Source organism: Thrips palmi, unplaced genomic scaffold, assembly GCF_012932325.1.
Source record: "Thrips palmi isolate BJ-2018 unplaced genomic scaffold, TpBJ-2018v1 HiC_scaffold_12, whole genome shotgun sequence".
Taxonomy (NCBI): Eukaryota; Metazoa; Arthropoda; class Insecta; order Thysanoptera; family Thripidae; genus Thrips; species Thrips palmi.
Genome location: NW_023144623.1, coordinates 8,219,024 through 8,270,473, shown reverse-complemented (window position 1 = coordinate 8,270,473; position 51,450 = coordinate 8,219,024). Strand labels below are relative to the sequence as shown.

Below are 51,450 nucleotides of genomic sequence, written 5' to 3'. Positions count from 1 at the left end.
GTACTGTAAGCGGGAACAAATCATCATCAATTAAAAGCTGAAAGCAAATGGAAGACCTAATAAGAGCTGCGAGACTAAAGAACTTGAAAACTATCATTGATACGACACGCTCTTCTTCATTTGTGACTCCATCAATGCACTAACTGGCACTGACTATGCACGATGAGGCCTTAAAGAAAAGCGCGCCAAATCGACGATGAATGTTTCATACTCGGCTTCACAGAACTACCAACCTGATAACCGAGTATCGTGAAAAGGGCAAGGCAACATAATTCGAACGATTAGGCTACCAAAAGCACCATTTTATTTCACCATAACAGATTTTTTAGTCAAGTGTTTCACGAGTCATCACAGATGACCGATCAAATGTACTTTAAGAAATGATTTTGAATGGGGCTCTTCAATGGCGGGAACACGGCTCTCCCGCCATAAGTGAAACAACTGCGCCATAGATCACAGTGTCCCAATAAATGCCAAGGAAAATTTGCTAATTATATTCCCAAAAAAATGTAATATCGGCGCAGCTTCAATAAAATCCCAAAGCACTTGAATTCCACCACGACGCCGCCCAAAATACGAAACTGCGTTGCGTACGCTACTCCGCGCCGAAACCAGTTCACATTTTGCCAACCAGACAAATCCTACATCTCCGCTCCAAACTATTTTCCAGCCACATTATAAGAACCATTTTCTTCCTTTCTGTAATTTAGACTAAAATCCTGCGTTGTGGAAGGGTGGAAGTTAGCAACAGCTGATTGGAAAAGCGTGACGTAATTCAAATTTTCTATATTTAGCAATGAGCATGCGCAGTGCGCAGAACCGATTCCGATTATCCGCCATTCATAACGTAGTGTACGTAGCGACTCGACTCGCGTTGGTCCTGATATCAATGAAATAATGGACTTTTATTCTCTATAAATGTTAGCCCGTTGTTTACCAGGGCTTTAATTTTTTCTAACATTTTCAAGGTAATTTTACGGCTAGAATTTGGCTATAGTATTGTGTACTGACGCGCCGAGGGACCCCTGCGTTGGAGATATGGCCTGCTCATCTCGGTGTAGCATGGAAAACACTGTAGCTGTTCTGAAGCCTTGAGCACCAGCTCCTCTTTACCTGTTGGCACTGTTTTCATCTGTTACCTGTTTTCCACAAGTTGAAGCTTGTCAGCGGTCCTGTATCGCCCAAGTTGACTCATCGTCTGGAAGTAACACGTGAAAGCAACTAAGTGTGCTGTAGATCCACTGTTTGGAGGTTGTGTCGCATTCGGTATCCCAAACCCTCGGTTTGTTCCACTTAGATTGTGATGATTATGTGCATATTCAACGCCAAACGCGAGACAATATTGTGAAGCTTTTGCAGTTTGGGAGGTCTTCGTATCTCCTGCCTCCTACATTTGTTCGCCTTCTTTTTGTTTTTGTAATGACTAAGTCCTGCCAGGGTATTGCTTTGATTTTCCTTTCTTTTGGATAGTTTTGGTGGAAAATGTTTTGTTTAAGTAGACCAGTTTATTTAAATAAAAAAATTCAATAGATTTATGAATTTTCTAGCTCCCTCAACAAATTCAGCTTATCAATTTATTTTTTAAACATATGTGCCATTAAGTTTCTGGTTTTCCTTAGTTAACCTTTCAGTGGCATGGTCTTATTTTCCTTATGCTCATTAGCTGATAAAACAATCAAACACAATTTAACAAGAAAGGTTTTCTTAGTTTTTCAACCTCTATTCTTTACATTGTTGCGCACTACATCTTGTGATTGTCAATAAATGCTTTGTATATATTTACTTTTAGAGGTTATACCCTTATTGCTCCCTTGTTTATGTGCAGATAGCATCTGTTGGGCTGCACTAAAACTACCTTATATTTCTCCTTTTTATTAAGTTGCCTGCATTAAATTTGTACCTCTGAATATTGTAATAGTTATGATTGCTAAATGTTGCACAATGTTTCTCTTTGTTTCCAGACAGAAAGATGCTAACCCGGTGAACGTGAATAATTAAGTGCAAACACAATGGGAGCCTTTTTAGATAAGCCGAAGACTGAAAAGACGAATGAGCATGGTGCTGGAAATGGGCTATGCTATGGCGTTTCCAGCATGCAAGGGTGGCGGGTGGAAATGGAAGACGCACATCGAGCTATTACTGGACTTGGACCTGACCTAAAGGACTGGTCATTCTTTGCAGTGAGTCAAAGTAGAAATGCTAATACTCATCATGGTACTGAATCCATCACACATGATTTAAAATATCTCTCCTTCATTCAGGTATTTGATGGTCATGCAGGAGCAAGAGTTTCTGCTCACTGTGCCGAACATTTATTAGAATCCATTGTGAAAACAGAAGAGTTTCAAAAGTCAGATGTTACCAAGGGCATTCGTTCTGGGTTCTTGAATTTGGATGACAGAATGCGAATGTTGCCAGAGCTTGCTAGTGGAGAGGATAAGTCAGGGTCTACAGCCGTATGTGCACTAATTTCTCCCCGTCAAGTTTTTGTTGCTAACTGTGGGGATTCTCGAGCTGTTCTTTGTCGAGCTGGACAACTAGTCTTCTCTACTCAGGATCATAAGCCAGTCTTGCCAAAAGAAAAAGAGCGAATCCAGCGGGCTGGAGGAAGTGTCATGATTCAGCGAGTTAATGGGTCCCTGGCAGTATCAAGGTAAACTGATTTGGCTAATCAATTTTTATCTGATTACTGTATCTCAATTTTCTTACCTGTATTCTATCTTATTCCTCAACAGAGCCTTAGGAGATTATGAGTACAAGAATGTTGAAGGCCGCGGTCCTTGTGAGCAGCTTGTGTCACCTGAGCCAGAAGTCTTTGTTCATGAGCGGAACGATGAGAAAGATGAATTCCTTGTTCTTGCTTGTGATGGTGTCTGGGATGTGATGAGCAATGTGGACCTATGTGACTATGTTCGATCAAGGCTATTGCTTACAGATGACTTGGAAAGCATTTGCAACCAAGTTGTTGACACATGCTTGTTCAAGGTATATATATATCCTCCGAGAACAATTGAATTCTGTTACGATACCGCTTGTAAGCACATTGTCTCACAAATTTTATGTTCATTTTTTTCAGGGTAGCAGAGATAATATGAGTATTGTGCTGGTGACGTTCCCAGGAGCCCCTAAACCCTGTGATGAAGCCAAATCGAAGGAGTCCGATATGGAATCAGTCTTAGAGAGGAGGATAACTGGTATGTTGTTGTGGCTATTCCGTCGCATCTCTCCCACAATTATGTTTAGCATTTATTTGTTATTATCTATTGCAGAACTTGTTCGTGAAAATTTGGATCATGTGGAATTCCCGTATCTGATTCAACTTTTGCAAGATGAGGAAATTTCTAATCTCCCACCTGGTGGTGGAATCAGTGCAAAGTAAGTTCATTGCAGTCATTTCTTTTCTTCATATTTTTTTTGTAAAATCCCCTCTTGAAGTAACTAATTATGTTTTACTTTTAATCATACAGGCGGGACTTCATTGTTAACGTTTATGAGAGGCTGTGTCCAAATCAACTAGAAAGTGTTCTAAACTTTGATGGCCTCTAAAAATCCTGTACACTGTAAGTTTCTACCCATTTTTTTTAACCTGTTTCATGATAAAAAGGAAAAAAAACTTTACTGCAATAAAATTATCTTTCCTCTTTTAATTTCTCCTTTATCTCTGTGGGTCCTTTTTTTTATCTGCATTTGTATCAAATTTTATATAATTTAACAGTCACATAACTTGTCTTATGTATATTTATATATCATTTGTTGTGTACAATGTATGTTAATTTGTAAATTCTTCCTTAAAAAAAAATCAATGTTAGTTAGAATTTGGTGTGAATCCATTGATATTGGGTACAACTTCCTCACTCGCAACAACCTTCTTACCATCTAATTTGGCCAAATTTTGCTTCATCATCAACTAGTCGTGAAACTGATCAAATGCAACTAGGTCTAACATGATGGCTAATTATTTTCACTGCTGACCCAGGTATCATGAATGTGATAGCAAACCTCCAAAGTGCTCTGGAAATAAATATTTAAACAAAACTAAAACAAAAAAAATAAATAAAAATTAAACAATCTTAAATAGATTGGAATATGCAGTATACCCCTCAGTGTCATGTGCTCTAATTTGTTTGAAGGAGTGAGGCAGATCACCTACATTATGATTAAAGATCAGCAATGCGTATTTTTAGCTTTGCCAATTTTTGTGGTGTCTGTCTTAGATTAGTGTTGCCTTACTAACACTGTAATTCTTGTGATAATATGGATGGACTATTGTCCGTGAAGCATTTTTGCTACAGGCTCTAAATTTCTATTGGAAACAAGGGAGATTTGACGTACAGTGACTTGAGCTTGGGTTAAGACAGCCTCAGCTGCTGACAACCGTGATACCTCATGCCATCTTGCTTTTGAGTTGAATGAATTGCTTTTTCATTTCTCGTTCCTTTGTTTTATTATGATTTAAGGTCAAATGCAAATCCACCTATTTGAAATCACTGAAAGTCAACTCGATGGTCTCTATTATTTACTGTTTTGCATTTTAGTGACTAAGAAGAGTTTTCTTTTGTATGATTATGGAATCCAGTATGCTTACTACTCCTTTCTAAGAATTTGCATCAAAATGTGATGAATTAATTAGCATGTGTATGGAAGGTTTGTTGAGTACATTTTCGTAGATAAACGTTGTTATACAAGTGAACTGAATAAAGCAGTGAATGGTACTTGTCTTATCTTGATTTTTTAGAATCCTCAGGGTCAGTCAGACACTCATACAACTTATGGCTTTTATTACTATGAATAATGACAATGCAATAATTAGTACGTCACAGTTTGCTGTCAGAGACAGGAAGAGGAAATAGGATCATAAACTAGAAGCAGTTAGTCTTCTACATTCAGATAATCAGTTCAGTTCAATGAATCAAATATTCCCAAATATTCAGCAGAGAAACTAATTATACTCAACACTGGTACTAGTGGAGCACAGTGGAATCAATGTTAACTGCCCAGTCCAGCCATAGGAGCAGTTGATCATGCCAAATCCCTACTATGTAGTGCATTTCTATATTTCTTCTAAATACTTGGTTGAACTGCTCTTGGGTTGCATCATTGCCTGAGCTTGTTGGGTTATTCACATTTGAAATAAGTAACGGAGCTTGAAGCTTATTTTAAAGACACTGCTGTGAAATGACAAAAGCTTATTCAAGGGTCTTATATTACAATTACCAATGCAAATTTAAATTGACATGTAGCTTTTTAATTCTTTGGAATGTAATGTGCAAAAGAAGTAAATAGCCCAAGTCAACTTGTGCTGCCTTCATTACAGTTACTTGTTAATACTCTCGCAAGTTAAGACTACATCACTTCAGAAGTTCATTATTTAGGACATAATTTGAAAGAAGGAAACTAGTATCTAACCCTTATCCTCTCCAACCAATGTTCATTATTTCTTTTCCTATACTTTTCAGTACTACGGACATTATTTGGGTGAGAATGTTCAGTGAATTATTCGACGATCCCCATAAAATTAATCAATGTGTAGCTCTGAAAAATATTTAAGAAATGTAGGAAAACACAAGATTGTTTCATCTCATTTTGATGTTCAACAAGAACATTTCCCTCTACAGTAGCTCCATTCTGCACTGTTTGATAGTGCTAAAGCTGCTATTTTAAGCAATTAGTACTATCCTGCCTAATGTAAGAAATTGATCTCATATGCAATTTGCAAGAAAGGAATTTGCTATTAGATGCTTAGTAAAAGAGAGATGAAGTTCTAATTTATATTAAATGATCTGATATTAGTTTTTATTGAGACTACCTGGATGTTCTATAGCCTGTAATCACCACACCTTTTTCTAGTGCAAATAATGGAATTGATCCAAAATTTTATTTATATATTACTCGTAAATCCTCTCACAAGCAGAGTATTCTAGACCTCAAAGACTCCAGACCTTTTATTTAAACAAGAAAAAAATTCAGTGTGCATGCAAAATAAATTAGACTCTGACAAACTCACATAGTAGTTTATCGTTTTAGGCTTAATGAAATTAATTGACTAATCTACTTTCTACAAGCCTGACTAGAAAAAAGTACAACCAAGGAGCAGCAATTGTCACTGTCAAACAGAGATGTTTTCTAGAAGTCTGTTGCTGAAATTAACTTGCTGATATTTTACAATAAGTACATTATTGGAATCTGATTCAACATGGTGTAGTGTCTCATCGCCACTGCCACATGCTCCTCCTACAGAAATACAAAAATAAGGCAAGAGGGTAGATGCCATCAGGAGAAACAAAGGCCAGCCTAAATATTCTATCTTACAAAATGGGACATGGGTCTCGAGGAAGAAACAGCAAAACAAGCACCATCCTGCAACAGAAAAAACACTTTATAAAGACAAAGTTTTTAGCAAGAAAATAGAATTTTAAAAAAGAATTAGTGCAGTTTTTTTACCTTCTTAGGATACAAGGTTGCTACTTGTGGCAGCTCGGGCATTTCTGGACCTGTCGATATGAAAGATTCAGTGTATTAATACTCAGGATTTCAGCAGAACAGCTTAGCTACTGAAAATGGGAAATACTCTAAGGGGGTCACCATTGAAAATACAAGTGAGAAGGTCTATTACTTACCAGCCGCTAGCCTGTTGCCTCCCATTCCACTCCTCCTGCTCGTCTCTAAGGTGGTTTGTCTCTCCTTGTTCCTGAGGCCGCACCTCTGCAGACGACAGCTGTTGTTGTTGCTGCTGCTGCTGCCGCTGGTCAGGTTGTTCGGTCAAGTCACTAAAATAATAATTAAAAAAAAAAAAATAACAATTAGATTTAGTTTATGCTAACAAATAAAAAAAACCTGTGGCCACTGCGAGGTTTGGTAGGGTGGATTCGACTGTCCACGGATGTTCACACTGGCACTTCCCTGCACTTCTCTCACCTTGTCAGGTCGCATTTCCCGTACTCGATGGCCTTGTACAGGATCGCCAGTCGGGTCAGCTTGTCCTGGGTCTTGAGGGGGTCGCCCAGCTGCGACAGGCAGCGTTCCAGTTGCTGCTCGATAGTCAGTGGGAGTGGTGGCAAGACGGGGCTCCAAGATCGCTTTCCGATGCCTTCCAGCATCTCCCTGGAACAACCAACAACATTTTCAACGTTCGTTTTTGCCGTCAAAAATCCGCCTCAAAGCTTAACCAAAACGAGCGTTTAAATAGCCGCGTCGTTTCACTTTTTAGCGCGTTTTTGGCGAAGTTTTGAGGCGGATTTTTGGAGGGCCCCAAAAGTGGTGGCCTCGACTCGGCGTGCTCCGCGTGCTCTACCTGTTGGCCTGCGGGACGGAAGCCTTCCTGCGACGGGCGATCTCGAGCAGCAGACGCTGGCGGAGCACGTCCAGCGGGTTGACGATGGAGAGCCGCTGGCCGCCGGAGCTGCCTCCGGGTGGGTTGCGCACGTGCCGGCGGAGGCCGTGGGCCTTGCCAGATCCAAGACGGGTAGCCTGGGCATCCCTGTTCCTCTTCACACGGGCCTGCCAAAACCGGTTCAATGAGTACGCAAGAAAACTGAGGCAGGGTATTCGTACTCGAAGCCACGCCGCACCTGGCCTTGTCCGCCGCGGTCGTACTCCGTCAGCAAGTACAGCTGGGGGTCGGGGTCGGCCGGCTGCCACGGAGCGACGGCCACCTTGCCCCTGGACTCGGCGGCCTCGGCCACGCCCGCCGCGTCCTCGGCCTGCTGCACGGCCTGCTGCAGGTCCTCGTACGCCAGCAGGCTGTCCAGGCTGCCGAGCGCGGCCAGGTCCTCGTCCTGGTTCCAGGGGGCGGCCTGCGCGCAGTGGAACGTGACGGGGCAGAGCGCGCAGCACAGGCCCAGCAGGCTCGTGCCCACCACCAGCTCCCACCACCGCTGTGACAGCAGGCGGCCCCTGCCTCGCGCGCCCCTCCGCGCACCGCCGCGCCGAGCCACCATCACGGCCTGCGAAGCCTGCGAACAACAACACGAGCACGGGGTCAATGCACACGCCACGCGCCACACGCCGCCAAAAGCAAACTACGCGTGGATTCGAACCCGCGCCACCCGCCGCCGCGCTGTCCGGTTGTGTCACGCGGATTCGACTCGCCCTCGCCCACTTCACACTGTCAATGGTGTATGCGGATACAGCGCGGCCGAGCCAAAGTCGATCCGCGTCCGCGATCGGGACGACTTGACGTCTTCGTACTCGTTTGCCGCCAGCCACCGCCGCTACCCCGCGCCTTGCGTTCCCGGCCTTTCGACGCGGGGTAGCGCCGCGCGACCAACAGGTCGCACCTGCACCGCGCTTAGCTGCCGGGCCGACTGGGCCGACTGCCTCGGAGTAGCGCCACGCCACCGCCAGCGCGCGTGGGCGGCGGGCGCCGCCACTGCCCTCTCTCTCCCTCCTGCACAGTTCATCCCGCTCCTCATCGCCTTTCTCGTTCTGGCCGTGGTGGCTGGTCACGCACTGGGTCACCACCTTCACCTTGGTGGTCGCAAGGCGCGCAAGGCTCGCCTCACGGCAATCCCGTTCCAAGGCCCAGGGCGCCCAAGGCTTGCCGTCCAGGTGAGGATGGCGTCGTTTGCGAGGATGGCGCGGCAGCGCGGGCAACGCGTTAGACGCCAGGCCGGCCAGCCCCGTAAAGCGCACTCCGTCATACTTAGTCGAGGCCGAAGGGCGAGCGGCGAAGGCGGCGAAGGCGGCGCGCGAAGGCGCCGTTTGAGTTGATAGCGACTCGGGCCGCGTTTATATCCATCCGCCGCCACCCCGGCCGGCCACGACGCGGCCACGACGGCACGGCCCGACGGCGACACCGGTATTATTCATGGTTTGCAACCGCATCGGGTGCTCCACGGTGCCGCATCCGTCTCCCTCGCCCACGCCACTGCTAATCCCCCGCCACGCCGCCACTTACTCTTGTCCTTTCCCCTCCCACAATTACTTTCTGGCGGTGTAGGGCGTCACGGCCCGGCCCGGCCGAGGGGACAATAACTAACCGCCGGCGCGCGCAACGCGTTGCTCTTGCCCCGTCCCCCGCAGTCCCCCACCGTCCCCGCGATGGTCCCCGATAGCGAAAGTGGCGCCTCGCCGCCCGCGGCCGAGTTCGGAAACTCCTTGACAGGTATACGACTGGGAGGCGAGAGGCGGGCACTCTTTGTGACGCCCGGCCACGCGCACGCCGCGGGATGAACAGAACAACGCCTTTTCCCTTCGTTTCTTTTGTCTGCCACTTCGCGAGGCTGTTGTCCAAGTCGCCGATACGGCCGGTCCGACGGCAACGGCAGCGGAGCACTGCCAGCACACTGCCAGCGGGCCCATTGTCTGTCTCTGTCTTTCTCTCGCTCGCGGTGTGACGGCACCACAGCGCCGCAGCGCGCCACAGCCCGCGGCATCAATGAATATCGCTCCCCAGCGGTCTGGTTCCGAGCACTGCCTCGTCGCTCTGTCGGACTCGGACCGCCCAGCGAGAGCGAGAGAGGCGGAGCGACGAGGCAAGAAAGGCGGTTTCAAGTTAATTACGAAGGTTTGGAATCGCCGCCGCCTCCGCCTGCCGCCACCAGAAGCCCCTGCAGTCGGGAGGCTAGGCCAGCCGCTCAACAGGCGTGCCTGGCGGGCCGGCCTACCTTGCGCGGCGCTCCTCCGGCGGCCGCCGCAACCCCGCCCCCGTCGTGGAGTCCGCGGTCGCGGTGGGTGCCTTCGAAAGAGTCAACAAATTCCCTGGTCGTTTGATGCCAACTCGATCTGCGCCCACGCACAACGCTTTTGCTTTATGAGTGTATACTCAGTCAGCATCCGCAGCTTGGAGCGGCAACTTTGCCGACGCCGGGCGAGACGGTGACTTGGAGACGGTGCGGCGGCGACGCCCCGAAGGGCCGAAGCTGCCCCTGCACGGCGCCACGCCGGCGACTCGGATTTCAATGACAGGGCCAGCCTGCGGCCTCACTCTGTCTCTCTCGCACTCACGGGGCGTCCCGCTGGGGCGCGAGCGAGACAGAGCTACGAGAGCACCGTTCGGAGGCAGCCCCCGGCAGTGTGTCGCCGCTAATAATTTGGCCCACTCGCCGCGTCGCCGCTTCATCAGCTCCTGTCCGATAATTGGTTCCCGGACGCGCGGCGCCATGGCCGCGCGCTGCGCGTATCGGACTGCAGCGGCGCCATGGCCGCTGTCACCCCTGGCAACCCGACCGGCTCCACCGAAGCGAAACCAATTTAATTCGCGATGAAAAGTCATACTAATGTAAATAAACGGGGCCAGGTCGTCCGGGTGGGCCAGGCAAGTGGGCGTAGCAGAGTGTGTGAGAAGACCGGTGGAGGTGGACGAAACTCCAGACGCGTTTTGACCTCCAGAGTCGCTAAATGGGACTCGAACCGAACGTGTGACCCCACCAATGGAATGCTCAGCGAACGAGGAATCCATTGGTGAGGTCACACGTTCGGTTCGAGTCCCATTTAGCGCCTCTGGGGCTCAAAACGCGTCTGGAGTTTTGACCGCCTCCACCGGTTTTCTGGCCCACTGGGCGAAGCCGAGCGTAGCGTCCCCCAGCCACCCTCAAACCAACCACCGACTGATTTGGCGTCGGGTCATGACGGAGGGCCGGCCCCCTCGTCACCGAGACTGAGGCGCGACGCGGCGCCGGGCCAGGACCTGTCGCAACTCTTGTTAGTTATTCGTAAACAAACCTAACTGAACCCGGGCCGCGCCACCCCGCCCCACTCCGCCCTGGCGGTACGCAATTTACTGCCTCTCTCGCCGTGGGGGCTAGTGGACGCCCCCCCCTTCCATCCTGGCCACAGCAACCAGGACGGTTCTCAGTGTCTCCTCCGCCCCCTCTGTATCAATAATCAAACCTGGCTGTCTTACCTGCCAGGACAGCCCGGCCGCCTCCGATCCGCATTATCATTTCTTTTCTCCCCCTCCCCCTGGAGCTTGTCGAGCGGTTTCGGCCTGGAGACGACCGTGGATACTTATTTGCTTATCACGAATCGACCGCGAGCTGTCATTGCCAGTGGACGAGCCCGGCCTCCAGTTTCGTATTGCGGGGGATTCCCCACGCCACTGTGAACGCACCGATGGGTGGTAGTCGTGAGGTAAACCTCGCAACCAAGAGGTTTAGGGAACAATACACTGTTTGTTGTTCGTTTTTTCTCGCTAAAGAAGCATCCTTGCGTCCCCTCTCCCCGTTTCCTGGTCCCGAAGCACTTCCTAATCCCCCCCCCCTTTCGGCAGGTCCGGGCGTCACCGCCGTAAACGTGTCGTTACGAGGCTCTATGTTCCGTTAGTGTGGCTGATAATGTCGCCTTGGTGGCCTTTGTGCCTGCCGGCGGTTTGCCGCGCTGACAATGCCGCCACATGGCGCGGCCAGACGGGCCAGCCCTTCTCGATCAAGTCCCTCTGTCTCTCTCGCACTCGCGGGGCCTTTCGCAGGGGTGCGAGAGAGACAGCGCGACGGGGCGCTGTTCGGAAATCGGTCTGCAGTGCGTGGTCGGGGTAAATAAGCACCTCACATTCAATGGCGGGTTATTCTAGGATAATATATGGAGCCGGCGTGCCAGCGCCACGAGCTGGCCGCGCCACGGCCGCGGGGGGGGGGGGGGGGGGGCATCTAAAACAGAGGTCCGCCGCGATGCCCTCCTCTGTGTTGCTGGAGGCACGCCGGAGGCACACTGGAGGGGCTGTGGCTCGCTCCAGAAAGCAGGGCTGCCCGGCCCGGCCCGCCAGACTCGGCGCGATAGTGTCACGAACACCGCTCCGGGCGCCGGAGGAGTCGTCTGGGTCGCTCTGTCTCCGTCGCACTCGTGGGGCGTCCCGTAGGGGTGCGAGAGAGAGAGAGAGGGAGAGACGGAGTGCGGCTCGGCCCGGCGGTCTGGCCTAATCAGTGGCGAGCAAAGGAGGGCAATCCGCAGTGCGATCCGCGGCTACAAAACGGCGGCACCCGGCACTCTAAAAAAATTAAAAAAAAATTAAAAGGAAAACTGAGAGAGCGCCACTGGAGCTGCCGCTATGCCCTGCTGCCCCGCCACAGCGCCGTTGCATCGCCACATGCGGGCGGCCTGTCGCCCCACCCCGCCCCACCCCGCCCCGCCCCGCCTGTCGCAGCCTGTTTTATGACGGCTTAGTGCACTGGCTCGGTACACGGACAGGACAGCCCGCCGATAGAGCGGCCATAGCGGCCAGGCCACCGAGCAAGAGAACCACGCACGACGTGCGTAAAGCAGACCGGCCCGTCATTTTCACCACAAAAAACATCCCAAGAGAAGTAGGGAGAAATTGACCTTTTTAATTGCTTGCTTGCAGAAGATTGTCTGACGTTCCGCGTGTGTTTGAGTTTGAGTGAGTGAGTGTGTGTGCGTGCAGCAGTTGGACGTTCTGGGAAGCTCCCAGTGAGTTGGTGTGTGAGTGAGTGAGGTGTCAGCGTCAATCTGGACTGCTCCGAATCTGGCTCCGCGGTATGAATGCGCTCCGTCTCCAAGCAGACCGTGACGCTGAGGCTTGGCAGCCCCGGCCTGCCCGTCTTGCAGGCTGATTCCGAGCGCGGAGTTCCCGCCGGTCTGTCTCTCTCGCACCCAAACGGTGCGCCCCGTGAGTGCGAGAGAGACTCCCCACTCGGCGGCCTATTCATCCGCTTCATTAGCGTCGCAGTGTCACGAGTGGCGAGATAACCGGCGTCGTCCCGATGGCACCTCGCTCCAGGCGGAGTAGGCCGCGGAGTGGAGTGGGCCAGCCTGCCAGCCTGCTGCAGACGCGTTGGAGTGGAGGCGTGGGCGGCCCGGCTCGCCTGGAGCACCTGGGGCGGGCGGGGCGGGGCGGGGCGCTGCTTGCTTCCGATCCCATTCAGCGTGCACCACTTTGCATAGTGTGCAGTCTTGGCGGGGTTGCGCCGCGCGCTGCAGCGCAGCACTCCCAAGCCGCCCGAACCGAAATGGGACTCGGCAGGAGCCATTCAGGCTGCTCGCGGCGCACTCCTTCGAGTGTCGCTAGTTTGACGACGGCGACGCCGCGCTGCCCGCCTGCGAGCTAAGGGCGGATGCAGGGGCGGGGAGGGGGAGGGGTAACGAAAGTTGCCTTCTTACAGGAGGGTGCGCATTGTTGCCTACCTTTCACGGGGCCCCTCCTTCCCCCTGGACCCGTGCCTGGTGCTGCGCGGTGCGTGTCACTATAGAGGCACGCCTCCGGCCATCCCACCCAGGCAAACAGAGGCCTTCCTCCTTCGCGGGGCCGCGACTGAGGCGGAGCGAAAAATGGGAGTGAATGATCACAGTGTCTACAGTGTCGACGGCGACCTCATCCTCGTCCTCATCAGGGACGGCGAGGCAGCGATGCGTTTGTCCGGTTTGCCCGCGATGCGCATGTGAGTGATGATGACGCACGCACGCACTTCGAACGCTGCTCTCTTCGCTGTCTCTCTCGCACGCACGGGGCGTTCCGCGTGGCGGCTGCGGGAGGGACAGGGACAGAGGCAGGGATCAGCCTGGCGGCCCGGCGGCCCGCCCCGCGCGACCCATCCAGAACGAGTCGATGCGAAAGCACGGCGAAAGCCATGCAGCAGGCCCATTCCGAGCGGGGGTCTCTCTCTCCCCCTCTCTGTCTCTCCCCCCCCCTCTCTCTCTCGCACCCAAGCGGTACCCTCACGAGTGCGAGAGAGATGGAGCGACCGCCCACTCGGAGTCAGTCCAGGGTTCGCCCCATTTGCTGGAACTGTCGGTCTGTTGTCCGCGCGTCGGCCGGTTGGCATAAGGGTGGGCGGCTGGGCTGCACAGCGGGCCAGGCCGGACCAGGCCGGCAGGCCAGAAGAGCAGTTTAGGCGGCCCAACCGAAACGTTACGAGCCATATCAGCCTAAACGGGGCGCGAACCTAAGCAAGCCCGGCGGCGAGCTTGATTCCGACCCCGGTTGAGGAATCCAAACCCTGCTGCCGCCGGCAGTGGTATATGAGCCAGCAGCCCTAGCGGGGTATGCGGCAAACCGAGTAGGTGGCAACACTGCGGCCCTATGACGCGCTCGCCGGGCTGCACAGTTGGCACACGTGCACACACACAAACACACACACACACGTGCAGTGCGCGGCCGCCTCATCCAGTTCGCGTCGATGCCCACCGCCATGCAGCAGGCTGGTGCCGGACAGCGCCCCGTCTCTCTCGCACCCCTACGGGACGCCCCTCGGGTGCGAGAGAGACAGAGCGACGCTGTTCGGAACCCCCCGCAGGACGGGGGCGTGGCGCGACGCGTCCGGTAACTCCGCCAACCTTCCCGGCGAGCGCCGCGACGATCCACGCATCGAAGGACGGCCCGCCATAACAATTACGTTATCATCCCCTTTTATCGGGGCGGTCTTGCCTCCCCTTTGGCCTTTCCGGGCCTTTCCCGGCGCGGCGCGGTGCACTCGGAGGGCGAGCACGAGGTGCACGAGGGCGGGCAGCAGCAGCGGAGCAGCGCAGCAGCGCGCGCCCCCGCGGCGACTTTACAGCGCACATAACACGAGACGAGGCAGCTAACTTTGGCCGGCCGGCCGCGGCACCGCGCGGCACCGAGACCTGGACCTGGACCACCGAGGCGCACGCCGTGCTGGCCTTTCGCCGTGCGTGACCCGGCGCGGCCTGTCTCTCTCGCACCTCGACGGGGCGCCCCGCGAGAGCGACAGAGACAGACGAATCAGCGGCGGAGGCCGTGTGGGGCCCACACTGCGGCCCACACTGTGGGCGGTACTCGCTGAGGTGTGGTAGTGACCGCTGCGACGTGCCCGATGGCCTCGTCCCGGACGTCGCGGCCCCGCCCCGGCCGCCTCGGCCTCGCCAGCACACAATGTCGGCCTGGCTAAGACTCTTCCTTCACGGGATTTGATGCCCCCTCACTCCTCTCCCCGCCGCCGGGGCCCTCCACCGTGTTACGGCGCGGCTTATTGCAGTATGAAAAATTCCTGCGGCCGCGGTGGGTTTTTGCGGGGTCTTTTCTTGTTCCAATGCGCGCGCTCCTCCGCGGCGAGTCCGAATGCCGCTGCTCCGCGCCGCGCTGCAAAGAGGCCGGCCTGGAGGCGAAGGCGAGGCATCCGCCAAAGACCAACTTTAGCCGGCCGGCCAAAGCCACGCCGAGGATTGGGATTAAACAAATCCAGAACTTGTTAAGAGCGGGGGCTGCAGGCCGTGCCGCCGTGCCGCCCTGCCGCTGCAGGTACACTACACGCCGGCCGAAGGCATTCTGGTGGGGGCAGCCCTGGGGCAGCCCTGGGGCAGCCACGCCGCCATGCCGGGCATCGTCGGCATCCCGGTGGACTGGAGGAGGGCCCGGAGGAAGGCGGGGCGCTCGTTCGGCCGCTTGCCCGAGGCGGTCCGGCCCTCGGCCTGGCCCTTGGCTTGGCCGGCCCGGCCGATGTGTCGAACAGTGCGGGGCCTCAATCAACCTAATGTATGCCATAAACTCCATACTGCCGGCCGGGCGGCGGGGCGGCGCGGCGGCGCGGGGGCGACCGCGACCACCGCGTGTTATTCCACAAGTTGGCCGGCCGTCTGTACGCGTTTCGGGCTTCGGGCTTTTGTGCTCGTTGCGCGTGGAATCCCCCAGTTTGGCGATACTTTGCCCTTTCCGAGTTTGCCGATGGTTTCATTTCATCCGCTTTGACCGCCCGCGGTTAAACGGCGGCCTCGACGGGCAGGGGCGATGATGGCCGACAAACATGGTGATGACCACCACGGTGATGACCATCATGGCGATGACCACGGAGAGAGCGTGCACCATGATGAGGCCGGCAGCATCGGCAGCATTACGGGCCGACGATGATGAGGCTGCACCTGCAGCGGGCGTCGCTCTGTCTCTCTCGCACTCACGGGTCGGCGGGGGGCGTGAGAGAGACGGGGCGACGAAGCCCCGTTCGGCGTCGGCCTGCAGAGCATGCAGGTAATGGGAATTATCCGCTGCTGATTGCCGGGGGACCCGAGGCGGAAAATGGGGCCGGAAAAGACTTCAAACGGCCGTCCGGGAGGCGGGCGGCGGGGCCGGCAGCAAGCACATCGCAATTTCTTTTTCGACTTTCTTTTTACATTTTTCCTTTTTTTTGTGATGCAAGTTTTCGTCAACATTGACCCGCGCACCGTGGTGCACAATCTCGACGGTATCGCCAGGGCACCGCTATGGCGTCGCAAATGAGGCACGCCCTCTGCCGGAGGCAGGCTCTGTCCACGGACTGGCTGCCTGCCTGCCTGCCGGCCCCAACAGGATGTAAACAGCAACGCCGGTGCAGTGGGGGCGGCCGGGGGCGGCCGGGGGCGGCCGGGGGCGACGGCGGCTCTGTTTGCACCCCTGCTCCATCCGATCGGCGTTCTTCGCCGTGCCACCGCTACACTGTGTGTCCTCGAATCAGCGGCCGAAAAGCAGACACGGGGCAATCGAAGACTGGCGCAGCGGGAAGCGAGGCAGCCCTTTCTTTTTACCGCCCCGCCGCGCCGCGAGGACGATAGTGCTTATCAATAAGGGAGGGGTGATTATCTGGATTGGGATTGGAGCAGCGAGCACCGCACTAGCCTCCCCCCCCCCTCTCTCTCTCTCTCTCTCTCTCTCTCTCTCTCTCTCTCTCTCTCTCTCCCCACATACACACTCGGGGGATTTGTACCGACTCCAGTTCAGTGTAAGCCGGCCGGCGGTTGCGTAATGAAGGCCAGGGCCGCCACTGTAACCGCGGACGCAAAATTGGCGGCCACGCCGCGCCAAGCCGCGCCAAGCCGTGCCAAGCGGGTGCCGGAAAGGTGATACCTTTTCCGCTAGGCTGGCGGCAAGGGCAAGGCCAAGGGTAAGCGGCCCTCACGTACCGAGTCACGTGGTCCAGCAATCACAGCGTGGGCACAGCGGTGGACTGATTCCGAGATTCGTTAACGTCGTTCCGCCTCTCTCGGGCCGATCCGGGACGCCCCGCGAGTGCGAGAGAGACAGGGCGACGAAAACAGAGGCAGTCAGCGGCAGTCAGCCGTGAGGGTAGGCAACGCGCGCGCGCGTGCGAGAGGGTTGCCTATGGCCTTCCCGTCGGGCGGCCCGCAGTGGGTCAGAAGACCGGTGGAGGCGGACAAAACTCTAGACGCGTTTTGAGCTCCAAACAGGCCTCGAACTCATCCGACGCGAAGGTCTCGCCACACCACCGCGATGGTCGCGACGCGTGCGTCCTTGTCCTTGGTGACGAAAGTCCGCCCGTGTTTGGGCGTCCTTCCGTCAACATGGACCGCCCCGTCCCGTCCCTCTGTCCGGGACTGTGTCCGGGACTGTGTCCGGGACTGTGTCCGGGACTGTGTCCGGGACTGTGTCCGGGACTGTGTCCGGGACTGTGTCCGGGACTGTGTCCGGGACTGTGTCCGGGACTGTGTCCGGGACTGTCTCCGGGACTGTGTCCGGGACTGTCTCCGGGACTGTGTCCGGGACTGTGTCCGGGACTGTGTCCGGCCCTGCTCTCCTTCCGCGCTCCCTCACTGCTTGCAGTCCTCATTACCGTTCGTCTGTTTTTTGTGTGTGGTTTTTTTTTCGCCCTCCCTCCCGGCTGCAGCGCGCGCTTTGACTGCTTTGACGTGTGTGTTCTGGCGGTGCTGGCGGGGGCGCCTGGGCTTGCAGGTGCACAGGGCGGCCCTGGCTGCGGCCCCACAGTGTGGGCCCCACAGTGTGGTGGGCGTGCGGGATGGCGGTGTGGTATGGCACGGTGGTATTCGCGGCGGCAGGCCGCGGCAGGCGCCACACAAGAGGCATTCTACGGCTTGGGCGCCAACTTGCGCGACAACTTGGTGCTGCCGCGCCGCGTGTGGCCGCTCTGTCTCTCTCGCACTCACGGGGCGACCCGCATGGCCCGCATGGGTGCGAGAGAGACAGAGCGACGACGCCACCCTTCGGAATCCACAGGCGCTGCGCAACTTGCGACAGCCGGACCATGCGGTGTTGCTTGCCGCCGCGGGGCCTACACTGCATGACGGGGGCCGCCGTCGCCGCCGTCGTGGAGTTGGAGTCGCGCGCCAAAGCCAGAGCCAACTCAGTTCGTTTCGGTGGTTGTTGAGTAGAGAGTGAATGTCGACCCGCCGGCAAGTCGCAAGCTCACCGCCGAGCGCGGGTTCAACTACCGGAGGCGGCACAGGAATAATTTTTTTCTCGGGCGGCGACGACGAGTGCACTGTTGATAAAGTAAAGGAGAATGGATGGGAAGCGTCCAATTAAATTACGTCGCATCGTGCTTTCAAAAGTTGAAATAATTTTTTAAAAAATGAATGGAACGGCATTCTGAAATTCGCGCCGCCTCGGCTACGTCACCGCCAGGTGGATCGCTTCTTTGCCCCCACTCACTGCAATCTCAGCGCTAATGGCGCGAGCCAACTCAAACAGACTCCGGTTAAGGAGTCGCTTGCCTTGCCGCGCCACCGCGGCGCCACGTGACAGTCAAGCCTGCCAACAGCCGAGCCAGAAGAGCCAGAAGCCCGGCCCACCAGCGCGTAAATATTTACCGCGGGTTAAGGATCGCTTTTGGCGACGGCGCCGCACAGCGCCGCAGCCAGCCATTCTGCTGGGAAGTGTTTTCACCTGGATTAGAGAGACTCAGCGCGCGCGAACCGCGCCACCGCAGACCGCCATGCGTTTCCACACACAAGTTTCCTCAAAAACAAAAACAAAGATGAGGAGTGAGCGGTGAAACAACAACAACAACAACAACAACAACAACAACAACGAGTGAATGAAACGGGCATCCAAGCCGCGTTTTTGATGACGCTGTTTATCTTGGCTGACCTTGGGGCTCTTCCACAATCCCCGAGGGGCGGGGGGAGGGGGGCTTTGTAATCGGCGCAGTAATGGCCCCTCCATCATTTAACGGACACGATGACGGACCGCATCCTCGGTGCATGCGCAGTTTTTCATTCGCGACGCCGGCGGTAGAGTCTACTTCTCGGGGTGAGTGTGTGCAACGGTACGATAGAGAGACTTCTCCGGGTGGCTGTGCTCCGGGACGCCGACAATAGAGACTTCTCCCGGGTGGCTGTACACCGGGACGCCGACGATAGAGACTTCTTCGAATGACTGTACACCGATAGAGACTTCTTGGAGTGACTGTACACCGATAGAGACTTCTCGGAGTGACTGTACACCGGGACGCCGGCGTGGCGGCATGGTGGATGGCATGGTGGATGGCATGGCGGATGGCATGGCGGATGGCATGCCGGATCCTAAGCAAACAGAAAGGGCTTAAGTGTCGCCAAGGTGGGTGTCGGCGGGATTAAGGAAGATGGAGCCTGCGTCATCTAGTCAGCACGACGGGCAGCCCAGCCCAGCCGGAGGCGCGCACGGACAGGGCTGCGCGGCGGGGAGGCTGGGAGGGCCGAGCAGGAGGGCTGCCCGTCGGTCATGTGACGGCGATGCGTCGAAACGGCCTGGCTTCGACAGTAAGCTGCGGCGGCGGGGCTGTGAAACGGCAGTCCTAGGACCGACAGGACCAACAGGACCAACGGGACCAACGGGACCAACGGGACGCAGTGGGGCAGTCGGGGCCGCCGTCTACCGTCCCCAGGTGGCGCAGAGGCGCACTCTATCGGGGCCGTCGTCAGCCGGGAAAGAGCCGCACTAGCGTTAGCGTGCCACTAGCGTGCACTTCGGGGCGCGTCAAACTTTGGGGCGTTACGGGGGCCATCCAGGAGTCCGGGGCGGCGGGGCGGCAGGGCGGTGGACTCGAGGGCCCGCCGCCCAGCGCGTTTACTGCCGAGCTTGCTGCAGAGAACCCCGCCGACGCCGCGGACTGAATGATTCCAAGAGAGTCACTCGAACACACTAGCTAAGCTCTCCCTCTCGCTCTCTCACTTGCACACATACGTAGATTCGGATGGAGGTCGGCAGGGGGTGCAACAAGTGGGCGGCGAATTGTTGCCACGCCGTCACTCACACACACACCTACACACAAACACACACACGCACGCGCGCGCAGCGCGAAACACTTAGCGTCCTGTCCGTCAGAGACGAGACGAACAAAGACCTTGACTGCGTTGTGTTTTCCATCCCGAGGTTTTCAAAGGGAGCGTTTCCCGCCGAAACGCGAAACCCTCCCGTACTCTGTAAGTTGTAGGCGTGAATAAATTCGAGCAGCTTTCCCCGTGGGCCAAGGGTGGCTGAGGGCCGGGTGCACAGTGGGGCACAGTAGGGCATCCCAGCGAGAAGGGTAAAGCTGCCGCTGGATTTCCCTCCCTTCCCCGCCACGACTGCTTCGACTTGGAAGGAGCGAGGCTGAGGCTTCCGCCGCTTCCGCGCCTGCATGTGTGAGCAGCGCCGAGGCAGCGCAGAACCCGATCCGGAGGCGGGGACGGGGCCCAGGACCCAGGACCCAGGACCCAGACACCAGGGCGTGCGAGTCGTGCATAGTTTAACGTATCGTTTGCTAAAATTAGACCGCCGCTTGTTCTGGCCCCGGGCAGCCGAGGGCGGGACCGGGCGGGACTCGACGCTTCGCCCCACGCCCCCGCGCCCCCGCGCCCCCTGTTGCTGTTCTGCTGTTGCGATGAACAGCCCCAGCCGGGGCGCCAGGGCCAGGCTCCGCGCCCCGCACGGCGGACCCGGATATGAGGACACTTTGCCACGGAAATGGTTTACACAGCCACGACGGCGGGGCGCCGTGGGGCGCCGGGGGGCGTGGCGGGGCGCGGTCAATGGCACGGCTGTTGATTGTGAGCAACAGAGCGGCGAGCACGGCCTCCAACCTCGGCAGCAGCGCAGCAGACTGAGAGTCGTTTTCGTCGCGCTGTCTCTCTCGCACTCACGAGGCGTCCCGTATGGGCGCGAGCGAGACTGAGCGACTCTCAGTCTGCAGGCAGCAGCGGGACGAAGAGGCGAATCAGAAGGGCATTAGGTTGCGCGTTCCAAGACCGAGACTGCCGAGACCAACAAGACCGCGGAGAGCAGCGTGTCAGCTTAGGGCCGCTCCCGCCCGCGTGGGCTCAGCGCCCGCCCCCGCCCCGCCCCGCCCCGCCCCGCCCCGCCCCGGCAAAGCCAGTGTAGGCAACCCGGCGGCAAGGTGTGGCGGTGCGGCAGCCCGCCGTGCCGCTATTGCGCCGAGGTGGAGGCCGAGACGAGGCGAACCGAAAAAAGAAGAAGAAGAGGGAAAACAGGGAGCTTCTTTTTCTTGACGGGCTAAAAGCCCGGCTCGGCAGCCTCGGCAGCCTCGGCAGACGGAGGATGAAGCGAGGTGGGTTGAAAGGAGCAGAGGGCTTGACGTGCGTGCGAGTGGAAACGCGGGCAACGCGGGGGAGGGGACTGGTCTGCTCATTGTCAGTGTCGGCCCGACTCGGGGCTGAGGGGCCGAGGAAGACGAAGACAGGGCATTGTTGACCAGGGATCGGACACACCAGACACACGACACAATGCCGCAAGCCGGCAGAGGTCTGCAGCAGCCTCCAGCGCGCGCGGGCGTTTTCGCCCCGCTGGAGATTTGGCGACCGTTCCGTGTTAATGTCGCGACTACTCCACACTCCCTGCGGGCTGATTCCGCGAGTAGTCGCTCCGTCTCTCTCGCACCTATGCGGAACGCCCCGTGAGTGCGAGAGAGACGGAGCGACTGGGCTGCCAGACGGGCTGCCAGACGGGCGTGCCGCGTGCCGGGCTGAGCGGACGGCACGCGCGCCCTCTATTTCCCCAGGGCGGTCCCTTGCAGCACCAGCCAGACAAACTGGCAATATAACTTGTCCGGCCGGCGACAACGGGGAGCCGAATTCTGGCGCGAGATATGGCACTGGCACCTCCCGCTGTGTTTTTTCTTCTGTTTTTCTGTTTTTTCTCCGGAGCCGGACCTCATTCTCATCGCCCGGACTTTCGGTCGACTCGTTGTCTCGGTGCTGCCCGCACCCCGTACCGCACCACCGCGCGGGTACCACCACACTGGTAGGCTTCTCGCGGGAATAATGCTCTCTGCTCGTCCGCTCGCGGGGCGGGGACGGCGCGGCGGCGCCCAAAACATGCGGGGACATTTTCGATTTCCCGGTCGCTGGCTCCTTTTTGTGAAGTTGGAGAGAAAAGGGGTTGGCGGGCGTCGGGCAGTGAGTCGGTTGGTCGGAAAAGAGAGTTGAACCATGGTGCCGCGAAGAGCACGGTGAGGGGCAACTTGTTCGCATCAGACAAAGCAGGGCGTGTTTGTTGTACCCGCCCCAGCCCGGACCCGGCCCCTCCCCCCTTCCGAAATTCGACCATTGGTCGCCAACCCGCCGCGTCAAACACGGCCTAACACGGCGCGCCGGTCGCGCTGGACATTCGGAGGACAAAGGTCAACTTTCCCGGCCGTGGACCGCAATTTAGCATCTGAAATTAATTTCCCCTTGGCGGGCCGAAAATAAAGAATCGCTGGAGCGGTGAAACTTGGTGTCAAAGTGACTGGAAAGCCAACCGGTCTGCTGGCGGCTGCTTCCCAAACAGTGCTCCGTCTCACTCGCACTCACGGGTGCGTGCGAGAGAGACGGAGCGACCGAGCTCCGTTCGGAAGCACCCTGCTGGGGGCTGAAAGGCGAGCCAGACGCGCGCTTTCCACTGGAACATTGGACAGGCTTTATTTCTCATACAGACCGAGACAGGTGACGCGCGAAGCTGCGCCACGCCGCGCCACGCCGCGCGGGGCGGGCGACAATTTTTATGGCACACTCCGCCGGGGCTGAGTGCGGAGGCGGGATGTGGATCGGAGGGTATGAGTCTGCGCAGCGATTCCGAGAAGTGTTTTGCCGGCCTGTCCCTCTCCCACCCCTCGGGGCAGTCCGTGAGCGCGAGAGAGACAGAGGGCCGGCCTGGGCCGTGGCGCCCGCCGTGGCGGCCAGGGTCGCAGAGCGGACCACTAACCGACTCTATTGACTCACGCCAACCTCACGTCTTCACCCCGTACTCCGTACGAATGGATCCCACGGGGCAGGAGGCGCGGAGAGGAGAGGAGAGGAGAGTGTGGCTGGCTCTGGCCGTGGCGTAGCGCTGGGGGCGGCCCTGGGGGCGGCGACGGCGGGGGCATAGAGGCAGAGAAGGCCAGCAGCGTCGCGGCCTCGGAGCTCTGCAGCGCGCAAAGCGCAAAGCACTGCCCCTTACGTGAAGGCTTTGTGGTTCCCCAGAGCCATGCTGCACTCCTGCACCGCGCGGCAGTGGCCGCGGAAGGCGAGGCGTCGACGCCGCGTCGTGTCGGGCAGAGGCCGTGGGGGAGGCGGCCGCGGCCGCAACCAAGGCCGCAATCAGCACGCCGTCCGAAGCCGCCACAGAGGTTTCCTCGTTCTCTGTGAAGCAAGACAGAGCTGCTTCTCCAACGGACAGCCGGTTTGATGGTGGGCGGCTTCCAAGCCCTTCACAGAGAGCTCCTTGACCAGGCGGCGGTCTAGCTCTAGTTCGAGACGGCCTACTGTGGGAACCCGGCCACCTAGTCGTCGGCGACACCGAGAAGGCCGTGCCGGCGGGGGGGCGTGCCCGGGCGTGCCGCGGTGTGTATCCGCGGGCTCGGGGCAGTGCTGCGCGGTGCGGCGGTGCGGTGCCACCCCTGCAGACTGATTCCGAGAGTCTCTCTCACACCGATGCGCGACGCCCCATGAGTGCGAGAGAGACAGAGCGACGACTCTCGGAATGAGTCTGGTGCCTATTTCCGTGCACGCGATGGTGTTGTTGGGGCCTCGCATGCTGCCTCGCTGCAGTCCGGGAGTTTTGCAATTGGAGCGGCCGCTCGCCGCGAGGGACTGCGTCACTCCAAAACAACGAAGCGAGGCGGCGCGCGAAAAAGCCAACTCCCCCGCCCCGACCGGGCCGCGAACCCGAACCCCCTCCCCGCGCCGCCCCGCGCTTACCTCAGCAATCTCCGACGGCCGTTGCGTCTCGCCCGGTGTAGCCAAGTTCGACTTTCCACCCACGCCCCGCGACCCTGCTGGTGAACCTGAACAGAGCAAACACAGTTTTCTCCTCAAGTGTATGCGGTTGCCGCTTCTTTTTTTCTCCGCCGAAGGAGGAACGTGAATGTGGTGTCAGCTTCATGCTTATCCAGATTCACATTGGCATTCTCGCGCGGGGCGCGCGGACGTGGGGACAGGCGGATATTGGGCGGCCTTGCCGGACCGTGCGGCCGTGCCACGCCACGCCACGCCACGCGCGGGGACGGGACGGGACAAGTACGGGCATCGCCACTCCCCTCACCGTCACCGCCACTCCGCCCCCTGCTCCAGATTCAGGCCTGGCTTGGCGCGGAGCGTGGCGCGGAGCGGGCCGGAGCAGCGAAGCCCCGAAAGGGCAGCGAGGACGCCGAGAGCGAGGGGAAACGGCGGCAAAAGAACGCATTGGGCGCGGCGGTTTGCCGGCGGGGGGCGTGGGCGGAGGGGCGGGGAGGCGTGCTGCCGCCGGTCCGTACAACGCCCCAAGCACGTGGGAAAGGCCATCAGCCAGGAGCCGGGTGAGGTGTTTGCAAAAAAGAAGACGAAGGAGGGCAGCAAGCGCCAAGAAAGGAAGAGACCTGTCAGCGACTCGGCGGCGAGGGCCTCGGCGAGGGCGGTGACGTGACGCACACCGCATACACCGGGCCGACCTGCCCTGCCGCCTGCAGCCCGCTGCTTGGGGCGCGGGTCGCGTCGCCGCGGTGCCTCGCCGCCTCGCCGTTCGGATATTGCGTGGTGTCAATGCAAACAAGGCGATCCGTCTTCCGGGCCAGCGCGGCCGGCGGCGCGGCCATCTCAGCCTCCATCACGGCCGCCTCCGCCTGCCGCCTGCACCGCGGGCGGCCCGGCCACAGCCCGCCACCACGACAGCCACCTCCGCCTCCACCGCGAGGGGCCCAGCCACCGTCGTGCGCAATCTGTCCCCGGGAAATTCGTCAGCTAATTTATGGATGGAGAAGCGCCCCGCCCGCCCACCACACCGCCCTGCCGCTCGGCTCGGCTTGGCTCGGCGGCGACACACCGGCAGCCTCATCAAACGCGCATGATGGAAATGGAGCTCGCTGCCGGTGATTAGAAAAACAAAAACAACGCCACGCGCTCCGCGGCCGCGTCGTCCGCGTCGTCGGCGTCGTCCCGCGGACCCGCGCCACTAATTAGTCGTCAGGCACACACTCGGCTTCGCAGGGAAGGCTTCGCCGGGCGGCGCCAGGCAGCCGTGTAAGAAATTACTAAGCCATTACGCAGGGCCCGCGGGCCTCGTTGAAGTTGGGGCCGCGGACCCAGCGGACCCAGCGGACCCCGCGGACCCCGCAGTGTTCGACATTCTTTTCCCCGAATTATTTTTATTCATAATGTAAATGAGACACGGCCGGTGGGCGGAGCAGCAAGCAGCTGGCAGTGTCGAGGCAGGGTTATCACGACGCAAGTTTTTCCTGTTGGCCGCTGTCGCTGTCGTCGCTGGGTTGTTCTTGTTCTGCCCCCAACAAGTGCTGCCGCCTGCTCCCCTCCCGGACGCCGCGCCAGGCCAACGCCATTGTGCTTGCTCACGTCGCGTCGCGTCGCCGCGGCCGAGTCCTCGAGACGGGCTGTGCTTCTGTCAGCCGGAGATAATCGCAGACGTCTTACGGCGCCCGCGTCGCTCCGTCTCTCTCGCCCTCGCGGGGGCCCCGATAAGGGTGCGAGAGAGACGGCGTCGACAAGGGCCGCCGCTGCGCCAACAACTTGTCCGCGGGTACTTTCCGGCCAAACTTCAGGGCAGCAGGCGGACTCCGAGAGGCGCCTCGTCGTCGTCGTTCTGTCTCGCTCGCAACGTACACGGGGCGCGCCGTGGGCTCGTGAGTGCGAGGGAGACGGAGCGACGGCAGTGCGGTTCGGAGTGGCGCGTTTTGCGCCGCGCGAAGGCGAGGACTCACAAGCCGTGTTGCGCTTAGGCCACCGTTTCCGGCGCTTCCGGCGCGATCAAGTTTGGAAAGAGCCTGCAGGCGCTGTAGCGGCTTGGCGGGGCGGGGCGGGGCGGGGCGGGGCGGGGCAGTGACCCTTGTGACGTCACGAGCGTCACGCAGCGCCGCGGCGGACGGCGAGTCGCTCCGCGGGGACGCCGGGGGACGCCACCGCGCCATGGCGGTGCACCACAAAGGGACGCCGTCGAGCCGGGTCGGGCAGCCCCAGGCAGCCCCAGGCCGGGCCGTCCCGCCGGAGCGCCTCATCGTAACGGACGCCGTCGGGGTGGGGTAGGTTACGCCGCGCCGGCACTGGCGGGGCTGGTGGGGCTGGTGGGGCTGGCGTTCGAGCAGTGGCGGATCCAGGATCCAGAGCCAACCTGAGGGAGGAGCCTGTGGCTGTCTGCGTTCCTTTCAGGCGACTTTCTAAGGGGAGAGGGGCAATTGTCCTCTTGCCCTTCCTCCCGATCCGCGCCTGCATGAGCTAGTGCGGCCCATTGATACCGGTGCGGCCTTGGACGAGACTGATTCCGAGAGTCGTCGCTCTGTCTCTCTCGCACGCATGGGGCGTCCGGTTCGGGTGCGAGAGAGACAGAGCGACGAGAATGACGCTCGACCCGCAGGCCCTGCAGGCAGCGACGCAGCGACGCAGCGGCGCGCTAGGAATTCGTTTGGATGCCTTTTGAAGGCAGCGCGCCGTGCACCTAGTGTGGGCCCCGTGTGTACACGCAAACGCACACACACAGACACAGACAGAGGCCGCATTCCAGCCGACATCAACATAACCGCGCGCAATGGGCGGCAGTGGCGCTGCCGACGGCCGCACATGAAAGGGCGGCCGAAAGACCCGCGGGGCGCGGGGGCCCGAACCGCGGCCTTCCCTTCTGTCGAGGAGCGCCTGATGTTGTTGTCGGTCACGGCCGGCGCCAAGCTCGGCCAAGCCAAGCCCCGGCCCGGTGAGGCAGGTTGAATCGGTTGAATCCGTACAGCGCTCTGTCTCTCTCACGCAGAGCCCCCCCCCCTAGAGAGCGATAGAGACGAAAACTAGGAAGACCGGTCATATCGCCGCTCTAATAAAGGCCCTGAATCGGTCGCGCGAGAATCCCGGCGACCTGTTGACTCGAGTGATTGGTCCCCGCTCCCACTCTCCGTCATGCTGCCCACGCAGCACATCCCCATCCGAGTGGGGGCGGCCCGCCGGCCGGCGTTTTCGTCGCTGTCTCTCTCGCACTCAATGGGCGACCCCTACCCGTAGACTGGCGCGAGAGAGACAGAGCGACCTCAACGATTTTCTGAATCAGTCTACTGGTGGTACTGGCGGGTACTCCATCCCCCTACTCCGGATGTCGTGCTGTGCTGCTGTGCGCACAGCCTGCCCCTCGAGTGCCAATCAATCCTGGGTTGGGGTTTCAAATCTCTGTCTGTCTGTCTGTCTGTCTGTCTGTCTGTCTGTCTGTCTGTCTGTCTGTGTCTAAGGAGGGGGGAGGCTCACGTAGCTGTATGGCCATTGCATGCTGCAGGCCTGCTCGGCAGCAGTAGTGGGAAGCTCTCTCTCTCTCTCTCTCTCTCTCTCTCTCTCTCTCTCTCTCTCTCTCTCTCTCTGCCGCCGCGCCGAAGGCGCGGCGGCAAAGGCCAAGGGCGCCGAGGGTGCCAAGGGCGCGCGGTGCGCGGTGGCACCGTGGCGGCAGCGTGGCGGCACCGAAGCGGACGCATGCAGGCAGAGCAAACACCTTTCGAGCGGGCCGCCGTGGGCAGTCCGCAGTCGGCAGGTCGGCAGTCGGCCGGCCACGGCCACAATGCGCCCGCTGACACAGTGCCGTACCCCCAGCCCTCGCCCCCCCCCCTCCCCGCGCGCCCGGGGACACAAAGAATCCGACCACTTTTTGGTGGGAATCATAATTCGGTGACGTGCGTCGGCGTCGTGTTGGTACACATGCCGCCTTTGTATGGCTATATACGCTGCTGTGTGTGTGTGTGCATGTGTAAGTGTGTGGGTGTGTGCCTGCGCGTCTGTGTGCGTGTTTGAGTTGGTACGTGTGCAGCACAATATAACACGGACGCAATTTTGTCGACACACGTACCCCAACACAATGGAACTAGTACTGGGTCACTCGAAAAAAAAACACGACTTTTGTTTTCACGCGATAATGAAAGAAACAAAAAAATACGATTTCAAGAAATCCTAGGAGTCACGAAGTCAATTTGGGTAGGAGTGTGGGGAAAGCAAAAAAGTTATGTAAAAGGTAGGGGGTGGCTCAAGGGTGGCTACGAATGGCAGTGGTGCCAATGTGGTCGATGTGCCACCCGTCAAAATTTAACCATGGCAATAAAGAGAAATCAAAATGCCGGGAAATTCGAAAAATTCCAATGCTAATGTATTCCACAGTGATCCGACAAAGGAACATCTTTGAAGTCCATCATTATGAAAATTTTGGTTGCAGAAAGAAGGCAGTAAATTAATTTTCGCAGGTTGGCAACAATTTTGTCGGCGCCTGCGCCCTTGCGAAAATCGCGAAGCTGAAAACACGAGTATAGTCGCGCATTAAAACTGCCCCTCCATTGTTGCTGACGTTGAATTGTTTGGCTTGTTTCAAAAGGCTACGGTTCTCTAGTCATGTTTTCTTCAATTCTGTGTAATAGTTCTCACTCACAACGTAGCAACACCACGACGGTTGGCTTGACAAACTTTATAAACTCGAGAGGGATGGTCTCGAAACGCGGGTGAGTCTTGTTCGAAGAACATGAGCACTGAAAGTCGCGAGGTGGAGGGAAGTGATCATGGTGCTAACTGAATCAGAAGTACCATCAAACCTGGTTAAAAGGAGCAGCTATATGACCAGCTTATTCAAAAAGAGACTAAAAGTCTTAAAGCGACTCTTAAACTACATTAAGGAAAGATAATTCACAGATGCATGAGCACAGGTACGCAGTTAAATGGCTCAATTCACTCCGATTTGAAGAGTAACAAAAATTTTCAACAAAACAACAGCAAAAACAACAACGCAGCGGTGCGGGATTGGTGCGGGACACTCTCATAAAAAGTCACTGGCCGGCCGGCCGATCCAAATGGCCACGTTCGAAACGACACCAATTCTATTGTTGCATCTTGTCTACCTGCAGTCAAAGAAATTTTTCATTTCGAACGTGCTATTTCAGCTTTTGGAGTACGCTGTACAGACCCAAAAAGAAGCTCCGCTATTGGTCCGGCTCGGCTCGGCTCCCCCCACTCCCTTTTTTTTCCTGTGACGAGTCGAGTTTTGCCATGGAAACGGCGATTTTGACAGCAAATTTCTCAAAATTGGCCGTTGACTTTTTAACCAGATTTCAGCATCAGAATCAGCGTTCAAAGTTCTACAAGTCTGCAAAATCTCATTAAAATCGTATAGAAAATTTCCGAAATGCATAAAGGGCCACACAAATCGAATCTCGGGCCGGCTGAATCCTGGGTATACTATAAGGCTACTTCGTGCCTAAAAAATGTTTCCGCCCGCGCCGGGGTTTGAACCCCGATCTTCGTGGTTTATGAGCTTCCCGCGGCTCATCCGGCCCGGCGCAGACGCGGTAGTGTAACCCCGCAAAGTCCGCGGACGGCGCCGACCACGCCGGCCGACGCGACGCCGCGAGCCCCGCCGTTTGGAGATGACGGCCTCGATAAGTGGGCCGGGACGGTGACAGGCCGATTCTGCACAGTGGATCCGTCGCTCCTCTCTCCCTCTCTCTCGCACTGGAGCGGCGTTCCGCGAGTGCGCGAGCGAGACGGGGCGACGACGCGCACGACTCCACACCATGAATGCCGCGGCCGCCGACGTCAGCGCGCTTCGACGGGCGCCACCGGGGCGCACAATGTTCGCGACCGCCGCCCGCCGACATGCTAATCAAAAAGTTGTGGCGCCATTGTGTGCGGCGAGGCGCGGCAGACCTCGATAGGCCGCGCATTGGCGCATCGCGCGCGCGCACACACTGCATCGGCGTGCAGCCGACGGCGAGGCCCTGGCGGGGCAAGTCGCACCTGTCGCCGACATGCGCCATGCATCGGCCGATCGGCCGCCCAAACTTTGCCCTTCATTTCTCCGCTATCATCGTTTGGTTTCCCGCCGTACTCGGCCGGCACTGGAGGCCCGGACGAACTGACTTCCGGCCACCGCGCGCGCGGCTTCAACTCGTGGACCGGATCTTGGCGGTGGCGCTGGTTTCCCGCGTCCGACCATTGTGTACCGCCAGAGGTTGCCCAGGGCCGGAGTGCGGGGAGACTGAAACGCAGAGATTCGTCGAGGCGGCAAGGCACGCGGGCGGGCAGGCCCAATCCACACCGCGACGCGCGGGGCGGTGGTGGGGCGTGCCGCACCCCGGAGACAGAGCGACGGGGCCCTGTTCGGAATCGTCAACCTGGAGTACATAACCCTGTCACGCGGGGCGCTGATCCCCAGTCCCGTCTGCAGCTTGCATGCCCTCCGCCCCGCCCCGCCCCACCCCGCCCCGCCCCACCCCACCCCGCCCCTTAAGCCCGCGGTGACGTCACAAACGGACCTGACGAGCCCGGCCCACGTCCAATCCACGTTACACGGGACAACACGACAACAATAAAAAAACAAACACGGAAAAAAGGGCCTATACTGCTGGGGCGGCCCTTTATCTCAGGAAACTATGTATGTATTCGCGCGGAGCATTGTGTCGCGTTGCGTGTGTGTGTGTGTGTGTGCGTGTGTGTGAGTGTGTGTGTGTGTCCCCACGCGCCAGCTGCCGCGTGTTCTAGGTGACTGGGCTGAAACAGCAATACCACATCGAGCTGGCTAGAGAGAGAGGGAGGAAGAGGGACAGAGGGACAGAGGGATTGTATATAAAATGGAGAGAGAGCAAGGATAATCCCTCCATCGTCGGCCGGCCGGAATGGAGCAGTCGGAGGGACACACGGCAATTAGTGCACGATCCGCGCGTCCATCAAACTCATCAAAACGGCTCCCGTTTTCCGCCTCGGCCACAAACGACCCGAACGACGGCCCGGGCCGTTTCATATACTGTTTGGCGAAGGGCGGGACCAATACTCATCAGTGAGTGTATATCGTGACTTGCAGCAGTCGGCCAGAGGGCTGCGTCCTCTCTGGGCCGGGGCTTAGCCGCAGCCAGCCGCAAATCGTTGTTTCGCGATGGAATATTGAGGCAGAGCAGGGCAGAGCCAAGCTGCCATCCCCACCGGGACGACCGAGCCGGGCTTGGGACTTTGCATTTTTAATGGGCGTGCTTTGGCCGGTCGGGGCGGCGCGTTCATTGGGACGGACTCGGTGATCCGCGCAGTCGAGTCCCCCCCCCCCGGGAAGGGGGATGTTTGTTCTTTCCACAGTGTAGTAGTGCCTGCAATTTTTTTTTTTCACCCCCGGAACAGCGAGGGATTTTTGTTCCCTGTGGCGCGCGCGGGCTGTACCGAGGAGGTGGCCGCGTTGCGAAGCTTGCGACGCTTGCGAAGCGTCGCGACCCCTCCTTCCAAGTCGCTGTGAAATATTCAAGGCCCGGCCGTTGACCGGAGGCCAGGCCAGGCCAGGCCGGGGCACGCTTCTCAGTGTCGAGTCACGGCGACGCGACGCGGAACCTTTGTAAACGGAACTTCCGATTCGTCTGCCACTCCTTTCCCCCGCTTCTTAAGGATCCTTTTTTTCGGATTGTTGTGTTTTTGTTTTTCGGACGAGTAAAGTGCTGGAGAGACCCCACCGCCGTCGCACGGATACCCGCAGAGGTCACTAGGCCGCCGCAGAGGAGAGTGGCGACCAAAAGAAAGTCCCGTCTTTCCAGCGCGGACACTTCCAGTGGGCCCTTTAGATAGCACGGTGAGTACACGGCAGTACGTGCGCGGGGTGGAACAGCGCGCAGCCCCCCCCCTCTTTTTGATCCGCCCCCGCGGCCCGCGGCCCGTGTGTACACACTCCCGCCGTAACTCGAACCCGTGTTGCATCGCTTGCTCAGTGAGAGATTTACGGTGATCGGAACGTACCAGAACTTAGTCTGGTGGGCGTTGCCGGCGTCGCCCTGGTGGAGCCCTGGTGGAGCTCCCCCGGGGGGCGCGCGCGGCACGTCACCGTGGCCTCTCTCTCTCTCTCTCTCTCTCTCTCTCTCTCTCTCTCTCTCTCTCTCTCTCTCGCACTCACTCTCCACGTGGAGGAGCATTCGCACCGCCATCCTTGAAAATAGCGTCTGGAAAGATCAACACGGGGGCGCGGCGAACGCACTGTACATAAGGGCCGGACAGGTTGGGGGGGGCGGGGGGAGGCTATCCTCGTCCGGGGCCTTGAGGAGGGCGACGACGAGGGCGGCCGCGGCGGAATGAAGCAGGGTCAAGCATCGCAAGGCGGAATTCCCCGCTCTGTTTTCTGTTTTCGGTGGAAGTCCCGGAGTCGAGTCGGCGAGCGCTGCGAGTCGACGAGTGGCGCGGCGAGGAGGCAAACTTGATCCGAGGGGGGGGGAGGGGGGTAAACGGGCGCAAAGATTGACGAACCGGGCTGGCCTAGCTTCGTCAAGTCCGCGAGAACGGCGCTGGGATGAAGCGAATGAAGGCCTGAAGCGCCTGAAGGGCAAGGAAAACACGTGGACGCTATGCCACGCTGCCCGGCCGACAGGTACACTTTTCGGATCATTTTTGATCTTTGGAATGAGCCCGTATACTACCCCGTATAAGGAAACCAAACGAGTATTAACCGAGAAATTTGAAAGGGAAAAGAAAAAATTTGAACTCTACACCCCCTCCCCAGTCTTAATGGGGAGGCCTCCTGCTTTACTTCGGTGTTCGGGATGGGAACCGGTGCTATCAGGTACCTGGGGTTAATCCCGTCAGCGACCCAAGCGTTCGCCGGGGGACCCAGTAGGACCCCAAAGCTCAGGCAGCTGGGTGAGAGCACCCAGTACGAAGCTCTTTGAGGGGCGGGACGTAGAGTGAGACGACAGAGAGACAGAGAGAGACTCAGACAGAGAAGAGGTTTGGTGGGAGCTTCTTGTTTTCGTAGGGTTGGTTGTGTACCCCATGGTACCCCCACTGTCCGGCGCTCCCGTACCGAACATACAGCGTTTTAGGCCAGCTTCAAAGGACTTATCATCGCCTCCCCGACGAGTCAAGGAGGCACCACCCGCAACCACACACCGGGTGGTCTGGATTGATGGATCAAATACGCCATCGCTCCAGTGCCGAGGCCAACCCGCCGAAGCGGATTGCTTTTTAGACACCCACAGCGGAGTGGCCAGGTGAATGTGACTCTGACCACTACGCTATCACGCTTGTACGTCTGGCAGCGTGTTGGACGACGGGTTTGAGTTGCACTGGGAGGAAGGCGGTCGAAAAATGTAATGAAATGATGGGATTCGATCCCCGGACTCCGCCATCGGGATCACACGACTTTACGCTCTCGGCCACCACGGCCCATGATGAGGGGATCGGCGTGAGGTGGGTTCTTGACGCAACAGGACTCGACCGACCCGGTCAAAATTTCGCAAGAAGTTGGGGGAGTCGAACCGCCGACCCTAGCACTGAGAATCGACGCCTCTACTCCCTGGACCACCACGTCCCATGCTCGGAGTGGGCTCACGTTTACGGGTTTGAACCGCACTGGGTGAGGCAGTAAAATTAAATGGAAATATTTGTTAGGAGTCGAACCTCCGGCATGTAGGCCTGTTGCACACGGCTCCGCTCTCATGGCCTCGAACCACCACCCTTAGGGTAGCAAGTCGAAAAAACTTTTGTGACGCTGGTATTCGAACGCCGGCCTGCGGTAACTCGATCCCACGTCTCTAACCTCTCGGCTATCACAGCAGTTGTGAAACGAGATGGATCATCTGCTTTCATTAACGTTCATTGAATGAGATTTTTTGTTGTTTTTTTTGTGCAGCAAGACTTTTATTTTTTTGGGTGAGATTATATCATCTGTAATTATTATGTTAACCTTTTCAGCTCGTCCAAGCCCTCGACGGTATGCCACTTAAGTCCATTCTCTCTGACGCATTTTTTTTTTGAAAGGGGGAGTGAAAAAAAAACTTTTGTCTTGTCCCGGGCTGGTGTGCTGATGTATTATAATGACCGCGATGCAATGGAGATGAGTGGAAAGTGGCTCAACCAAACTGCTCCCACCGGACTTGGGCCTGCTTTCGCTGCTGTTGCCGCGTTCGCCTGCCCCGCCCCGACCGACCACGCTGCTGGGGAAGAAAGGAGGCCTCACCGCCCCCTAGCGCGTCACGCAGGGCGTCACACAGTGGGCCAGACCGGTGGAGGCGGCCAAAACTCTAGACGCGTTTTGAGCTCCAGAGTCGCTAAATGGGACTCGAACCGAACGTGTGACCCCACCAATGGATTGCTCTCCGAACGAGGAATCCATTGGTGGGGTCACACGTGCGGTTCGAGTCCTGTTTAGCGACTCTGGAGCTCAAAACGCGTCTAGAGTTTTGGCCGCCTCGCCGGCCTTCTGGCCCACTGTGCGTCACGCCGGGCCGGCCGGGCTGGCCACCGCCTTGCGAGGCGTGCCTCGGCGTTCCTCGGCCGGCCGACGTGCCGACGTGACGGGGTTACTGTACCGCGCCGTATTATTTCGCTGCGACAGGACGCTGTCAACGCGGCGGACCTAACAATGACACAACGACACACGCGTTCTCCGCGCCCCGGGGCGGCGGCCCGCTGAATCGGGGCGACAGTGTGTAATCCGGGGCCTCCACCGCGACGTGCTAGCCCCTCCTCGGCCCTCGGCCTGTCTCTGTCTCTCTCGCACCCACGGCGGGGCCAGGCGGACTCCGCCAGCCCCTGGCCAGGCTGTCCTGAAGCCGCCCTGGCCACAGCCACGCCAAGCCACGCCGGGCCGCGCCTCGGGAAAGGTTAGTGCGGCCGTAACGCACACCGCAATAATGTTTTAAGGCAAGGCGGACAGTGTGTGCGCGTGTGTGTGAGTGTGTGCGTGCGTGTGGTGCTATCCAGCCCTGATTGAAGTTGTGAACAATTCCCCCGCGCCGCGCTGCCGCCGCTGCCGCCGCCGCCTACACTCATCCGTCACTTTTCTGCCACCCCCTTTCTCCTCGTGTGTTCCGGCCTGCTTGCCCCGGCCCCGGCGGCCCGGCCCGGAGCCTAGCCTAATCACCTGTGGAATTGCATGGCGCTACTGCGCACGCCACCTCCCCCCCCCCTCGCCACGCGCCTCTGTCGTCACGTCATCATGCGCTATATTGTCCCCCCGGCGACCTGAAAGAAGCTCCAGTCGTTGAGGACGGCGTCGACGTCACAATGTTGCTCCGTCTTCGTCTCTTCGGCTCTCCGGCTGCCGAAGCAGCGGAGGACTGATTCCGAGAGTCTCTCTCGCACCTTCAGGGGACGGCCCGCGAGTGCGAGGGAGACAGAGCGACCCGGTCTGCAGTCGCGACATAATGCAGGCAAATGAGAGGCCTCACAATGTCGGCAGTGCCGCACCGCCGCGAACCGAGCTCGGCGTCCTTTTGCACGGTGCGGGGCGCGGGACACAACGCGGACCCCCGGGCGAGGCCGCGGCAGCGCGGCGGTGGGATGACGGATGCCGTCAGACGGGCAGCAGAAGCCGCCCCGCCCCGCCCGCCCCGCCCCGCCCCGCCCCGCCCCGCCCCGCCCCGCCCGCCCGCCCCGCCCCGCCCCGCCCCGCCCCGCCCCGCCCCGCCCCGCCCCGCCCCGCCCCGCCATGCCCTTTACAGCTGCAAACCGGAGCTCTTTCCGTTCCCAAATATTCCCGTCAACGCTTCCTCTTCGCGTCCCCACGCGAGTCGTGTCCTCGCTCTGTCTCTGTCGCACACGCACGGCACGCCCCTCGAGGGCGACAGAGACAGAGTGACGTCACGCCTCTTCGGAATCAGTCTGCAGAGCGGTCTAGCCTCGCGCTGCCCTTTGGGACATGAGTGTTGACGTATCTAAGTGCGACCCGCGGCGAGCCACCGCCAACGCCACCGCCGCCGCCCCGCGCCGCGCCGCCCTCCGCGGTCTGGAGGAGGTGTCTACCGTGCTTGGAAGGGGTCTTCACGAGGAGGGGGCGCGCCAGCATTCATGGCGAACATTGAATGAGGTTCGCAAACGGAGTGGGCTTGTCTGGAGGGCGGAGGGAGGGGGTAAGTGTCACCATGGCCCAGTGCTGGGGCTGCTGGGGGCGGCCCAGGGCCGGGCGGCTCGGCACGGCCCGCGTCTCTCGTCCCTGGAGGACAGTAACGCAAAATAACGTTTAAATTGGTGACCGTAGTGTGCAGGGCCCGACGCTTCCCGACTCCCAGTAAAAGCATGGCGGCGTGGCAGCCGAGGAGCTCCACTGTCCGCGGCCCGGCCGAGCCAGCCCACGGCCCAGAGCGCCCCGCCCCGTCCCCGGGCTGGAGATGAATCTCTCTCTGCTGTATGCCTCCGGTCGCCAAACTGCCCCGCTGTGTACTTTGCGCCCTGCGGCCCGCTTCTGCCGGGGCTTCTCCAAGAGTGTGACCGGCGCCGCGCCGCGCGTTGTTCGGACCGCGGTCCTCGGCTTCCTCGGGAAAATAATGGAATTAGCGCGGCCGCTGAGGTAGAAGCGCGGAGTCCCCGCGGTGCTCTTGACGGCGTCCTCGGAGACCTCCCCGTCGGCCTCCCTGCCGCCAACCGGACTGCCGTGCAGGCCCCTCAAATAATAACGCTGTCGGTCTCCCTCCCACCCCTCCGCGACGCCCCGTGAGTGCGAGGGAGACGGGACGAACCTTTGGAACGGCGCGGCAGGCGGCCAGCTTACTGCAAATAACCAGTCAGGCCGCGCGGCGTTACGGCTCACTTTGAGGATTGGACGCTCGGACCGCGCGCGGCAGACAATGCGATTGTTGTTTTTCGCGGTGTAGCGGAGCGCGGCCCTTGAAGGGTTGGCTTAGTCACGGGGCGGTGGTCCCCCCGGAGCCACCAGCAGCCTCCTCCTGCAGACTGATTCCGAGAGCCGTTGTCTGTGTCGCACCCATGCGGAACGCCGCAGGAGTGCGAGGGAGACGGAGACTCTCTGCCTCCAGCTCCCAGATGGAGGTGGCGGCGCTGGAGCGGAGGGACGCGACCGCCCTCAGTTATATTTTCGCGCCGAAGTGAATTTGAAATAAGAAGCCAGCCGAGCCGCGCCAGCCAGCGCTGCGATGTGATTTCTCAGTGAGGCGAAAGGGAAGGCGACGGAGGACGGGCAGGCCGTCCGGCTGGTGGATGTGCTTTGCGCTTTGCAAGCCGCGGCCTAACGATGGGCAAACACTGCAGGCAAGCTGCTGCACCGTTCAGGCGGACGACGGTGACGCACGTTTTACCTGCGGGGCAGGCAGGCTGCCAGCGGCTGTGGTCTCAATCCGCTCAGCGCCCCGTCGCTCTCTCTCCCTCGCACCGCTCCGGACTCCGGGGCGCCGCCCCGTGAGTGCGAGCGAGGCAGAGCGACCGGACGGGTTGAGCTTGCAGCCGGTGCCGTGTCGTCGATGCACTTGGCGTGCGTCCAGAAGGCCGCGACAAGCAGCAGAGCAAGCAGACTGCCGATCCGGTGGGGCAGTTCCTTTTCCTGTTGCCACGCCACCTTGCGTCACCACCGCCTACGGAGGGCTGGCTGAACTGGCCAAGCCCGCCCTGAGAAGGGATTACGGCCGTCCAGAGTCGGGACTCCAGACGTCTGCTCATTAATTAGGGCAAGACTGATTCCGAGCTGGAGGTCTCTCTCTCTCGCACTCACGGGGACGCCCGTGGGGGTGCGAGAGAGACAGAGCGGCGGACACTCCACTCGGAATCAGCCCCCAGGAACCTTGCTGTAACCGGCGGGAGACAGCGGCATAGCAAGGGGACAAGCGGCCAGAGACGCGCCATTCAAGGGGGCCGTTGCCCCCATCGAGCCTGTCTCTCTCGCACTCGTGGGGCGTCCCGCGTCCCGCACACACTACATATCGCAGTTTACGCAAAGTAACGCACGATTTCGTACATTGCATAGCGAGGTGACAAATTTCAAAACATGCGGAGAAAAACGAACAAAAGCGAGGCGAGCAAGGTGGAGGCATTTCTGAAAAGGTCGCGCTTGCCTGTGGTGGATTCCTCGGAAGGATGCGCGCCTCGGCGCCAAGCCCTGTCCGCCCTGCCCTGCCCCGCCCCGCCCCGCCCCGCCCTGCCCCGCCCCGCCCCGCCCCGCCCCGCCCCGCCCCGCTCGGCAGGCGCCCAGTTCTCCTCCGTTTTCGCCGCTTCGCCGTCGCAATCTGACACGTGGGCGTGGGCCCGGCTTGGTGCGGCCCCGCATGCATTCCAAAGAGTGTCGTGTCGCTCCGTCTCTGTCGCCCCCACTGGGCGGGCGGCGGTCGCAGCGGCGGCGCGAGAGAGACAGAACGAAATCGCTCGGCTGCACCCTCACCGCTCTCCCCTTCCCTCAAAATCCACGTTCCACGTCGACAGCAACAGGCGTGCTCACACACACACAAGCACACACACACACACCGCGCTTCGCGGTCGCTCTTGACGATCGAAGGCGCGTATATCATTTTATTTCGGCAGTGAAACGGGTCTTGATGGAGCGGCTGGACGCGCTGGACACGTCCCCCTCTGGTCTCGCCAGACGTCCCCGCCAAAGTCCCGGGGATTGGCGGCCGTACGCGGGCCGTCCTTGACCCTCGGCCTGCTCGGCCTGCTCGGGCGCACCACTGGTAGGCTGGCAACTTTTTGTGAGTTGGACTCCAGCCGCTCTAGCTGGCAACTCCGGCCACTCCAGCCGCGGTGAGGAGGTCGGTGAGGTCGAGCGTGATCTGCGGCTAACACCCGCTGAGCACCCGCTTGGCACACCTGGCGAGCTCGCGCGACACGCAGCTTGCGTGCACTGCGAAAAAATCCGAACGGTGGAAAGTGGAGGCCTGAAGCTACGGCGGTGGGTCGGGTCAGCCCCGCGGCGTCGCAGGCAGGTCTCGCGCGCGCCGAACTTTCCGCCACGCCACTGTACGGCGGTGCGCGGCGGTGCGCCTCCGCCTTCTGCTAATGAATGTGCGAGTGCGGCGCCGACGACGCGGCGACGCCGGACGACTCGACGACGCCGTGGTGGAGGAGCGGCGCCGGGCCGCCAAGCCTCCGGGCCGCCAACCACTTTGCCCCAACTTTCGAGCGTCGCCGTGTTCGTCTCGTCGGCTCAGAGTCAGATTAAAGCAACGGTGTGGGGACCGCGGGGCGTGGCGTCGCCGCCGCTTTCTGGCGGCTCTCGAGCCTTAGCAGGCCTTATTGGCGCAAGCCTTATTGGAGAGATTTCGTGGACCGGCTGGAAAAATTCCGGCGAGCTTCTCGGCCGTCGCGATGACCCTCGCCGTCAACATCCGCGACGGTCGGCGCGACGCCAGCAGCCGTCTCCTACAACTCATTTTCGGTTGGGGGAGGGGGGGGGCATCTCGGGTGGACTGCTCTGGCTAGAGCGAAGAAAGCACCTCAATTTCCTGGTCGAACTTGCTGCTACAACACCAGGTCTGCTCCCCCTCCCCCTCCCGTTCCCCTCCCCCTACCCCCTACCCCTACCCCCTCCCCTCATCTCCTCTTTCCGAGCCAGCTTCCGGCTGGAAATACGCCGAAGGCATCTTCGGCATCGGCTTTCTCTTTCTCCCACTGACCCACAATTTCACGCGCCGTTCGGGAGGTTCAATGCCCATGGCGCTCATGGCGGACGAATCACCCGTTTACTTCTCGATTAGGCCATGCCCTTGCGACGTCCCCTGGACTCCGACGACGCGGACAAGAATTCGACGATGGCAGTCTCATTCCGAACAGTCGTCGGCGTGCCCGCCCTCGCGCCGCGAGTGCGACAGAGACAGAGCGACGCCCTCGGAACCACCCCGCAGGTGAGGGGGAAAGTGAAAGCTGTAAGTAGTCATTATGCGCCGACGAGTGAGCGGCGTCTGTCCCAAGAGGCATTCCTGATTCCTGATCGAGCGACAAAGGCGAAAACTTGAAGAAAAAAAAGGAAAGAACACAGGCAGAACAAGAAGAGGCAGCCGCCTCGGGGCGGCTACAGCAGGAAGCGGGGAAAATCAACTTTGGGCGTGGTGGGGCGCAGCGCGAGCGCGGCCAGCACGGCCAGCGCGGCCAGCGCCCATTCCACAAAGTTTCCTCCTCTTTTTTTCGAGGTGTCTGCCGAGAGCGCTCGCCCGAGAGTGTTGAGTGGATAACGATTCCAGCCGGGGCGGGTCCACGACTCCGAGATGACGGCATTGCCTGCTCAGTCGCGGCTCGCGGCCTTGCGTTGCGAGACACCGCGCACGCACAGTGGGCCAGAAGACCGGCGGAGGCGGCCTAAATTCTAGACGCGTTTTGAGCTCCAGAGTCGCTAAATGGCACTCGAACCGAACGTGTGATCCCACCAATGGATTCCTCGTTCGGAGAGCAATCCATTGGTGGGGTCACCGGTTCGGTTCGAGTCCCATTTAGCGACCCTGGAGCTCAGAACGCGTTTTGAGTTGGCCGCCTCCACCGGTCTTCTGGCCCACTGCGGCACGCCGCGCACGCACTGCAGGCTCGTCGCTCCGTCTCTCTCGCTCTCCCAGGCCCTGCCGCCGGTGCGAGAGAGAGAGGGCGACGCGCTGCTCAGCCTGTATCCGCGCGTGCCCGTGCGCGTGCCTTGCCTACTGTACGCTCGGCACGGCTAGGCATTCCGTGAGCTGCTTAGGGCTGCTTAGCGGGGTGGCTGCCTCGCTGCCTCGGCCTTCCTCGGCCTGCCCGCCTTGTTCCGTTATTTCGGGGCTCAATTCACCGGGCCGCCCGCCTCGCGTGTATCTCTCTCTCTCGCACCCCCTCGGGGCGGCCCATGAGTGCGAGAGAGACGAGCAGTGTTTGGAATCCGCCTGCTGACGACGCCCTAGCGCACAAAGAACGTACGAGAACGAGCTCGCTGGCTCGGCACGGTGAGGCCCTACGCCTTACGGATGACAAATTCGTCGATAATGAGAAATTTGACGAAACAAGGAACAAAGGCCCTGGCGGGGCGGAGCGAGCGCGAAGGCGCCGAAGGTTCGAACCCCGGCGGCGGCGGCGGCGGTACACACGTCGTGAAACGGGACCTCCGTGAACACTGGGGGCACCGATAACACGCGCACCCACGCCCTACCGAGGCCGCCGTCATCGTGCACCGAGACAGCGAGACGAGGGCGGCGCCGGGCGGCGCGGAACGAGAGGAGGACGTTTTTCTTGGACGATTCGGGTTTCGCTTCGATCCCGTTTATTGTGTTCCGACTGCTGAGTCAACGGGCCCGCGTGTTGCTGCTGGCCCGCGAGGCCGCGACCGCGAGGGCCGCCGCCGTCGGGGCGCCGCCGAGGTCGCCGACGATGACGTCACGGTGCGGTCGCCGCTGCCCGCTGACTCTGAACCGCGCCGCTCTGTCTCTCTCGCACTCACGGAGTGTCCCGTTAGGGTGCGAGAGAGACAGCGACACTGTGCCGTTCGGAACGAGCGCACTGTTAGGCAGTCCCTTTGAAGCGGCTCGGCCGGGCTGCCCGTCAACACACCCTCCTCGCGCTGCCGGGCTGCCCGGCCTCGGCCCGGCCGCCACTGCACCACCAGGGGGTCGCCAAATTAATCGACGAAATCGCAGTGGCGGTTCGAGGTTCCTGGTGACGGCGGCGTCGCGAACAGGAACACGGCGCCCAGGTCGGCGAGGGTCGAGTTTTTCCGCCCTGGCACTTATGGCCGCTCTATATCACCGTCCTGGAGATGATGAAGCTCGCGCCCCCCTTGGCCTTATCGTCCGCCCTGGCGGAGGTCCTGGCCCGCCCTGGCCCGCCCCCGGCAGCACACTGTGTACGGTGACCTCGCGGGGCGCGGGGCGCGGGCCGCAACACGCGCGGACATAATGGGGCGCCGGCCCGGCCGGCGAGAGGGGCACCGAGGTGGACGTGGGGCGCAGTGCGGGCCGCGGGCCACTCTCGGAGTTCCACGCCACTGCACAGCCCACTCTCTCTCTCTCCCTTTTCTCTGTCCCACTCATGGGCAGCCCCGCCGGGGTGCGAGAGAGACAGAGCGACGCGCCCCTGCCCCGGCACGGCCGCGGCCTGGACCGCAGGACAGATGAATCTGCGGCCGGGACGCCAACAACCACGCCACGAAGCACGCCGTCATTGTGTCCGCCCCGTGTCCACGGCCTGCCACTGCCTGCCACTGCCTCATTCGGGCTCAGCCGACCTCAAGGGGCTGGGTGAGCGCGGGGCGGTGTATGGTCACGCGCTGCGCTGGGTGGCAGCACACGCCGTCAGAATTTGTGGACATTTTTCCTTAACTGATTCGACAAAAAATAACCACACGTGAAACCACACTGAAAATAAGTGGCAAAAGCCCTAGCAGCCTGGGTTGCGTGCGGTGGGCGGCACGGCGGCAGGCCGAACTATCCTGTCCCGTGACCGATGGCACGTGTGGGAAGGCCGCGACGGCCACGCCGCCGCTGGGGATCGAACCCGAGCCAGCCGGCTTCGTTATCAACACAACAACCCCGCTCCACGCGCTCCGCGCCCCGCGTCGGCATATTGCGGCGCAGCGGCCTCAGCGGGGCGTATTTTTCGTTTTTCACTTGTTTGCCGTCTCGCTGTTGCCACTGTTGTGACTGCCTTGCCCCGCGGTCGCAGACAGCGGCATTGTCTCGATATCCTGATATCCTGCAGTCAATAGCCTCATCCCCGCGGCCCCGCCCCAGGCAGCCCGGGGGCCCTTCATCGTGGTGCTCATCATTGCCAGGAAGTCACGGCGACCGAGCCACTACACTGCCAGGCCCTGTCACGTCGACGACAGCGCTCTTCCCGCGCTTTTGCCCCCGCTCGACAATTGAGCCGCTCCGCTGCACCGGCTGAATGTACCCGAACGTGCCCGTCGGTGGCCACGCGGATCGGGGGGGGGGGGGGGGGCGCGCTCGTCGGCCTCCTCTGCTCCCTTAAAGGTGGGCAAAACGTCGCACTTTGCCCTGTGAGGAGGCAAACTTTCGCCAGTACATCCCCCCCGCCGCCTGAGAGCGCCTTCTGGATCCACCGTGAGGTGAGGCGCCACGCTCCCCCTTCGAATGGCTCCGGGAAGGGAAGCGGCGCCTCATTAACGGTGTGCCGCGGTGCGCAGAGACGAGTCACGAATCACTGGGTGCGTGGTCGCGGTTTGGGTCGCCGGGAGTTTGGGCGTCTCTTCCCACGTAAAAGCCAGCCAGCCGCGCCGCCGCACAGTGGGCCAGAAGACCGGTGGAGGCGGCCAAAACTCTAGACGCGTTTTGAGCTGCAGAGTCGTTAAACAGGACTCGAACCGAACGTGTGACCCCACCAATGGATTCCTCGTTTGGAGAGCAATCCATTGGTGGGGTCACACGCTCGGTTCGGGTCCCATTTAGCGACTCTGGAGCTCAAAACGCGTCTCGAGTTTTGGCCGCCTCCATCGGTCGTCTGGCCCACTGTGCACCGCCGCCCTCCCGGGCTGATTCCGCGCGGAGCGCTATCGTCGCTCTGTCTCCGTCGCACTCACGGGGCGTTCGGCACGGGTGCGAGAGAGACAGAGCCACTGGGGGAGACCGAGCCCCTGATCGGTAGGCAGGGCGAGCGCAGCGAGGCGGCGGGGCTGCCTGCCCACCAGGCGCCCCGCTCCGCCGCGTCCGCCGCGTTCGCTTGAATCGCAATCGCAATCGCAACCGCAGCGGCAGTCGCAATCCCGGCCCTCGCTTTTTGATTTCGTTGCTTTTCCTCGTTACCCAAAGGTCACGCGCTGCAATGCGATTTACTCCGAATTGTCACGAAATTGTCGTGGGCGTCGAGGAGCCCGCCAACGGTGGCGCATCCATATTCAAGAAGAGCAACCAGGCCGCTGTCTCTCTCGCACTCGTCGTACGTCCCGTAGGGGTGCGAGAGAGACAGCGCGACGAAACCGCTCTTCGGAATGACGCGGCGGGCCGTGACTCTGGTCGTTGATTTCGTAATTCCGCCGCCACGCCACTGCAATGACAGGCAAGGCGCGGAGTAATGAGAAGGCCGATCCCGATTATTATCGGTACTCTTAATGAAGGCGGGAAGAAGACTCTGCTCGCCCCCGCGGCGAGGCGTTGGCGCGCGCGGATTGGCCGGCGATGACGTCAACACGCGTTTCGCATTCCATACTGTACATGTTTTTATACTTTTCTTTCTTTTCCTTTCCCCGGCGGTGAATTGTTTTCCGATTTTTCCCTGACGGCGGGGGCCGAGAAATTTGCAAAAAGCGACATGTATGACCGCGGCCGAGGGCGGCGGGGTTGTTCGAAGTTGACGGAACGCTACTCCGCTGTCGCACGGTGCGGCACACTGTGGCACGCTGTCGTGGGCGAGACAAGAAAGGACATGCGTGGGCTTCGTTACTTTTACCCAGCAGTGGAAACAACCAATATCGTTAACAGAGAGACTGACATTCATTCAATAACCGCGCGCAGAATGGCCCGTCTGTCACTCTTTTCTGTTTTGTTTTCGCTTTGAACTTGGCCGGTTTTCAAATATTAGGACTTTAAGTTTTGCGGTCCGTTAGCACTCTGTGGTAATCTGTGCCGACCCTTGCAACGCCCATCCCCCCCAGCCGGACCCCCTTGTCAGTTCAGCTAAACGAGAGTGAGAGAGAGAACGGGTAGTCTAGCTAAACGCGAGCGAGGTGTGACTTGTCGCAATACTCTAATGGCCACGGCACGCGCCACCGTAAAACGGGTTGAACGTGTCGCCTGGCCGGCCGCGCACTACTCGCCCTCCGCGCTCTCGCTCGGCGCGTTTGTAAAACTGTTGTTGTTTTTATCATTAACAAGAGCGGGGGAGTGGCGTGGCATGGCCGGGGCATGGCCCGTCGGGCCCGGCGCGCCGACCCCTCCATTCGGCTAAAAGCCCGCCAAATACGGCTGCCCGCACCCATCGCACCATCGCACCAGCGCACCATCGCACCTCGTTGCCGTCCGGGGCGTTTCCATGCGCCGCGCGCCACGCCGCGGCCGGCCAGGCCAGCAAGCAGTCGCACAGTGGGCCAGAAGACCGGCGGAGGTGGCCAAAACTCCAGCCGCATTTTGATCTCCACAGTCGCTAAATGGGACTCGAACCGAACGTGTGACCCCACCAATGGGTTGCTCTCGTTAATCGGCGACACGAGGGCCGAGGCCGTGGCCGCGCTGTGACGTCGTCCTCGGCCCCGTCTTCGTCTAACGTTCCCGGAGAGCAAACATAACGCAATCCGCTAGATGTTTGCGCCCACGCCGTCCACGACTCCGGCCAACTTGGGCGCATGGCTCGCATGCCGTCGGCCGCGCGCTCGGTCCCCGGTTCCCGGTCCCCGGTCCCCGTCAGCGGTCCGAGCGGAGCGAGCATGGGGAAAGATGCAGGATTACACAACTCAAGATAATTGGATTTGGGAAACAAAACGGGTTAGCGACGCGAGAGCGGCGCGACATTCGAAATTCGAAGCGGACGCGGCGATGGCTTTATGGGTGACAGATTAGAACGGGCGGCGCGCGCAGGCAGGGTGGCGCAGGGCGGCATCGCATTGCCATAGAAGCACGCTCGACCAAAAGACCGCCCTCGACGGCTTCCCCGCGGTCGCCCCGTCGCCCCGCCCCGCCCCGGCACGCCGCAACCCCCGATACCCGACACAGCCCCGACAGGAGACACCAGACCTGAGGCATTCCTGCTGCTGTCGCCAGCTCGGGCTCACCGCCTTGGCCGCCGTGGCCGCCGTGGCCCTTTCCATGGCCTCGGGCAGGGCGTCGACGGCGGCTGGGACTCGGTGACGCGGTGGCGCCCTGGCGGCCGTCGAGCTGACGGCCAAGTCCGGCGAGACAAGCAGGATCCTTGTTCTCCGCTTGTTTGCAGCATGCTCGCCATGCTTGCCTGCATAGTTGTCCCAGCCTCGTCTACCGTGCCTTCCCCGCAGTCCAGCAGCACGGCCAGCCCCTTGGCCTGCCCGACCCACCAGTGCATGTGCCTCGCAACAGGTCCAGCGCGAGTTCCTCGGGGCCCGGGGTCCCGGACACCGACTCTGAACCAAACCACGGCCTCGGTGCTGCCTCCTCCGGGGCCTGTCCCCTGGAGTCCCTCCTGCGCGACCCCCAACAGTCCCCAGAGTCCCCCGACCCGGCCCCCATACTCACGCGCTGGCAGTGCCGGGTGCCTGCGAGGTTCCCCGACGTCGGACGAGGGCGCCGACGACGCTAGTCGGCTCGACGGTGGACTTGGGCTTCGCGATGGGGCCGATGGGACTGCCTCTGCAGTGCCTTAACGCGCTCAGCTCACCGACCCACCGACGCGACCCGTTCCCGACCTGGGGTGCAGCCACTGTGCTGCCGCCCGACGCCGCCGCGCGCTTATATACGGAGAGGGCCCGAGGGGGTGGCGGCCGGGGGCGGGGTGGGGCTGGCGGCCGGAGCGGGGTGGCGGGGTGGGAGGAGTAAGCTGGTGTCCAACAATCGGATGACAACAGGCCGCACCAGTAAGTCCGTTATCTCGTCACCGAGTCCATGAGGACGCCGTCGACGTTTCGTCGTCGCCCGCACCGTCCTGGACAACAATGCCCGCGTCCGCACGGCCAAGCTCCGCCTTAACGCCCGGCCGGAGAAAGACACAAGTGGGAAAGAGTCGACGCAGATGAAGGGAAGAAGAAGGGGAGGAAGAGCGGGACGCTCATTGTTGGCCAGCGCCGTCACGCTGGGCTGCACGCGTGCGCCATGCACGCCGTTTCGTCCAGCTCGACGATTTCGAACAGCGCGCCGTCGCTCTGTCTCTCTCGCACCCCACACGAGGACGCACCGTCCCGTAAGTACGAGAAAGAAACGAGAGCGCTGCTGTTCAGAATCAGCATGCCGTCCTTCCTTTACCGGGCGGTCTCAGCTTAATTCGCTGAATCCGCGGCGCGCCCGTCGAAAGCAGCGCCCAATTAAATTAAACCACCTGGCCAATCCGTTCGTTTCCCAATGAATCAACTTTCATCGCCAGATATCGGCGGTGCGCTCACGTCCGTGTGAATACGGCCGTTGTGGTGTGAGTGCGTGTGAGTGAGCGATTCGCGAGTTCCTTTTGTCCCCCGCAAACCGTGCTCGGCCATGACGTCGAGTGTGTGGCGGAGGCGGACGCAGGGACGCTCCAGTGCACCTTCGCGACGACGCCACGGACGCCGTTCGCGCGGCAAGTCAGTGAGGGATCGCCGGATGAAAAATTGCGCGGCCAGAGTAACGGCCACTGCGGCGGTGGAGAGAGCGCCGCCAGTGTAGGCAACCCGACCGCCTCGGCGGCCGCGCCGCGCGGTGCCTGCAGGTAGGTTAGTGGTTCCGAACTGGGGTTTCGTAGGTGTGTCTCTCTCGCACCCTGACGAGCAGCCAACGAGTGCGAGAGGGACAGAACGGTGGTGGTCGGACTGTCGGCCGGCATGCAGATAACGCGCAGAAGAAGACGGAGCGGGGAGCAGGTGGAGCTGCCCGCGTGGGTGGATGGAGGGCTCCGCGGCGCCACGTCGGGGCGTCCGGAGCCAGATAAAGCAGCGAAGCGGATGAAAAATCGCGCGGCGCGCGCCTTCGCCGAGCCGGCCAAACCGCAAAGGAGACTGCGCCAGGCTTAGCGGCGGCGGCGAGCCCTGGCGGCGAGCGCCGGCAGGCGAGGCAACCCGGCCGCCGCGGAGTGCGCGCGCTGCCTACCCTCGCGGCGCACCGCAGTGGGCCAGAAGACCGGTGGAGGCGGTCAAAACTCTAAACGCGTTTAGAGCTCCAGAGTCGCTAAATGGGACTCGAACCGAACGTGTGACGCCACCTATGGATTGCTCTCCGAACGAGGAATCCACTGGTAGGGTCACACGTTCGGTTCGAGTCCCATTGAGCGACTCTGGAGCTCAAAACGCGTGTAGAGTTTTGGCCGCCTCCACCGGCTTCTGGCCCACTGTGACGCGTCGTCGTAATCAGAGCGTCGGCCGACTCCCTTTTAATCACCCGATGGGCGGCGCCACGCCGCGAGTCCTGCCGAGGAGTCCTGCCGAGTCCTGCAGGCCGAACCGCGCTGTAGTTTGTAATTACTTCGCCGCGCCGCCACGGACCTCGGACCTCTCGCTCGCTCTCACGCGCGCTTGCCCACTCGCCGGAGGAAATTCGCGCGTTTTGTCGAGTGGAGGGGAATTGGTGTGTGTGTGTGGGGGGGGGGGCAAGATTGTTGTTGCTGCTTTTTTTTGTTTTTGTTTTTTACGCCCCTTCCGCCTTTGCGGGGAGAAACAAAATAGAATGGACCGGACGAATGGGCGACGCCGAGGGAAAAGAGGAAGGTGGGGGGGGGATGAAGGCGAATGCAGGATCCTTGTAGTCAACACCTTGGCGGCGTCCTGTGGGATAAGGACCTTTGTGTGTGTGGGGGGGGGGGCTGTAAAACCGTGACGGCAAGGATGCATGCAGCTGGCGGAGAGGAAAAGAGCTTGCATAGAGCAACAGGCGCGCGCCGCCGTGCTGATATGCCGCGGTGCCGCGGTGCCGCCGTGCCGCCGTGCGGTCCCCCAGCGGTCCCCGAGTCCCCCGTTGCCGATCCCGCTCACTTACACCGCGGCTTGGCGGTGCATGTGCACGCCCAGATACGGGCCGAGAAGGCCGGGACAAGTTTGCTGTTTGGAGAGGCGATGGGGAGGGGGAGGTTGGAGGGAAGGGGAGGGGAGGGGCAGCGTGGCCGCGGGCCGGACCCACCCGGCTCAACCCGGCGCCGCGCTCCCACGGTGCTCTCCTCAGGATATGCTTTGAAGGCAGTAGTCCGTGGCTGGACGGGGCGGGGCGGGGCGTGGCAGGGGCGGGGCGCCCCATCTCGTTGTCATGCTGCACTCCCATCCGGGACTCCTCCACTGCGACAAAGGAGTGCCCCGCGGACAACTATCGTCCGAGAAGTTCGACGCCTGCCCACGGCACTGAAAGGAACTCAGATCCCGAGCATTTCCTGGAGGAAGGATGACATCAAAGGATGTCCGCGAGTGTGTCCTCTGTGTGTGTGTGTGTGTGGGTGGATGGGTGGGTATCAACCTCGGTAGCAACTTCCACTGCAGTGCCACCCGCAGCCCAAGCTGCAGTCTTGTTTCGTTTCTGCGAGTTGTCAGTGAAGAAAGGCGAAGAAAGGGTCACACACATTGTGAAACGCGGATGATGCGTTCGGTGGAGACGATTGGCTGCAAGACCGGCGTGCCGCGGCGTGCCGCTTGAGGAACTGGAGGCAGACGAGCTCTGGCCCACTGTGTGGGGGCGGGCGGCACGGGGCGGCACGGGGCGGCTCGTTCCAAGACGAGGACCCACTCGGCGTGATTACGAGACAGAGCGTGGGCGGGCGAGGCCCGTATTTGCATCAGCCACGTATGGAAATAGGAATCCACTCGGCTGCTGCACCCCCGCAGAACCCCTTGTTTATCGACCACGAAAAAACGGAAACAAAAAGCGTTTGAAACCGGTTCACCGGAAGCAAAATACACGCTTCACAGTGGAGGCGCGGGTAGCCCAGCCGCAAGGACGAATCAATGAATGACGTCCCGTGGGTCGCGCGACAATCACGCCAGTTGGCGCGCCAGGACCGTCTCTCTCGCACTGCTGCGTGACGGCCCCGCGAGTGCGAGAGAGACAGGGCGACCAGAGCGCTGTTCAGAGTCGCGGCCCGCGCGGATTGACGCGGGGTCATTTCTCCTCGGCTCCTTAATTGGGCCGAGAGGAGTTGAGCGGAGCAGCGAGGCATAGAGCGAGACGGAGCGAGGCACAGGGAGAGAGAGAGAGAGAGAGAGAGAGAGAGAGAGAGAGAGAGAGTGAGAGAGGAGGCACAGAGTGAGGCGTGGAGCGGGACAGAGCGAGGCACAGAGCGAGACGGCGAGGCAGTGTGCCAGACGGACGCCACACGGCACACGTCGGCGGGCCCGGCCCGGGGCACAGACCCCCCGCGGGCCGTGGCCGTGCCCGTGATTCACGGGAGGCAAACTAGCGCGGAATTGCGAAGGTGTTTTCGGGCTTGCCGGGGCTTGCCGTGGGTCCCGAGAGGACGGCCTGGAGGAGGCTGGCTTCGCGTGTGCCGGAGGGACTGTGGCGATGAAGACTGCCACTCGGTTTTGGCCGGGCCGCGCTGGGCTTGACGCAGAAAGGAAAAAGGCGGGATAAAAGTGAGCGATTTAAAGTGCCAGTAAAAGGAACTCATTCCGACGAGGATGCGACCGCCGGCGACGCGCAACGCCTTCAATTTACGGTGGCGGTGGCCGCTCGGCTTCGCGCCGCTCCGCGCGGCTCCGCTCGGCTCTGGGAGTCGTATTCGGAACGGATAAACTCGGCGCGGCAGCTGAGCCGACCGGCAGGCATTCCACCAGGCGTTCCGTCAGGCAAAGCAAGACGGCGACGGATTCGCGTCGCTGTCACTGTCTCTCTCGCACCTGTACGGGGCGCCCCCGGAGTGCGACAGAGACAGAGCGACGGAGTCCGGAGCCATCCTGCCGCGCGCCAAATGGAAACGGCGTCGTCGGCCGCGGCGGCCAGTGTTGTTGGCAGTGTAGCGCAGCGCCCTGTTTAAAGGCCCATCCCAGTTCCCTTTTCCCAGTGTGCCTTCCATTCGGCCCCATTCACTGCATTCAGGTCCATTCGGCTGCCGGCTACTTCGTTTGGACACGCCAAGCACCTCCTCGACGCCGGCGGTGGCGGGGCTGGCGGGGCTGGCGGGGCCAGAGCGTCCCGCGGGGCCCGGCCGCTCTGGGGACCGAGACCGGCGCCAAATCGCCCGCCCGCGTTCCAACTGGTTCCAACTTCCAGCCCCGCCCGCCACGCCACCCAGGCTGTGCAAAGCCAGTCAGGCCAAGCCGGAACAGCCAGCCAGGGACAGCCAGGGACAGCCAGGGACAGCCAGGGACCAGCCCGCAGAGCGCCTGCAAGGTGCGGGGTAGGCAACGCGGGTACTCGGGTGCGCCCGCGCTGCCTACCTGCACGGCGCTCCCGCCGGCCGCGCCGAGCGGGCCTCCTGCTTCCTCCGGTTCTTCTTCTTCTTCCGCTTCCCTTTCTTCTTCTCCTCCAGCGAGCCCCATCACACCCGCTCGACCTGCTCACAGCAGTCGATGTTTCCCGCCCATATTGCAAAAGTTGGTCGTTGAGCGCGGCGGCGCGGCGTCCTGCCGATACACGGCTCTCCTTGTGTGGCGCGTGGCGCGTGGGGTGCGTGGGCCGGAGCGTGGCGTAGCTGCCCAGCACGCTCATTCCGAGTGGGCGGTCTTTCTCTCTCGCACCCGTGGGGCGTCCCGCAAGGGCGCGAGAGAGACAGGTTAGCAGTGTTAGGGACTCGGGACCCGTCGGGACGGCCGCGGGATTAACCTGTTGAGGGCCTCGCCAATAACACGGCCAAGCGCGACGCGCCGCGACGCGCCGCGACGCGCAGCAGCAGCCCGCCGATAATGAACGCCATAAGCGGAGGCCACATCGCTTCGTCTCTCTCGCGGCCCGGATAACCCCTGCGAGTGCGAGGGAGGCAGAGCGCGGCGGAAAGGCACTTTTTGGAATCGGAGTTTGCGCCGCCCCCGCCATCTCGTTTTTACTTCGGTTCGTCGAAGCCGCGCGAAGAGCGCAATCTTTGTCCCCGTGTGTGCCCCCCACCACTGGCTGACCTCTAGCTACGCGCGCAGACAAGCGGGTCGCTCTACGTAGCTCTGCGTAGCTCTGCGTAGTGTCACGTCACCGCGTCACCGCCCTGCCCGTTGCGTCGCGTCGGGGTTTGTTATTATTTTTA

At 60.2% G+C, this 51,450-nt stretch overlaps 2 protein-coding genes across 5 annotated transcripts; one reads left to right on the top strand and one right to left on the bottom strand.

The window, feature by feature from the left end:
* Positions 1-810: 810 nt before the first annotated feature.
* Positions 811-4,712, top strand: LOC117640372 (protein phosphatase 1B). Of its 4 annotated transcripts, none has more exons than XM_034376841.1 (7): positions 811-968; positions 1,962-2,180; positions 2,262-2,653; positions 2,736-2,985; positions 3,077-3,194; positions 3,270-3,375; positions 3,468-4,712. In XM_034376841.1, exons 2-7 carry the CDS (start codon positions 2,010-2,012, stop codon positions 3,544-3,546), a joined length of 1,116 nt encoding a protein of 371 aa, XP_034232732.1. In that variant the 5' UTR covers positions 811-968; positions 1,962-2,009; the 3' UTR covers positions 3,547-4,712. The 4 variants fall into 4 exon arrangements, with proteins under 4 accessions (XP_034232732.1, XP_034232736.1, XP_034232735.1 ...); XM_034376845.1 differs by lacking the exon at positions 811-968 and adding an exon at positions 1,022-1,204; XM_034376844.1 differs by lacking the exon at positions 811-968 and adding an exon at positions 1,022-1,251.
* A 49-nt stretch (positions 4,713-4,761) lies between these two features.
* Positions 4,762-46,026, bottom strand: LOC117640373. The gene is made up of 8 exons (XM_034376846.1): positions 45,852-46,026; positions 23,770-23,855; positions 7,569-7,952; positions 7,292-7,497; positions 6,916-7,101; positions 6,618-6,767; positions 6,442-6,491; positions 4,762-6,357 (listed from the first exon to the last, which is right to left on the bottom strand). Exons 3-7 carry the CDS (start codon positions 7,935-7,937, stop codon positions 6,446-6,448), a joined length of 957 nt encoding a protein of 318 aa, XP_034232737.1. The 5' UTR covers positions 7,938-7,952; positions 23,770-23,855; positions 45,852-46,026; the 3' UTR covers positions 4,762-6,357; positions 6,442-6,445.
* Between the last annotated feature and the right edge of the window lie 5,424 nt (positions 46,027-51,450).

Coding starts and splice junctions, on each gene's coding strand:
- LOC117640372 (XM_034376841.1), top strand. CDS start 2,010: ATGGGAGCCTTTTTAGATAAGCCGAAGACTGAAAAGACGAATGAGCAT. Junction 3,195..3,269: donor CTTAGAGAGGAGGATAACTG/GTATGTTGTTGT, acceptor TATCTATTGCAG/AACTTGTTCGTGAAAATTTG. Junction 3,376..3,467: donor GGTGGTGGAATCAGTGCAAA/GTAAGTTCATTG, acceptor TTAATCATACAG/GCGGGACTTCATTGTTAACG.
- LOC117640373 (XM_034376846.1), bottom strand. CDS start 7,937: ATGGTGGCTCGGCGCGGCGGTGCGCGGAGGGGCGCGCGAGGCAGGGGC. Junction 7,102..7,291: donor TCCGTCCCGCAGGCCAACAG/GTAGAGCACGCG, acceptor TGGTTGTTCCAG/GGAGATGCTGGAAGGCATCG. Junction 6,768..6,915: donor GGGAAATGCGACCTGACAAG/GTGAGAGAAGTG, acceptor TTATTATTTTAG/TGACTTGACCGAACAACCTG.